The following is a 60,948-nucleotide window of genomic DNA, read 5'->3' on the forward strand; positions in this document are numbered from 1 at the left end:
TTAAGGTTTCTAGTGGCTAAAATATTAGTTGGCGACTTCATCCTTTTTTTACTGATAAAATATAATAATTCCTTGTTCTTTCTCCCATCACCAGAAAGATCCCGACTCGAGAGGACGATCGCTGAAATGCTACACACGTGCAACACTAGTTAAACATAAAATAAAATAACAAAAATAACAAAAATGCCCTTCTATATAATTTAATGTGCAAGACCTAACATTATCTAGAAGTGAGCATTTTCAGTTTGGTTTTGGATTAAAAAAACTAACCAAACTAAAATTTATATTTTTTAAAATTATAAACCAAACCATACCGACCAATTTAGTTCAATTTAACTTTTTTTTCTTTCAAAACCGGCTATACCTATTTCAATTTAATTGGGCTTTTTTTTTAATCTTGTTTTGGGTTTTTCTAGACTATGACCCTAAGATGTTTTGGTCATTTTTGTTGCTTTTATTTTTTAGGGGGTGTGACTTGATAATTGCATATGGCAAACACTTTTCTGGAAATTAAGTTAGATTTTTTTTAATAATTTTTTTTTTTCATTAACCAACTTTTTTAATAATATACAAATATGAATAAATTTAAAAAATAATTTTTCAAAAACCAGTTTCCATTAAATAAAATGGTGCATTAGTTGATAGGGCTTCATTTTTGTTAGTTCATATAAAACACTTTACTTTCACAATTCATTAAAAAAAACTTATTTAGCATAAGAATTATAGAAAACTTTCGGAAAAGAATTTTGTTATACCAACTATCCAATTGAAATTCCATAGATCTTTAGCATGTATGAAATTATTGTGGTTAGAATGCATAAGAACAAGAAGTAAATTAATACTTCTAGGTTGGATAACAAGAAAAAATTAATACTGCGTGTTATGGGTATCCCGACTTAGAGCATCTCCAATGCAAAAAGCCAAATTGAGAAGCTAAATTGATAAAATGGCTTTTTGAATAGTATAAATATAGCTTTTTTGATTATGTGCATTCCAATGGTAAAAAGCTATTTAGAAAAGCCATTTATATTTTAATATATTTCATGTTAAATTCATTTTTATATAATTATGTAACTAATTTAGATATTTTATATATAATATAATTATAATGTTATTAATTATATAATTAATATGAGTAATTTATAAAAATAATATAAAATTTAATGAAATAATATGAAAGTTAAAAGATATAATTTAAAATTAAACTTAAAATTTATTTATATGAATATTTTTAATTTTCAGTTTTATATGTTACTGTTAAAAATTTAATTTTTTTAAAAGTAAGTTCAAATTCAAACTTTGAAAAAAACCATCAATATTTTAAATTTTGATTTTCAATTTTTTTTTAAAAAATTCATGCATTTGAAAAAATAACCGCCACTATTTTAAATTTTAAATTTTCAAATTTTGAAAAAATGACCGCCAACATTCTAAGATTTTAAAATTTAAAAAAATAATCCATCTATAAATATTCTCACATACCTTAACATTTTTTTCTCATCATTCCATTATTTTCTCTCCAATCAAAAATATATTTCATTAAAATTCATCATGAATCATTCTAATTTTAATTTTTATGATGCTTTTGATTTTGATGATGACACTCCTGTGATCGCTTTTCAAGTTGTTGTTGTTGTGATTGCTGAAGAAGAATCGAATAATTAAGGGCAGAGAACAGGGTATCGTGGCTCTATTCGTGGCCACAATATTGTCAATTGTAATAGAAAGGAAGGTGAGTTGAGGTTATATAATGATTATTTTGCTGAAAATCCTAAATTCACTGAAACTCAATTTCGAAGAAGATTTAGGATGAGTCGTCGTCTTTTTCTTCGGATCGCAAATGCAGTGGAAGCTCGTAATCCATATTTCAAACAAAGGACAGATACTCTCGGTGTTCTTGATTTATCTTGTCTTCAAAAGGTAACTGTCACTCACAGAATACTTGCATATGGTATTCATGCAGATCTTACTGATGAATATCCTCAAATTGAAGAAAGCACTGCGATAGAAAGTCTTAGAGCTTTCGTCAAAGCAATCGTAGAATTTTTTGGTGATTGGTATCTAAGGGCACCAAACGAGGCCGATGTTTGTTGATTATTATCAATTGGAGAGCAGCGTGGATTTCCAGGGATGTTAGGGAGCTTTGATTGTATGCATTGGAAATGGGAGAAATGTCCAATTGCATGGCATGGGATGTATACTGGTCATTGTCGTGAACCAACTATAATTCTAGAGGCAGTGGCTTCACTAAAATCTTTGGATATGGCATGCCTTTTTTAGAATGCCTAGATCATTAAATGATATTAATGTTCTTGATCGGTCACCTATCTTCGCTGCACTTGCTGAAGGTCGTATTGCTCCTGTCAATTATACAATTAATGGGCATGAATATACAATGGGATACTATTTAGCAGATGGAATTTATCCTAATTGGTTAACTTTTGTTAAGACAATCCCAAGGCCATTAGGAGCAAAGAGAAAATATTTTGCAAGTAAGCAAGAGTCTGCAAGAAAGGATGTAGAGCGGGCATTTAGAGTGCTCCAATCTCGTTTTGCAATTGTACGTGGACTTGTTCGATACTGGGATGAAGAAACGTTTGCAAATATTATGAAAGCTTGCATAATATGATTTATTGAAGATGAAGGAGCAATGAACCTTGGATTTGACCATGAACGTGAAGTTAATTCATTTATATCAGTGTCACATGGAGAAATACCAGAACTACATGATTTTCTTCAAACTCATAATCGAATCAGGGATAGAGCAACTAGCTCTCAACTACAAGAAGATTTGGTTGAACATTTATGGGAACAATATGGTAACAAGTAGAATCATTAGCTTTGAACTTCTTATGTCATCATAATTTTCAAGTTTTTTATGTTTTTTTTTTCATTATATTGTTGTTAAGTGTTAGAAGAACTTCAAAAAAGTATTATGAATTGATACCACTTTTATAACAATATATTTAAAATAACCAATAAATTTCTAAATATTTAATTAAAAATACATTACATTAAACAATAAATATATCTAGTTAATTAAAAATACATTACATTAAACAATAAATAAATCTAGTTAATTAATAATTAAAACTCCTCTTTTGCATAATTTCTAACTTTCTATTTTGAAAATACGCTGCAGAAATTGGATCCAAATTAGAAATATCCATTTTCATAATTTGTTCTTCTTTCTCAATCCTGTCCAATTCTTGTTTCTCTTGACTTTGTTGAATCATCATAGCTTATTACTCTAACATAATTTTTATGCCTTGTTTCTTTTGATCCTCAATTTTAACTAGAATATCCCTGAATTGTTGTAAGATATTTGTTACAGTTGTCTCCCCAACTTTATCTTTTCCTTATTTACGTTTAAGTCGTTTCTTTGCAGCCTTCTGACCAATTGGTCTATCTTGATAAATCAACGGTTCACTGTCTTCTCCTAAACTAACAGAATCAGGGGTAGATGGAGCTGATGAAGTCGAACTTGCATTGACATGACTTTTTTGTTTCTTGTTTGACCTTTGATGTTGACTTGCACGCTCAAATTGCCATTTGGGTTCTTTTCTTAGGATAACCCAACAATGTTCTAGTTGAAATCGTTTGCCAACGCAAGAGGCATACATTTGTTGAGCATCATTAATCTGGTAAGCAAAAAATTAGAGAAATTAAATAATGTTAAAATATATGTTAAACAATTTAACATGAAAACGAATATTAAAATTACCCTTGATTCTTTGATCATTCCACTTTGCTGATGATTTCAATTTGAGTAACAAATCCAACAAATTTACCGACTTCTCTATTTATTTCTTGTCATCTATTTGAGATGCTTATTTGAGAACGATTATTCAAGTTTCCTCCATTCTCTACAAAGTAAGCATGTACTCGAGCCCAAAACTGTTTTGTTTGTTGTTCAACTCCTGTAATTGGATCTTTGCTTGTATTTAGTCATGCAGAGACAAGTAAACAATCTTTCTCTGGTGAGAAGTTCTTATTTCTTTGTGACTTTTTTGTTGTATGGACATTTAAATTCGAGTATGTTAAGTCATCAATTAATTGATTAGAATCACTTGATTGAGAGATAATATCTTCTGACTCACTCATAAGAAAGTTGGTGAAAGAGCTTGGAAAATATGAATCCATCTACATTAAAAAAAAACCTCAAGTTAAAACCTTATAGGGGAGTGTAAAAGAAGCGCACATTCAATGTCTAGCAATTTTATAGTTTACATACATGTGAATTAATAGCAAGCATTGCATTTTACTTGTTCTAACATTACAATTTGACTATTTTTTGGAACTAAGAGAGAATTGATATACTAGTTTAATTGTATTTTCAACAAGACAAAATATAATTAACCTCAAATTAAAACAGACAATCAAAAATAAATTTTAAATATGTCACTCTATATTTTTATCAATATTAGTTACCATTATTACTTCCTCTTAATTTTGTCAAAGATAACAACATAAATAAAAAAAAATATTTTCCTTAACCAATATCAAAAACATAAAATTACAAAGAAATAAAAATCATAACAAATATCAAATTAACAACAAAAAATCTACAAAATCAAGAGATATTAAGAGAAAATATAAAAAAAATTTAAATAAACATACCTTTTAATTTCAGCTAATTAACACAATCGATGCTATTAATTAAGCAGAGAATAATTGATTCTTGTTTTTCTAAATTTGAGAGAAAAGTGAGGCACAATACAAGATTTAAAACAAAAACAAGTTTCTTTCCTTGCTTTTAAAGAAAAAAAAATATTGTTGACCAACGGCTATAAAAATAGCTGTTGGCAACATTACTTTTTTTTTTTTGCTATTTCTACAAAAACTTATAGAAATAGCTCTTCTCAATTTAAACAGCTATTTTGACTTTCCTGTTGGCTGCTGCGTTGGAATGCTTATTTAAAAAAACAAAAGCTAAAAGGATAACTTTTAAACTTTGCCTTCTCACTTGCCTCTCCTCTCCGGTTGGAGATGCTATTAGATGTGGATATCCAAATTTGCTGTAAATTTGTGCTTAAATATTCATTAATCATGTTTTAAGAACAAAATCTAACAATTAGTCTATTGCTTTGGCTATTAAATTAATATATTTGAGAATATGATTGTGATTATTTTTTTAAATATTTTTACTTAAAAAATATTAAAATAATATTTTTTTATTTTTTAAAAATTATTTTAAGTATCAATAAATTAAAATAATTTATCCATGCAGCCAGTTTAGAGCTCTTTGCTCTCCTATGCTTCTTCACACACCTTAACTAGTTGACTCGCGTGAGAAATGCGTGGTCAACACGGATATTGTACTCGTTCTATTCAACAGCAGTGGGGACCAGAGTCTATCGAACAAGAGAATGTTCTCAACATGAACTGAGACCGTTTCAACGTTTTTTAAAACAAGATTAGTGATGTTAAAAGTAATGAGGGATAAGAAAGTTTTCCCTTTTCTAATCTTTTGTTTTCTCTCAAGCAATATAAAGAATGCCAGGATCGATGGATGATTTGCCTTCTATCACTGTTATTTTGGATTCAAACAGAAAAGGATACATTAATCTGAATACAAATGATTCAAACAAATTTCATGATTCATGGAATTTGTTCCTCAAGAAAAATTTATGAGGGCAGATTGGCAGTTGGCAGTTTATTATGAAATGTCAAAACAATAAATAAATATTGGAAGTTTTGAGGATTGATAGGGGAAACACGCAACGACAAAGACTCTCAGTAGTCAGAAAGACTTCCCCCCCCCCCCCTCTCTCTCTCTGGGTCAAAAGAAGTATAAAGGACACACTAACTACCACAAAACCATGTAATCTTAAAACAATTGTTCCCTTCTTTTCCTTAGTATTTTTATTTTTTATTGTTATTATTTAAGTCTTTAGAAAGAAACAAAAAAGCACCGCCTGTATTTGTGCTACATGATAAATATACAAGGACAAAGTTGTTGGGAAGATTTATACTGAATTTGTTTGAAGAACGAGGAAGCAGAGAATTTGGCCGAGGTAAACGTCCGTGACAAGTGTTCATCTTATCATCAAAAAGGTGAAGCTCTCTCTCTCTTTATACTTGTGTTTGCTTGTCTGTAAGGAGGTGAATATCAAAATTACGTGCACAGATGATGATGATGATGATCCTTCCTGGATTTCTGCAGGGTTTTGTTCTTGTTTCTTCATCTTTCTCCTTTTGACATTTCTTCGTTATTTGAATTGATTGATCATTCAAGGAATTTGCAGTTTGTCGATGATCCTATTTTTTCTGTTCTATGTAATCAGTGGCTCCTTCTCTGATTGTTTTTCTTGTACTCCTATCTTGGATTCTTGCTTCTTTTGTTTTATCAGGGTAAGTTCCTTCTTGTTCCTTTTGATCAATGAAGCTTCTTTAGGGAAAAAATACAAAGAATGTGCAGTTGCTGCCTCTATGCAACAAAACCAGTGGACTAGACTTAAGGCTAATAATCTTTCAATTGATTCCTGCATGATGCAACATCCTGGAGAAGTAGAAATGAGGAGTATAAAATGTAATTTTATATTGCCCTGAAATTTAACACTTCAATTTTGAATGTGAAAGTTAATTAGATTGGTGCAGCCAATGTTGAACATTATTTTGAATGCACAGAGCATCATCCAATTGGGAATTGAAGCACTAGTAGCCACATCTTAATTGCTTTCTAGTCCTTCAAATCTATGGCAATGATATTAGCCTAGTTACATCATTCAAGGACACACCCCCCCTACATATGCAAGCTCAATTTGTTTTTCAGGTGACCAGGGGGCATCTTTGAAGAGAGAATGATGAGTTGCTTCGGCTGTTGCAAGGATGATGATATCTATAAAGCATCCAAAACTGGACCATTTGTGCCAAACCACACATCAAGTAAATCCATGATCCCTAACTACCTTATCTTCCACTCATTCTATAGCTCTTTGCCGAAACTGTGAAGAGATGCTGATCATATATATTGCATGATTCACATTTTGCATTTATCAGCATGCTTAGCTTTTTTATCAAGTTATTAGCACCAAGATTTTGACAAGTTTGGATCTACATGTTATCCAATACAGGCATATCATGCACGTATTGGCATCGTGCCAATCCTTTCCTTCCTAATTTCTCTCTTTTCCATCTTCCATGGCTTCTAGTTTTAATGATATGTGTTGAAATTTGAATAGCTGTTTGGTATGCAGACAATACTGCTGCTAATCGCGTGAAGGAGCCTGTATCAAATAATGTGCAGACTGTAAACACTCAACCCATAGCTGTCCCTGCCATTTCAGTGGATGAACTCAAGGAAATGACTGGTTATTTTAGTACTGGTGCTGTGATTGGCGAGGGTTCTTCTGGAAGAGTTTACTATGCTGTTCTGAAAAGTGGTCAAGCAGCAGCTATCAAAAAGCTGGATTCAAACAAGCAATCAGACCAAGAATTTCTAGCGCAGGTTAGGCATATGCACAGAAGTGATTGTGTTCGACTATGCTATATAGTATGCGGCTTCCTGAATAAGATTCCATCCCTTGGCACATGCCTTTGTAGGTCTCTATGGTCTCAAGATTAAAACATGCACATGTTCTTGAGCTCGTTGGTTACTGCGTTGATGGCCCTCTCCGTGTCCTTGCATATGAACATGCTTCTCAAGGATCCCTTCATGATATTCTACATGGTAAACAATACCATGGCATTATTCCTGTTTCCTATTCAGAAAGCTGCTATGAACATCTTAAATCTTCTGTGAATGATTAGCTTGGAGTAACCTGGGATATTGCAGTGTGTATATTCCATGGGAAGTAGGAAGTAACTCATCCAAAGTCAAAACTTTGGGATGGAATTATTTGATCAGTAATTTTCATCTCTTTGGTAATACAAAAATGTTCTTCAATTTGGGTTATACAGGAAAGAAAGGTGCTAAAGGAACAGAGCCAGGCCCTCCTCTATCATGGGCACAAAGAGTGAAAATTGCAGTTGGAGCAGCAAGAGGACTGGAATATCTCCATGAAAAGGCAGAGCGTCATATTATCCACAACCTTGATATTAAATCAAGCAATGTGCTAGTTTTTGATGATGATGTTGCTAAGATTGCTGATTTCGATTTGTCAAATCAAGCCCCTGACATGGCTGCACGTCTTTATTCCACTCGTGTTCTTGGAAACTTCGGTTATCATGCTCCAGAGTAAGCCTCTGTTCTCATATTTATGAACCGTAGGCTTTGCTTTGGTACCCAACCCATCACAGTGATAAAATGGAAAATCTTTGTGGTGAGCCCTCTCTTAATGTTGAGATTGTTAACCATGCTGAAACTTGCCTGTTTAATGCCAGGTATACAATGACTGGACAGCTTAGTTCAAAGAGTAATATTTACAGCTTTGGTGTCATCCTGCTGGAACTCTTAACTGGCCGTAAACCTGTAGATCCTACACTACCACGAGGACAGCAGAGCCTTGTGACATGGGTAATACCCTTCTCTGGTTCTGATTTTTACTGCTCTTGTGCTTCAATTTTCTGGGTTGGTAGATTTGCAAGCATCGTTATAGCTGATCACTAGAACAATTCTGTGTTGCATTAGGCCACACCGAAGCTGAGTGAAGATAAGGTGAAGCAATGCATTGATCCTAAATTAGATGGGAAATTCCATCCTAGAGCAGCTGCTAAGGTATACAACTTCTGTAATATTCTGGATTTTTTTAATTTGCATCAATTGCTCGTGGAATGTTTAATAGATTTTCGTTATGTGCTGTAAACAGTTTTCTGCTGTTGCTGCCTTGTGTTTGCAATACGAAGCTGATTTTCGACCAAATATGAGCATAGTAGTGACAGCTCTTCAGCCTCTTCTGAAATATCATTCTGTACCCGACCCAGTGAAACACTAAGCGTTGTGAATTCGCCTTGACCTCAAAATCTTCTTTTATAGGGTATGTTGTTGACAAATGCAGCTGTGGAACGTTTACTTCATTTTTTGGTATTGTTGTTGAGGCTGTGTTATGTCCAACCATAATTTATAGTTGTTTGGTTAAGGAAGTTAATGTCCGATTTAAAGATCCGTTCCATTGAAAAATAAGTTCATGCTGCAGGTTTTGTTGAAGTTAAAAATCACATCTGTACAGAGTTTAATTCAGAGACCGTGTGGGAGTGGTTGGGAGTAGAGGGGAGAAATTAAGTGGTCCTGGAATTAAAATCTGCCATGTAGCAAAATAATCATGCGGGATCCTAATTTTTTTTAGAGGTATAAGTGAGCATTCACTCTGCACTTACTGTTCATATTATAAAAGTGAACTGCAGAGTGAATTAAACTCGGTACACAAAAGTATGTCAAAGTAGACAGCAAAAAAATTCTAATTTTTTTTATTTTTTATTTTATTTTATTTAAAAAATTAGTGTTTAATATTATTCAATGATATTATATAAATTAGAAGGAGATCGCATGATGGTGTAGTATTTACAGAACTTGATTGTAATTATAATTTTGTTTATGATGATATTTTATCTGATTTTGTTGTATGCTTAAAAAAACCATGGAAACTATAGTAATAGAATTGTAGATAGTTTAATGGAAAAATAAAAAATATTTTATATAAAATATTATTTTATTTTATAATGTAATAGCAATAGTTAAATTTACAATATTTAAATTAAAAACTATCAATATTAATATATATATATTTTAGTTATTTTATAACCTTAATTTAAAAAGTATTTTTAACCAAACATATTAAATTAATTTTTATTTAACCTCAATTTCAACTATATTTTTTACCAAATATATATAAATATCAAATCCAATATCAACTAAATTTTTTTTTTTTTTTAATTGCAACCGTAAAAAACGATTACAATACCAATCACACCTTCATTATTAAATTTTTTTTTTTTTTTAATTGCTTCATATAGACATGCAACCGATATTTTAATCCTATAGCCTACCACTATCACCTTTTCTATTCTTCCATATTGTACAGGTATTGAGGTTACCTGCCACATTCACAAAACTTTGTCCTGCCACCAATTCCTGTTGGCACCTGAAAGTGGCCGGAATATGCTTGCACAGGATATGGGAGCAAAGATCTGAGCATATGAAAGATTTTCAAACCATATTATTCTTTACCTTTGTAAAAAACATCTAATACCATTAGTTTCATTTTTGCTCTCTATCAAAGAAGAGCTCCTGTTCTATCTCCTTCTTTTGAGTCCTGCTCCCCAGAGATTTGATAAACGTTGAATCAGGTCCGTCCAGCAACCCCAGTTTTTTGTTTCCTGGTTCTAAGGAAGCTCATCCAGTTAGCCTCTCCTTCAAAGCCTTCTCCCTTCTACTATCCTTCGCGCTGACCACCACAACCCTCTCTTTGGCTGCCTCCAGTTCTCCTCCACCACAATTAAACCACAAAACCAAACCCAAATATCTTCTGCCAAGACCCTCATATCTCAAGGCCACACAGTTCCTGCTCGCTCAAGACCACAACTTGAATGTGACAGCATCAAACCAACTCGAGGTCGGACTGTTCAATATGGAAGAGAATTAGCTGATGTTATTTTCGGATACTGATTTCCCCTTCTTTCATCATCCCCAACCAAAGTTGCAGTTGATTGAGGGGTGCTCAGACAGAATCATTGAATATTTGGTCATTTAAATGAATGGTTTTTTTTAGTTCATCTCCACGAACATGCTTTGTCTAAACCTCGAAGAATTCTTTCTTATAGCTGATAAGAATCATCAACTGCCTCATTTAGCAACTGGAACAGAGATGAACTGGATCGTCAGACCGCATTAATCAAAGCTTATTAATCAAAAGACGGTCGTTGAGGATCTCTCTGACCAACTTCAGTTCACCCACACGAAGGCGAGATACAGGGTATCTTGCTCAAGTGAGCTTCATTTTACATGATTCCTTGTTTAAAAATAATTCTCCTCTTCAAAAGATAGAGAGCTGTCATTTATTAGACAGAAAGGTAGACGATGTAGATGGCAGCCATTAGTAGGTATTCAAAAATCAAATTCCCTTTCAATCTTTCTTATCCCTTTTTCTAGCCTTTCCATCAAGGAAAATTCTGCAGTAATCCTTTGAACTAAACCGGTATTACTATGACCCAGAAGAAATATAGTGAAAATGAAAAAACAAAATAAAAAATAAAACCAAAAATCTCAAGATCTGTACACACTACACACCACTCCTGACAAGGGTGTTCTACCACGAAGGCAACTTGGAGACACCGACTAATTCTCTACAACATCTATAATAGATGCGGGAAAATTGACACAGAGATATGGGAAGCAACCAGCCTCAATTGCTTGCTACAGCTCCCTGCCCTCATTCTCAACTTCTAGGCAGGCTCAATACTTTCTAAGGTCGAAAGAGTGTAAGCATTGCCCATATGCATGCGCTCAGCTTCTATAAACGGTCCCCAAGTCTATGCTTTGTTGTTCCTTCTCCCATCCGACTTTGAACCTGGATTGTCACTCCTATCAGTGTCAGAATTAGGCTGTCTCACCCTCCCCTGCATGGCTTCTCCAGCGCCTCCGATCCTGAATTGTCCATCCAGAAGACATTTTCAGGTTTATCTTACAGATACTAACTCAACATAGATGTAAGACATTCCATATTGCACAGAACCAAAAACGGATGCTGTCTTTAAAATTATTCTAAGCAATCCATGTAACAACGCTAGGTGGAGGCCAAGTGACCAACTTAGTTTGAATTCTAAAGATGATTTCAGAATCAAACCTGTCTAGGTATAGGATACTCCTCTGATTCAAGCATGCGAACTACTTGGCTCATCTTTGGTCTTTTTTCAGCATCTGGATCAACACATCTTAAAGCAGTTAGAAGAGCCCGTTTAAGGGCACTTGTTGCTGGTCTATTCTCTATCATGGGGTCTACCACCTCCTCTGAGCGCCTTCCTGCAACCATCATTTTCAACCATTCCACCAGATTTACCTGAAAGAAGAATAATTTCAAGAGAATTATGAACGTTGATTACATTTTATGTTTCATAGGACAGTGAAATCCACATAAACAAGGAGCAAAGAAGACTGCATGATGGAATGAATAGAGCTTCTAATTTACACCCTCGGATTCATGCCTCTACACCCCCAGCATTGACAATACTACTCAAGAAAAGCTAATATAATTTTCAATTCTAGAGATTAAAACATGCCAATTACTGCTCCAAAGCAAGGGGCTTGCTGCTTTTAAGCGGAATTCGATTACTTTCTGGAAAGGGAACATTTATTGTATACCTCATTCTCAGGGCGATCATAATCCACCGGATCTCTCCCTGTAATTGCTTCCAAAAGCACGACCCCAAAGCTATAAACATCACTTTTCTCATTCAAAAGGCCAGAGTTGGCATATTCCGGAGCAACATAACTGAACAGTCATTGATTAGGACATTAATCTCACCATATAAAAGGAAAAATATTACTATAGAAGAAAACACAAAGGAAAGATTATTTTCTATCAATGGCAGAGGAGCTTTAATAATACAATCAGACTTGGATACAAAGGCCAACAGAAAAGAAGATTGAACTGGCAATGCCACTAATTTGCATGCAGCTGATTGAAAGAAAGCACTCACCCAAAGGTACCCATTACTCTAGTAGTAATATGACTTTTTCCAGCACCCAGCAGTTTGGCCAGACCAAAATCAGATATCTTAGCATCGAAGTTGTCATCGATCAATATGTTGCTTGATTTTATGTCTCGATGCACCACTTTTGGCTCAATGGCCTCATGCAAGTAAGCCAGCCTGCAACACGCAATTGGGAGTGAGAAAGAAACAGAATGCAACATTAATGCAAACAACTCAGAATAAGGTGAAAATGAACTTACGCCTTAGCAGTGCCAAGGAGAATTTTCATGCGAGCCTCCCACGTAAGATATCCATGTTGGCGCATTCCTCCACGGAGCCATTGCTCTAAATTGCCGTTGTTGACATACTCATATACCAACATCCTGAAATTTATGCATCTATGATCATGCAAAAGGTGTTGTTCTTTTTAAACACAACTGATAAGAGCAAGCAAATTCTGGATCATCAATTGCAAGATATTTATAAGCAATTTGATGAACTTGAGACTAGACATGTAACTGGGATGTCATTACATATTTTCTGTAGTTTTATATACAAAGAACCATTGGCAACCATCAAGATCACAAAACAGTATAGTACAGATTTTTTCTGTAAAATTGTAAATACAATAATCTAATTCATAAATTAATTTCATTTTTCAAAAATAATTCACAAGACAAGTTTTAATTATCCAGAAGTATACTACATTATACTTCTAATAAAACATTAAACTAGAGGCATTTCTGTGACATTCAGAATCTTATCCTCAACTTTCTACAAAGAAATCTAGCTAAAAAAAATCTACTTTTTTTCCCAAATAAAAGAGAAAACAGGAAAGGATATGATACCTCTGGGTTCCTTCCATGCAATACCCCAGAAGTCGAACAAGGTTTTTATGACGTACATGACCAATAGCCTCCACTTCAACTCTAAAATCTTTATCAGCTTGTCCTCTGTAAGAGAAACATTAAGAGACCATCGAACTAACTTCCACTCTGCAAAATAGTCCAGTGAAAAATTTATAGGATTATAAAATAAACTTGTCCCCAACTTACGGATTATTAAGGAGCTTCTTAACAGCCACAGGAGTCCCATTAATCATATGACCCTGATAGACAACTCCATATCCACCATCGCCAATAATGTTATCCTTGGAAAATCGGTTTGTTGCAACTTGCAGATCTCTGAGGGTAAACCAATGCCCCCATCCCAACTGTGAAAATTCAGGCAGGCCAGACAGAGGTGAAGGCGCAGTCAGAGGATGTGAAGAAGGCCTGTGGACAGAAGCTACCTTGGTGCCCCCCTCTTCTCCTGATTGAGACCCAACACCTACTTTCTCAACATGATTAAAGGAGCCTGATTGGCTGCTATCATCACCATTTTCTAGTTGGATCAATGCTTTATCTGCTTCTTCTTTGTCACCGAACTTGTCATGAAGGCTGGGGAAACCATCATTATGTGCTGAATTTTGATCAACACCAATCTCTTTAATCTCCTCTGAAACCTTAGGCATATAGCTAACAGGAGGCATGTTATTTTCTCTTCTCGATTTCTTTCTAAACGATAGCCACAGTGAAACAACCAGCACAAATACACAAACCAGTCCCAGACAGACGACAATTATCACCCACAACTCCATACCAACGTATTCCTTGGTTAGGCTATTCTTAAGATCAGAAGCCATTTTGTTTTGATACCAACAAGCCTGCAAACAAGGTGGGAAGGTAAACAATTTAAACACCACAAAATCCATGTACAATTCAAACACGCGTCCAGCATTTCACTACTAAGGAATTAGCAGGCTGCACTTGCAGATGTTGCAATCCAACTTTCGCATCAACAAGTAAAAACAAAGACCTTCCTTTCATATAGAACAGAAATGCCACATAAACCCTCTACTACTAGCAAAAGATAAAAATAAAAGGAACAAGCAAGATACTCATATACAAGCACCTTTCATTTACTCTAGTGGGGGAACAAGATATGGCATGTCGGCAGGGGGATAAGAGGAGAAAACAGAACACCATAAACACAAGCACGTTTCATTTATTATTCAAAGTTGCATCAAATCATAATTGAAAAGGAAAGAAACACTTCAAAGTTCTAGGTAACAAGATATCCAATAAAAAAAATCATCTTTCTTTCTGAAATCACAAACCTGATTGTGCAAAACCTGCCTTATCCCGGCACGACTTCCTTGCAATAGCAGGCAATAAAAGGGGTAAGCAATAAAGCTCTAAACTTTCCTCTTTAAAACAAAAACCCAGATGGAAATAAGGCAATTGGCATTCGCTAAAGCCACCCACATTTTAAAAATCTCTAAAAAGAAGTAGGGTATTCCAAATCCGGGGTGTTGCCTAATGTGTAAGAGGATGTGGAGTTGTCAGTGGTAGGTGATGAGGAAGGGCATGCTTTACATTACATGTTTTTCCTTCTTACATGTCTCTCTCTCTCTCTTTATATATCGTTGTAGTGTCATAGAAGCATCAATTTTAGAAGTTTGAAGCTTTCTTTGCTGCTTCTTCAGATCTTTTTTTTATTATTTCTTGAATTTCTTAATAAGACCTTGAAGGTGACAATTAAACAGAAACTTAGCTAGAGTATAATTTTTAATGTAGTTTTTTTTTTTTTTGTGTGTGTGTTTTTAAAATCTGGTTTCTGTTTAGGTTAATGTTCCTTTGATATTATACGTTCAACGTTGTGAAGGGATTGATTCGGACAGCCTTCTAGAAATGTATAGATGTTGAGAGAAATACAGTATTTATTTTTAAATATACGATTAATGTATAAGAAGAAATTCCTCTTGTTAACCTAAGCTGTCTTGAAATAAAATCCTAAATCATGATAGAGGAGAAACCCACTTGCCATTTCAAGCCAGTATATATATATATATATATATATATATAATATATAAGGAAGATGAGATGAGATTATGATTACACGAGAGAGCAATCAGCGTGATTGGAGATTTTGGTGAAGCGTGAATCGGTGAAAAGGATAAAGGTCAAGATGAACAGATTAAAAAAGAAGAAGCAAATATCATATCTTTCCTTGCACATTGGTTATGGGAATTCATAATTTTTTCTTCTTTTGTCGTTTCAAATCTGAATGGCTTGAAAACAGAGAGGTTTTGTGGTGGTGTTAGTCAACGAAACAGACTGGACACCATACTTGCAATCTACAATGGTCTGTGTATGACCAAAATAACCTCGTTTGACGAGGTTGCTTCTGGTTAGGCTTCGCTTGTTTTTTGCGCTGCTGCGGTGTGTGATGTTTTGCTTCCACGATGGATTTAAGAACATGCCATTGTATTTTTATCCTGAAACAGTAATGAAAATACTTTTTTTTTAAATAAAAAAAAAATCTTAGAAAGGGGAAGGAAATGCTGGTTTACGGGTGACGAATGGAAGGAAGAATCAGGTAGGGTAGTCCCCACACGACAACTCATAAAGTTTTTGCAGATTTGTCAGAATTTCAATAGTGCCTAAACTATTATTATTAATCAGCATGATTGCTGTTATAATGAAATCTGAAATCTCCTGTCCCTCTGATATGGAAGGTGTGGGGGAATAATCACGGTGGTATGGACGGGGGAGCTGCCAAGGGTAGATGACTGAAAGGGAAAGCAAACAAACGCACAATGCCCACATTGATTTTGTGCCATTTTTGTTCTCTCATGATCCCCCCCCGCACATTTATTTATTTAACTCTTGCGTGTCATGTACCCATTGGTCGAGGTTGAAAGGGCTTCTAGATTTACAGTTAATATTCTCTGTGGATATTAGTTAAAGCTTAGGCTAGGTTTATTAACTCGACGAGAGAGAGATATCCTAAGATAAATAATATTTACGGTGGAATAATTAAATCAATGGTATTATTTATTTACCCCAGAAGAGCAATTGGATTCATCAACGTTAATTAAGCTGCATGCTGCTGAGATGGGTCCGGGTTCAACCGCGTGGAAGCCCTAGCTCCTCCTCGGGTTGCTTCACATGTGAATTACTTGTTGTTTTCTAGTATTAATTATTAATTACCAATACAAGAATACTGGCGTGGCACGTTCATTTATAAGAGAAAGTAGAGGACTTTGCTTTTGGACGCAGAATCCATTCCCCAGCTAGCTAGCAGGCCCCGCCAAAAAGGAAAAAAATGGAGCAAGGATTAGGGCTAGCTTTGCGTTATATTATTTGTCGTGAACTCTACTTTAAAGCTTAAAGGCTAGACTAAGGAGAAGATAGATTGATCACTAAATATCTATCAAAGTGGTGCGTGAGGATTCGAATCCTATGACTGATCTTCTCTAGCTCGGGGTAAAACTGACGACATGGACTCGATCGTCAAATTAAAACCAGACATCGATCTTGTGTTTCTAATTAATTGTCAGCTTGCTTGCAAGTAGTCTTGACTACTTTGGATCCTTAATTTCCAAGATGGATCACAGTGTACCAAAATCAACATCTCTAGAAAGAGAATGAAGATGTGCCTCCCTCCTCGGTCGCTCCAAGATGGAGAAATTCAAAGCTGTGTTCTTGCTGTTAGTATACATTAATGTTGTCATACTTGGGTGCATTATTCCAAGTTTGAAAATGACATTATGTAACATCTTGCCACTAAATCAAGATTTTAAATGCAATATATATATATATATATATAAACAAATTAGGGTTTTGGTGAGAGGGCCTTTCACCTGCCTTCGTCGGTAATCAGTATAAACTAGCTAGCTAGCTAGAGTATATAAAACCTTTAGGATGATATTGGAATGACCTTGTGCAGATTAACTGGTTCCATTTTCTATATATAAAAAAAAAAAAAAAAATGGAATAAAATCTGGAATTAAGCCTTAATTAATAATTGTTCTTAAAGCTCCTCATCCGCCTCAACCCACTGCAGATATATATATATAGATTCCTCCATGGACCATGTCCCAATTAAGTGATCGTTCTAGCTAGCTAGCTAGGTCAAATGGGACCCAAACTCTAAGCAATTCCAAATAGAATAACCCAGGGGTTCTCATGCACTAGACAGACACGGTCAGCAATTCGCAACTTACTTGTCTCTTAAACAAATTAAAGCACTCAAAAAACACAGGCTTGAACCGGATAGTATTTACAAGCCACCAGCATGCATAGATTTGCTTCCAAGTATATCTCATGGAACACAAACAAAGAATCTCTTGACGTTGAATTTTAGGTTATGGGAAACCTCCAGCTTAATTACAAGCCAATGGTTTGCTTTAAATCGTATATATATATATAGGACATAATCTTCGTCTTTCTTGGCTGGTTTATTATATGGTAGCTAGCCCTGTTATTATTATTATTATTATTATTATTATTATACAGAGAAGAATTAATGTTCTTATACAGATGCTGGTGTGCTACGTACACTGCAACTTTTATGATCATATATATATAGCTAATTAATGTATTTGTGTAAGGTTTTGTATATTCTGCACTGCCCAGCTCTAACCATTGCAGTCATAAGGGTGGTTGAAACTAACATTATATGTCAAATGTTTGATCATTCGTAGCTTAGGCAGCGGTTAGGTGGTTGCATCAAGTTGTCCCGATCGACCATGTATGTATTGAGCTCTCACAACACAAACGACAACATACGTACACGCACCTTGCTGATTTAATTAGGGCTAGCTAGAGAGATCAACATTTAAGAATATTGGTGTGATCACAAACTTAATATCCAAGATTCAATATTCAATGTCCATTCACTCGTGTTCATGACCTGTGCAAAAAATCAGTGCCTTTGAAGTCTGGCTAAGGTTGTGATGTGATGGCTTGAAACTTGATGCCTGCATGATCCATCCAATCGCCCTATAAAAATAACTATACAAGGCAAGTAGTGTCACATGAATGTTATTTCATATATGTTATCTATTAATTAGATGATGAATAAATTAAGTACAAGTATTGCCTAATCCAATCCAAAAATACATTAGATATATTTAGAGCATCTCCAATGAAAAAGCTAAATGGAAAGCCAAAAATAAAAAAATTAATATTTTAGCTTTTCTTTGCTTATTTTGCATACTCCAAGAGGAAAGCCAAACAAAATGCTAAAATGCATTTTTTTCTTCCACAAATGCTTATTTTACATATCTTTTTAAAGAGCCAAAACCAACAAAGTGGGGCCACTAAAAAAATAAACCAATTAAATATAGCCATGTGGAAAAAAAAAATAACATCAAACTTATTAAAAAATAATAAAACACTTGTTTCTTTCACTCCAATATAAATGGCTTTTTTCTATTGGAATAGATATGGTAAAAAAATCTATATTTATATTATTCAAAATACTATTTTATCAATTTAGCTTTTCAAAATAGCGTTTTGCATTGGAGATACTCTTATAGGTAAAATATTTACACTCTTTTTATTGAATATACTTAGATAGACATATTTGAAATATATATTAATACATTAACATATACTCCATATTTAATAATTCAAGTATGTAAATAATGTGAGAGGATAATATAAATTATATCCTAGTACCTCATCTAACAGGTTAAGCTATTGGGTTGAGATGATTCTTTAATATAATATCAGAATCTTGATGACCAAGTTGTTACGAATTCAAATCTCACCATTCTCATTTATATAATAAAAAATTAAAAACAGGATAATATGGGCTGTGTGTAAATTTTAAGTTATTAGGGCTGAGATTTATTTGATAAATAATGGGTTAATTCAGACTTAAATATCTCCTTTTTTTGTCAATATAAATACTGATTTTGATTTCAATTTTGATTTCAGCTGTGAATATAAATATATATATATATATATATATATATATAAAAACCCATCCATGTTTATTTATTGCCATTCATAGGCAAGAAAGTTCCTTCTTTCCTTGTTCAAGTAAATATAAATACCTTGTGTTGGAGATGGTTTATATCCCAATCGAAATGAGCATGCTGGCCCATTGTGATCTAAAACTGAGGCGTTGGATCAAAGTCAACTTTAAAGACCTAAGCACTGACAAAATGCTAAATGTGTGCATGCTATACACGCTAGATAAATGTCAATAATTCTTTTTCTTTTTCTTCTTTACTAGCGTTCTCTAGCCAATGTGCCCCACACGCTTAGAGATTTGTTGGTAACATTTGGTGGTTATTTAATGAGAGAAAAGAAAAGATAATAAACATACAAACATGTTTCATTAAATAGATAAAATAAAAACATAAAAATAAATATGTGTGTGAACTAATTTTAGAACAATTTTTTATATTTTAAAAGTAAAAGATGTTTACAAGATATATCTTGTGAGATAATATTTATTATTTTTTATTCTTAAAATATTCATGTAAAAAACTTTTAATTAAAAAATTATTGAACTAAAACATTCATATGGTTGTTATTATTATAATTTTAAAACCTAACTTAAGATAAAGTATAAGTTTTGGATTAAAAGAGTCAATCTTGTTGATTTTTTAAAAATCAAAATAATATCATTTTAAATAAAAAAAAATTTAATAGATTCTTACCCAAGTTTTGACTAGAATAAAAAAAAAACATGTTTATCATGTAATTTATTTTTTAAAAGTACAAAGTTTTACTTGAAAACTATCATAAATATTGATTTATTTTATTTATTTATCCTCATTTTTTAAAACCACGCACGTTGTTATTCTTGATGTCAAAATACGCTGCCTGAGCGGTAGAACAAAGGAAGGAAACTGTAACATATATTATATTGTTCTCGTACGTACAACAGGAAGCTCCATGTACATGTGAACTTCAATTACAATACTCTCAGCATATAAATCTATATTAATGTAGGAATAATTATAAAGATTGTATTATGAATACATTATACATGCACCTAAAAGATTTAAATAAAGGATTAAAAATTAATCCCAACACCCACTATTAATTTTAAAAATCTTGCTGAGATTTGAAAATATAACCGGGAAGCTTCTTCTTCCCGTGACCATTTCTCTTGGTCTTCATCCAGTGAAGTTCCTGGATCTTTGCAACTGGCCTCTCTTGGGCCTTTTCCATATCTGGGTTTATTGATCTTGCACCTCCCTTTTCTTTTCCTTTATAGATGTCACTTATTCATCCATTCATTAATGAAATTTATCCCTTATTTCCACACATTTTCTCTAGTATCTTAAATGTCTTTTAAACTATCAGGAATATTTATCATCTATTACTATTATATAAAATATATTTATCTTTCATTAATAATATTATTAGAAAAAAAAATAACACTTCAATCTTTTCATTCAATCAACATAACAAGATTAAAAGGTTATACATATCACCTGAACCACTTAGATAAATAATTCATGGTTTATTATCTAAGTATTTTTACTTTAATTCCTAGAACATTTATTATATATAAAAAAATTAATAACGAATACTCTTGTTTTTAGAATTTAAAACTTATTTTTTTTTATTTATTGCAAATACCTAACTAAAAATCACTGATTTTATCATTTGAAGGTATCTAAACCCAACCAAAAAAGATTTTTTGTAGGTATTAAATGTTTTTATTACCCACCATCAATTTCATAAACTTTAATTACTCATTATCCAAACACCAAAAATTCTAATTTCTAAATATATTAAATTTTGAAACATCATCAATAATAATATCCCTGTTGTGCATGCAGTTTATAATATACTTTCATTTCTATCTAGGGTACAAAAAAGAGAGGTGAAAAATGAAGTTCAAAAGTCAGAAGATTCATTGCTCTTGAAGCGCAATCAAGCATTTCATTTCTGTGTTATTCTTTACTTGTAAGATGGAGTCTCGTATCATTGATTTATTACCCTAGAAATTAATCTACCAAAGAAACAAAAAGATTCGAGAGAATTTCTCTTGCTTGGCTGTGATTTTAGTAGATAGATAACGAAAACGGCAAAGAGAAAGGGAGCGCATGCTTTGTTTTTGTTCAATGCCAATTCATGGATATGGCTCCTTGGTCGACTTTAAACCCAGCAGGAAGGAAAATTGGGTTCCCAATCAAAATGATTAAACAATTAATAATTATAATATTCGATTTTTATAACCAATCTAGTCGAGTTTCGGGTGGTTGATATGTTAATTGAGATTAAGTTTATTTTTTTTAATAATCTTAAGATTATATCTTCTATAGGTGTATTCAAAACATTTTAATAAACTATTTTAAATACTGACATCACGTTTTGAAAAACAATCTTATTTACCGTGTGTTTAAAAATATGATTATAATTATATTTTTAAAATAATTTTTACTTAAAAATATATTAAAATAATAATTTTTTATTTTTAAAAAAATATTTTTAATATTAACACATCAAAATATTTAAAAATATAAAAAATATATTAAATTTTTTTAAAAAATAAAATAACTTTTTTAAAAAAACATTGTTAAAATATAAAAATAAACAGATATATGATAGCTACAGTACATATAAGAGGTGTTAATATAAATAAATAAGTGATATGGAATATTTTAAATTGTAACAATTTATGAGGCTAACCAGCACAAGTCAGAATCTGAAAGAAAGAAAGGAACGCAGCCAATAATCCAAAATTAGAAAAAAAAAACTCGCTAAGCCCCTCCCCCCCTTCTTTTTTTCGAATAACAAGGACAACGCTACCAAATAAAATATCTGGAAAAATCTCAAATACATCAATGAATTATTAGGATAGTTTCAATTTTGAAACTAATAATAATTATTATTTTATCAATTTCTCCATTTCGAATAACTGGAAATGCTATTTCTTCCTATATTAAAAAACATGGATGGTAAAATTGATACGAAAACTAGTTTGGGTGCAAAACTGAGTCTATCTACATAATTAAGGGGTATCTTTAGGATTGCCCTCCATAATTTATAACCACCACAGGTCAACCACCCTTGAATTCTCACTGTTTTTCTCTGCAGCTTGCTTAACGCTTACATCAATCACCCTAATTAATTTCGAAACCAAGAAAACCTGTGCTGCGCATTCATTTCTTTTCATCCATCCATGTCAGTGAGTAGTAGTGGACTAGTGAGTGAGTAGCAGTGACTCGGTAGTACTCGCACCTGACTCATTCATTCATCACCATTCCCCCTCCCCTCCCTCCTCCTCTTCGTTTCGTCTTTTCAACGATTTCAACGTGAAACAAACGAAATTTGGATTCAACAGATAGATCGGATCGATCGATCGATCGAGCTCCGCTCTCTCGAACCGAGACGAGTCATTTGGTAAATAGTTCGAGATATACTTTGTTAGATTTGGATCTCTCCTTCTCTACATTTTTTTATTATTTTTGGTGATTTAGGGTTTGGCTGTTGATTTTTCTATATTACCTGTCATTAACTTAAATTTAATTCGATGACGTCGCAGCTGGATTTAGATAATGTGGAGGAGAGCAGAAAACTAGTGGTGATGGTAATGCAGTAGTATATAGTGTTATTGTTAGATTTTTGTTGCTGCTTTATTAAGGAAGAACAAAAGGGGCAGGGATGATGATGGTGAATAAGCCGCTGGTATTGACTTATCTCTACCTTTTGATCTACGTTTTGCTTTCGTCTGGAGTCATTCTGTACAACAAGGTAAATACTCTTAACACAAACATCACTATCTATCATGGATAGCCATTCGCCTGCCTACGCGTTTAGGTTACTCCAGCATCCACTGTTTTCTTCTAATTTTCCGTAGCATTTGCCTGCCTTCTACAAGCTTTCCTTTGTGAATTAAACCCCGATTCCCAACTGAGTCATTCAATTCATCCACCAGAGTGTAAGCTCTGAAACTGTGCGTAGTTTAAGCAAGTTCCGGAATTAGTCATGTACTTGCAGAGGCGACATACTTTTGGTTCTCTCTGAACAGAGATGGTAAATAAATCTTGATTTCGAAATATTTACCTGTCTACGGAGTTGTTTGTGCCATTTTCGTTTATGCATCATTGTGGTTTATGTGCTTTACTTGAAACTTAAATTGTAATTTATCTGTTTTTCTTTTGAAGTGAACGATTGATTGAAGTATGACTCAATGAATTTTGTTGCAGTGGGTGCTCTCACCAAAATATTTCAACTTTCCATTACCCATAACACTTACGATGATTCATATGGGGTTTTCAGGAGCTGTGGCCTTTTTCCTTATTCGTGTATTTAAGGTACAACTTCCTACATTATCTAATTTTGTGCTTCTGGAAATCAGTCAGCTGCTATGGGAGTCACAGAACAGTCAATTAATTCATGGGTGACATGGTTCTAATTTATGGGAATGGATAGAAGTTTATTCTGCGTGGTTGAACAGAAGACTGCGCATGTACCTCTTGTTTGCCCTTTTAAGTTATGATTTGTCTATCTTTGAATGTTATGGAGTCTTTAAAGCAATGTATTGGACTTGCCTTTGGAAAATGTGAAGAATATTAGTGCTAGAGTTTCTTAATAACCAAATGAGATATGAAATCAATGATAAAGTGCATTATATTAATACTTATTATCTACTAGCCTACTTATTTCAATATGAGTGGAAAAAAGAGGTGAAACTTCTCATTTCTGTCCTCATCATTCTCATTGAATCACTTTGCTAGGTCCTTTATAAGTTGAACCTTTTTTCCAAAGGAAAAACTAGAATAGTCTATGGATTAGGTTTATTCTGGTGTTTGCTTGTATCCATTTAGCCATACATTCAGCATGTGTGTGGAGTTTCACTTATTGTGTTTTGAGCTATTTCTCTGTAACCTATGTTGCAAATGTATGGTCACATTGTTTCTGCAAAAATGTTCGAACACACACCAGATCTCCAAAAAAAAAAAAAATGTTATTGAAAGCTCTGGACTTCTGCAACATATCTACATTGCTTCCTTTCGGTCTCTTTGAGCACTGGAAGTAATATTATTCCTCTTTTCTGGATGTGCAGGTTGTGTCTCCAGTCAAAATGACTTTGGAAATGTAAGTGATATAACTTATATTTAAACGGTTATGATTTTTGTTTATTGCTTTATTTTCATCTGCTGTCCATCCAAATTCTCTTTTCTGATTATTTTTTCCCCGCAGATACATAACCTGTGTTGTGCCAATAAGTGCCTTCTTTGCAGCAAGTCTTTGGTAAGAACTTAAACATAGCAAGATTATTCTAATGAGAAATGAGTGAATTTGGCTCATAGATACTGTATGTCAATGGTATGTAATTTGAGAATTTCCAGGTGTGTTGTATATACTTTCTTATGCCAGCCTTTGGAAAAAGAAGTTCCTCAATTTTTTCATGTTGTCATAAGACCTGGTTCCCTGCTGGAATACCCACTAAGATTATCATATGTTAATTAGGCAAAGTATGGTTTGGCAATATGGCAGGCTCTTGTGCAAGTCTTAGAGCAGTTTTGTGGGTCAAGTGTTTATGCCAATCGCAAATCTCTTGAGCTTAGTCTGTGACTTGTAACCTTTTCCAAGGCTTAAGCTGTTTTCCGAGCATAATTGAGGAAGGGATCTTCCATTGCTTAATTATATTTGTTCTTTGTATTTGGAATCCAAAATTCCTGCTTATATCCTGGCATATAGCTTATTTACCTGGTTGGGCTTTTGAATGGTAGTTTAGCATAATTCAATGTGATGTTTCCTGTTGGCAGAAGTTTTATTGTATGAAGCAAGGCTTTCCTTGTGTGCTTCCTATTTTGAATTTGCAGCTTGATTTTGATGTCAGCCACTGTCATTTGCTCACATGTATGCTAACCTAATGGGTTTTATGCCTCATTTAAATGTTAGAACCTTGTTCTGTCTATTCAGGGTTACACTCCTTTTTTTACTGGTTGATAACTTTATTGTATTTTTCCGTTTCAGAAAGTAAATGCCTCATGTTTTTTATATGTGTATCAAATTATTCATTTTGAGACAATTCTGAATTCTTATGATTCATGCTGACTTTTCTGAGGGAATGGGAATTTGCTAACTATTTTTAATTTCATGTCTTAACAGGTTCGGTAACACTGCTTACTTGTACATCTCAGTGGCCTTCATTCAGATGCTCAAAGCCCTAAGTATGTCCATGCACAGTACAAATAATTTTTGTTTTTTTCCATTTCTATGACAATAATCTTTTAACTCAGCTTATATTGGATGGATTTGGAATTTACAGTGCCAGTGGCAACTTTTATCATGGCTGTTATGTGTGGTACTGACAAAGCAAGGTGTGACGTGTTCTCAAACATGTTGCTCGTCAGTGTTGGAGTTGTCATCTCGTCATATGGGGAAATTCATTTTAATGGAGTTGGCACACTTTACCAGGTCACAGGCATCTTTGCAGAAGCTCTTAGGCTGGTTTTAACTCAGGTTCTTTTACAGAAGAAGGGCTTGACTCTAAATCCTATCACCAGCTTATATTACATAGCTCCATGCAGGTACCATATATAAATCCTTCAAGAATTGTTTTTTTTTTTTTTTTGGAAGAGAATGATGTCATATGATATTATCATATTAAACAAGTTTCTTCTTTCTTTCTTGTCGTGTGCATTTTATGCACAACAAGCTTTTTAACATAATTGACAATTTGACATCAACTGTATATCCTGAAATTCCACCTGAAATTACAATTAGGTTTTTGATATGATTTTGATGGAGATTGAAAATCCACCTTTAAGTCTGTTCCCTTGATTGTAAAATTTGTTTAAAAAACCCTATCATAATGCATAGATATGGTATCTAATGCAAAATTGTGTTGATCTGGCTAGCTGTTATCTCAATTTAGGTTGTGTTTGGTATGAGGTTAAAAATTTGAAGGGGGAATGTTAAGGGGGCAAGATTTAAAGGTGAAATGCTAAGGTTTTAAAAAGTGTCAAGGGGTGAAGTGTTAAGGATGTTTGGGAGTTTGGCATGAGTTGAAAAAATTATGGGTAAAAGCCAGTCCCGATATAAATAATTTTTTTTTAAATTATATAAAAAAATAATGCTATAATTGTGGTCTAAAATGAGAAGTGGAAGAGAAAAGAATAGATTGTTATTAGATTTATGAAAGAGAGGGACCCCCCCCCCCCCAAAGTTCGTTTACCCCTCCCCTTATAAGATCGACATTTAACTTCCTTTTGGGATCAAAGGTTACCCTCCTTGAAATTTTTACCTCCCCCACGAATTGTGCTAAGGTGAATGGGTTGAAATATTACAAGGGTAACTTTTCACCCCCTTTATCCCCATACCAAACTTGTCCTTACTGTTAACATTGAAAATCCCATCTGGGTACTCCATGCAATGCTCTAGGATATTTTCTATGGTTGTTGATGAAATGTGATTGGCTAGCGTATTAGGGCTCAGGTTCTCATGCTGGAATAGTTTTTTGTTTGCAGTTTTGTTTTTCTGTGCGCGCCTTGGTATGTACTGGAGAAGCCTGGGATGGAAGTTTCACAGATTCAGTTCAACTTTTGGATCTTCTTTTCCAATGCTCTCTGTGCCTTAGCCTTGAACTTCTCCATATTCTTGGTAATTGGTAGAACTGGGGCAGTCACCATCAGAGTTGCTGGTGTGCTAAAAGACTGGATACTTATAGCCCTTTCTACTGTTATATTCCCAGAGTCTACAATAACCGGGCTTAATATCATTGGCTATGCAATTGGTATTTCTCTACACATGAACGTGGATGATTTTCATTGTTACTTCTTCTTTTTCTTAAGATTTTGGAAGGTTATTTTAACTGTTTACTGTTGTACTTTTGTGCAGCACTTTGTGGTGTTGTCATGTACAACTACTTGAAAGTTAAGGATGTTCGTGCATCTCAACTGCCTGAAAGTATTCCAGATAGAATGACAAAGGTTAATCTTCTTGAGAGCTCTTGATATATGAATTTATTTTAGAATGCTTTCCTTTGGGTGACTGCCAATATCAGCGGGAAAAAAGTTGGTAAAAGGGAGTTTTGATGCATGATATGAAAAAAATAAAAAAACCCTGTTATTTGAAGATGTATCATAGTTTAGAGATTGATCAACATAATCCGTGTGACAATTTTTTCCCCATCTGTTAGTTTCTTCTGAAAGATATAAGAAATATAGGAAAAATTACTGGCTGGTTAAAAAACAAGGCAAAGTTAACATATTTGTTCTATTAGTGGACTATATGCTAGTGATGTGGATCATCCTTAAATCATATCTTGGAATTCATTAATTAACTTATTGGACGTCCCATTAACTGTTTCATCTGTCTAATAATTCAGGTTGTTTCCCTATTGTTTTGTCACAGGATTGGAAATTGGAGAAGAAGTCATCTGATATATTCACACCTAATAACAGCAATGATAACAGCGGAGGAGGTGGTGGGGGGAATATGAATTCATCCTCTGATACGAATGTCGATGAAGAAGCGCCTCTAATTTCATCAAGATTATCACACGTTGGTCGCACGCAGCTTGGCAAGTAGCATTCACACCCCATATTGTTTTAGCCCGACGTTGATACAGGAAGTCATTTTCAAGAGAAAAACAGTAGAGGCAAAGGAACGTACTTGAAAAGATATGCTTTCTTTTGTTCGTTCTTTTTTTAATTTTTGGGCAATTGAGAAGTGCTACGCTTGTAGCAGGCAGCATGTGCTTTCATCGATTTGATTTCGCCATAGCTTCTGCAGATGCTTAGCTTGGTGCCCATAGCGTATAGTCAAAACTCTTGATTTGGATACCCTTTTTTTTGGAGGGTATGCAATGGGAAAGTAGATTGACAACTATTCATGTTCATGCATGAAATTAAGAGGGATTATTTGTGAAGTTCGATGTGACTGACACAGATAAAACCTAGGGCAAGATCCTCCTAACCCCTTAATTCCTTTTGCAAGAACAGCTAATGTAGCAGAGCATCTACGGCTCCCAAGCTGTCTTCTACCACTCCTGTCATGTTGAGACGACAGCTAACTTCTTCCCTTTGTGTTTGTGGGTGCTTGATTTTCCTACACTGAACTAGAACGCGTATTGCGTTGACATCAAAGAGAGAGAGAGTGAGTGTTACATAGGAATTAACAAAATACAGCCAGCATTAAAAATCCAAACGAAGACTTTTTCCATAAAATAGTATATTGAAAAGGTGAGAATAGAAGCGCCACTGCTTCCGATTAATTTTTGTTTGATCTTGCACTTCTTTCCTCTCTAGACTTGGCAACAGCTTGTGCCATAAACCAGCACCTCCCCAAGAACAGTCTTCAACGTAGCTTCTTTGACACGAGCACCTGATACATTGCTATTAGAAGATTTCCCACCCTTGTCTTTCCATCTCAGCTTCATTCGACACTATTTTCACCGTCATGAACCTAAGTTTAACGGGCTTGTTATTTTCAGGTTATTTAAAATGAAAGATAATTATTTAGGTTTTGGATTTATTTTTTAATAGTTACAGGTTCGAGTCCTTTTTAGATCTCTTAAAAATTTACATGATCGTTAACTTTAGAATTCATGATTTTAGTATATAATTGTTAATTTTAAAATCTAAAAAATTAATTAAGATACATCATAAACTATACAAACACCCACATAAATCCAAAAAAAAATATATAAAGAAACTCTTCCATCTTTATTTGATCAAGACATTTTGTCTTTATCTGATCAAGTCTTTCACTCTTTATTACCGTAAAACAAAAACCCACTCTCTCCAGTCTCCACTATGACATCTCTTTCAGCATTAATTTCACCAAACAATTCCTTTACACATGTTTCATTTATGGTAAAAGCCACTGATCAAATATTAGAAAAGTATCTATCTCATCAGCGGTTGCTTAACAGAAAAATTCAAGTTTTTCACAGCCCATTTAGCCATCTCATCATTGATGTTTCCCTCTAAGGCCACCATGCAACATTCAAGATTTATTCCTCTAGATGTCTTCACAGCTTCCAGCTCTGTCTCATTTGCGGGCATAGAGATGCCCTTTTGTCCATGTGGTTTGCAAGCCTAGCCTTCCACACAAACTACAAGCACCACCATCCCACTTTGTTTAGAGATACCAAGGTATAGAAACAAGGTCCACATGCTGACCTCTCTCTCGAAGCGAAAAACCACCATCTGGGACCACCGGATTCTTCTTGAGTGTACCGGATTTTCTAAACCCTAAATCACCATCAACTTGAGTAATGCTCTTAAGCTTTCTAAACTGACGAGGCAATTCAATCTTCAAGTCCTCCTTCAAAACCCCTCCACTCAACTTAGTTTTAACAGTAGACGTGTTCCTAATAACCCCAAAAATCTCCACCTCATCTTCTCCCTCGTAACATTGCATCTCCAAGTAATCACACATCCTCAAAATCATCATCTTTAGTGTGGTCTCCACGACCATTAGCATAGCATATTTCAGATATAAAAGCAATTTAATTACAAGATTCTGTCATTTAATGACTTGCTTCCCATCTAACATCTCATAACATTGCTTTGTTTCTTTGGGTTTTGGTGTGACAGTGCAGTTGTCGAGGCATATCATGGATCAGTGGTTTGTTAATTATGGGGTTGATTCTTTATCAAAGACTCAGAATTCAACATTTAAAAGAGGCAACAACCCGCTTTTCACATCTGTCACGTCTCGCCCTCCAGCGCTAAGACAATGTAGACATGAAGGGGCTTCTTCTGGTGCACACTATACAAGTTCCATATCATGGCATCAAGAGTACTGGCCACGAGATATACTGTCTTTTTTAGTTATTTATATTTTTTCTAATCATAGGGAAGACAACTATGTTTATCTCTTGCCAAATCGAAAGAAGAAGAAATGGGGAAGAGTTAGTCTAGGGGAGGTGGACAGTGGCGAAGCCACGTAAGAGCAAAAGGGGGCAATTATGCCCCCTTAATTTTTTTTTAAAATATTTTTTATATTAGAATAGTAATATAATAATATGGTGAGGGGCGGATATACACAGTTATTATTGTTGATTTTTGTCTTGATATAATAAATAATATATATAATATATATGCAGTACACCACCTCATTTCTCATTTTCCCAAATTTTTCTCTTTTCTTTTTTTTTTTTCCACTAACTATTCAAGAGCTTTTCTACTTCTTTTTTTTTTTTTAACTGCTCTCATCCTTGTAATTTTTTTTTTCAAGTACAGTTAAGCAACATTAAAAAAAAAATTTTTATCTTTTTTATTTTTTTTATTATTTTATTTTATTTTTATTTTTTATAATTAATTATTAAAAATATTAAGGTTTATAATAATTTAGAGATTTTGATATATATAATATTTTGAATCAATTAAAAATAAATGGTAGTGGATTAGACTGGAAGATTTTGAACAATAAACATTGATATGATTGTTTTTAATTAATTAAAGGTTATATCATTTTCAATTAAATTAGTTACGATATAGAACTAAACTTTTTCACAAGATGAACAAGCAAACAATGAAAATTGTTGTCGGCAAGTAAATATTGATATTTGCAGAATTAAAATTTTTTTAGCTTGAGATTAGTCCTTTTTATGTGTTAATTTTCTTATACCTTTCTATAAAATAATCATGACAGATGATTAAGTAATTCATATTTTATTTGTTTTTTTCTCTCTTTTTTTCATCAGATAATTTGTGTTTTGCTGGAGAAGAATTAACATGTGTGTGCAAGCCTGATTTTAATCAATGCATGTTGGTTTTTTTAAAAAAAAGAAAAGAAAAAAACATTTTTTTTTTTTTTTAAAAATGATTTGTCGTGATAGATTTAGACTATCAATCCGATCCATATTTATGCATTATGTACAACATGTTACATAGGTAATGGGGTTGCGAAATAGATTTTGATAAATTGATCTAGATTTTACTATGAATTTCATATGGAAAGTTTATAATTATTATGTAATTCAACTGAATTTTTTTTATTATAAAAACTCAAAGAAAATAATTATAATGTAAGTTATCTCATTTTAAAAGTATTTTTAAATTAACTTTGATTTATATGAGTTGCTATATTTGTTTCGAATTGATTTCTAATGCATGTATATATAATATAGTATTTGTTAATAATTTTTCTCTTCATTTAAAAAACTCTGGCTCCACCGGAGATGGATGAAATGTAGTTTGAATATGAAAAGATGATACGGTGCTTAGGAAGGAAGAGATGATTACTAGAGTAACTCATTGTTTTTGCTCGTTTGTTATGAGCTGCTGTATAATTGACGAGTTTTAAATTCAAATGTGTTTATAATATGGATAATTGATTAATTTTATAGTTTATATAATTTAATTTATTTTTTAATTAAAATATTAGATGACTTGATAAAAAAACTCAAATACTCAAATGATTGATAGCTTATGGTGTCTGGTAAATTAAAATAACTAGTAGCCAGTATTTGCAAAAAAAATTTTGATAAAAGTAAAGACTCTTATATGCTTAAACCAATAATTTTATAAAGAGAAAAGATGCAATAATATTTTAGAAAATATGTATATTGAAAGTGTTGAGAATGAAGAAATTGTAAACTTAAAGTTTGAATGATTCATGTTTTATTTATAGTTCATGAGTCTTATCATTTTATAAAAAAAAAATGGTTGAAATATATTTCAAGTAGATAATATTTTGAATTGTATTATGCTTAAAATAACATATATTAGATCAATATAAAATATTAAGTTATTCATGTAAAGTCTTGAAAGAATTCATCTCTTAAAAAAAAGATCATTGAGTGAGGCTGCTCTTACGGGGTGAGCATATGGTATTGAGTTCCTCCCATAAAATGAACCTATAAAGTTGTTATATTAAAATACATTGAATAAGTTTTTTTAGAGAATTTTTCAGGCCTATTAAATTTAGATTTACCAATGATAATGTGATGTTGGTATACCTTGGTTAGTGAAATCATATTTTTCAAAAAAAATTAATTTGTTTTATATTTTTACATCTTTTTAATGTGTAAATATTAAAAATAATTTTTGAAATAAAAAAATATTATTTTAATATATTTTTAAATAAAAAAATATTTTAAAAAAAATAATTTATTATAATCTTCCAAATATCCTCTTACCTAGCGTTGGTTAGGGTAGGATGGGAAGGGTACCCCTTCCCCCAACATTTTCAAATAAATAAATAAATATATTACAGCGCATTTCAACTAATAATTAATTATCGTTCGCTAATAATAACTACAAGCGAAGAATTCCACTAGTTTATCTTTTCTGGGGACTTTAATTAAATCAAAAATTAATCTTAAATATTAGTCTTAAATACCAAATCAATTACCAGACAGCGATTCTGTCCATTTTCCACGCCTTCTCTCTTTTTCCGTTAAACAGAGCTGAGCATGTCTCAATAACCCTAGAAAAAAACCCTGATTTCTCTCTTTTCTTTTCTTCCCTTTTTAACTCAATGTTTGTTTACTAGGGTTTTTGGATTTCGAATTTGAAGAGAAAAAAACTGTGTTTTTATTGTTTTTTTTTTTCAACAACAATCAAGAGAGAAATCGAAGCTTCGCCGGAGATTTGAAAGGTTTCCGGCCAGCGGCAATAAGAAAAAAAGCAAGAAAAGAATGGCGAGCGAATTGCAGATGAGTCCGCAATTGGAGCAGATCCATGGTGAAATCAAAGACAACTTTCGAGCTCTCTCGTATGCTCTCTCGCTCTCTTTGTTAAAATTAAAAAGTTTGCTAATTTGACTGAAAAATCAGTGCTCTTCTTCTTTAGATCCGCAACTGGGCGGGGAGAGTTTGTTTGTTTGTTAGTTTTTCTTTTCGAATTACTGCCTTTTGTTTCTGTTATGTTATTTTGCCGAATTTTCTGTTTCCATATATATGAATTGAGAGAGATATGCTTCTGAGTGAAATTTTCAAGTTTTTTATTTGGTTAGACGGGCATTTAATTAGAAAGAGTGGACTTTTAAGAAGAAAAAATAAATCAGTCTTCTTTGTGGAGGTTAGCTACTTGAATATGGCTTCAAGGACTGACTGTTTTCTTGATAAATTGGTATTCAACATATAACAAGTAGCTAAAGCAGAAGCAATTTGAGGTGGTTTTAGCCTTCCACGATACATGCCAATCTTGATTTTTCATCCTATGAACAGTTATGCAACGCAGTTATGCTATAAAATGGATTAGTATATTCTTGCAAAGATAACTGTATTATTTCATGAAAATTATTATGGGTTTTGGTTTTTGTTCTTCAGTTTCGTTACTAGCAGTCATGTCTGGGGATTTTTTTTTTCCTCCCATAACAAGCAGAGTGTCAGCTTAGCTCTGTGAATAATGTATCTATGCTCGTTCTTATTTCAAAAACGGATCAAAATGTTGTTGGATATTTCCTGTCTTCTGAAGGAGCAGTTTGGATGTCTTGACATCTGATGTGGAGTTTAATTCCATTCCTCATTTCTATTTCGTGTCTGGGCCTTAAATTCACTAGTTGTAGTTGTGATAGTTCTTTTTTTTGGTCTACATACTGATTTTTATGTTTATCACCCAAAGTTCCCATATTGCACATGTCTTTTTGTTCGTATACATGGATGGGATATGCATGTGACTTCTTTGATCACACTTCCTTGTATATTGCTAAATGATAGTGGCACTTGTGATAATTCTTGCCTTTTTATTTACAGAAATGGCTTCCAGAGGCTGAACAATATTAAAGATTCTAATAGACAAAGTAAACAGCTGGAGGAACTTACTGGGAGGATGAAGGAGTGTAAACGGTATGTCACTTATTGGCCTTCAATTTTTGAAATTCCATATCTGAATTGTAGTGTGGGACTCTTGAACCATTATTTTTCTTGTCAGATGTCATAATCTGATGGAAACAACGTGCAATCTACTTCAAAGATAAATAAAATGTGAATACAACGTGTTTCTACATCTCATTCTGCTATAAAAAAAATCTCCATTAGCTTAGCTCTTGAAAATATTAAACCATCTGGTTGGATTACTTCGGCTAGTGTGGAGTTAGTTATGGTTCAGTTGAGTTAAGTTTGTCTTCAGGACTTGAGAGATTACACATTTTAGTGAAAATCAATAGCAGAAGGTTTTTTTTTATTTCCCCGATGCCTACCCTTGCCGTGCTTAAGCAACTTTGTTTTGCATGGGTTGCAGGAAGAATCAGTTCTGGGCTGCTCTCTCTCTCTCTCTCTCTATATATATATATATATATATATATATATATGTATGTATGTATATCTTAAAAAAGTAAATAATTGAATCTGAACAGGATTACATGGTTAAGATGTACTAAGTTCGCTAGCCTAGTTTTTTTCCTGTAATTTGTTATTTAGAATTCTTAAATTCCAACAATCATCTCAGGTTGATTAAAGAGTTTGACCGTGAAATTAAAGTTGAGGAGAGCAAAAATCCTCCTGAAGTAAATAAGCAACTCAATGATGAGAAGCAATCCATGGTCAGTTCTTTAGACCCCCATATCACTGATCGAATTGCATGAAATGCTTAATAGGTTATTTTCTTAGTCCCCTTGTTTTTAATCTGTCCATTCAATTTCCATCTCTGTTTTTGGTGCAGATAAAAGAGCTGAATTCCTATGTGCAACTGAGGAAAACGTAAGTTAATGTATTTGCTATGTTTTTAGATTTGAGTTTATGGGTGTAGTGGCTTTCAGACCATTTTGAGCTCAGTCCTTGTGATATCGATGCCTATTACTTCATTTAGAAAGCAAGTGTCATCCTCAATCAGAATTGTGTCCTTACCACATTGTTGGTTGTAAAATTGAATACATAACATCAAACAGGGCATCTTCTTCACTTTAACATATGGGGTACTTTTGAAGTTCTTGCTCCTGACTCTGCATGGTGGGTCTGCAGGTATATGAATAGCCTTGATAACAAAAGAGTTGAACTCTTTGACATGGGAGCTGGAGCAAGTGAACCTATGGCTGAAGAAAATGTTCGAATGGCATCAGGTGAGATCTTATTTCATTCCATAACATCTGGAACTTTGTGGGATATGTTTAGTTTGCACAGAAAAACTACCACTACGTGATGATTGTTTGAACACATGCCCTCTTAATCATATGGTTGATCCTCAAATGAGATTATTCCACTTGAGGACAATATTAGTATCAGACGTGATTGCCACTGGGAATTTCAGTATTTGCAAGAGAGTTTTTACACCATTCTTTTGGGCATGGGAACAATGCCCTCTTAATCAAATGGTTAATCCTCTAATGAGATTATTCCTCTTGAGCACAATATTAGTGTCAGATGTGATTGTAACTGGGAATTTCAGTTTGTGAAGAAAAATTTTTTTTACACCATTCTTTTGGCCATGGGAGTAAAAGGAGGAAAAAGAAACTCATCAGTAGTCTCTTAGTTGCAGATTTTCAGAACTAGATTTGGCCTGATTTTTTTATGAACAATGAATTGATTTCTCAAACTTCAGATGCATAATGTCACTCAAAATCTATTTGACAATATGTAACCCTTGTATTCATGTATATGTATCCATAAATCTTTCCAGATTTTATGATTAATATTTTTGATTGGCCTCATTGTTTAATTTATATTCCTGTTTTCTAGCTATGTCAAATCAAGAACTTGTTGATGCTGGGATGAAGACAATGAATGAGACTGATCAGGCCATTGAACGCTCTAAACAGGTAAATGAGCTTTGTGAATCATGTTCCACTTTTCTGTATTTGTAACATCAGGATTTTCTCTTTAGGTTGTTGAACAAACAATTGAAGTGGGAACTCAAACTGCTGTTACCTTAAAAGGCCAAGTAAGCATGATCCACTAACCTGTCCGAGTTTACTTATTTGCCTTCATTTCCTCCATCATTAGTTTGATGTTCTTATTCCTGTCAAGGCTTTAGTTGATTTCAGCTGGACTTGAGGTCTAGTTGAGTTGAATTTTATAAGTAGGGTATACTATGTACTGATTCAAAATTGGGCAGACTGAACAAATGGGACGCATTGTTAATGAGCTGGATACTATTCAGTTCTCTATTAAGAAGGCCTCACAGCTAGTGAAGGAGATTGGGAGGCAGGTTAGTTGATGTTCTGTTCTCTCTATGCTACCTCAATTCCCATTGTTTTTTTCTGTTCATGTACTAAATCTTTTTTCTTTTCTAGGTTGCTACTGATAAGTGCATAATGCTATTTCTACTTCTTATTGTCTGTGGTGTAATAGCCATAATCATTGTGAAGGTACTCTCTTCAGCTCATTGTTTTATAGTGTTTACTTTGTCACTTAATGAATGAAATTGTAAGAGTTGGTAAACTATATGGAATTGAATGATGAAGGGAGAAGTAAGAAGAAACTGAATGGCACATCAAAGGCGCAATCTTTTGTAAAAGTTTTGCATATATCATATTATTCAAACAAATTGTATGAATTTCAATCGGACAATAGAGGTTTCGAGTTCTGTGGTATTCTTCTGAAGAAACTTCATTAATGGTGATGAAATGTTGGTTCATTCTTTCAAGCACCACTTTCACAGTTAGACAAAACCATTCAATATGCATGATACTGTTTGTACCATTGCACATGTGTTCATGCTCCAGTTCTTGTATATATATATAGTACTTTCAAATTGCCATGTAGAAACTCAGCATCAGCAACACATTCCTTAATCTAATTTGCATTATGTAATTTTTCAGGTTGTCAACCCTAGCAACAAAAATATCAGGGACATTCCTGGACTGGCTCCACCAGCCCCCTCGAGGAGGCTGTTATAAGTAGGGGATCCATAACATTTTGAGCAGATTCATCATCTCAGACAAAGTGATGTTTCCCACCTTGTTTTATGGGTTTATGTTTGAGTGACAAGAGGGAGTGGTGGGAAGAATTCTGTTTGCGGCATTTGTTGGGGTTTTCCTTGTTTTTTTCATCCTTTCAATTTATTTCTTACCTGAGATGTGCATATCCTGTATGATTATGTATGTAAATCACACATGAGAGCTTTCTCCATTAATTTGAATATTGTGCTATCGTTCTTTGTGTAAACGTTTCTGACTGTTGCAGATGTAAGAGTAAAAGGAGGGCAAAAGGAGCAAAAATATCCTCTGCTGTGAAATGTGAAATTCATAGATGCATGTGTGTTATTCTGGAGATGTTGCTCTCTTTTCTTTTCTTTTTTTTTCTTTTTTGTCTTTTTCTATATTTTTTCATTTGTGATTGAAGGCTTTGTGTTAAATAAATTTGAACTTTTTCTGTGTGTTATGCGCGGTAAAGTACCCTTGATATATTCGTTGTTGGATCAGAAATTCAAACTTGAAAGGAATTTTTCTGTGCTATTGAAATTCAAAATGGGAAAACCCTAATAAGCCACCTGCTGGGTGATTTATTTTTTCTAAAAAAATATCATTATATAGGACAAATAAATAGTTAAAATCCAATAGGGAAAACATCAAAACTGCCTCCCATTTGATATTGATCTATCATATTTTAGAAATTTTGACGTGGGAATTTTTATTCACTTGGAAGTGTTTTTATTCATCTATAATTTTATTTTCAAACTACACACACACTAGTTTATTTATCTGTGTTTTACTGTTGGCCGAATTATTTTTCAAAAAACATATAAAAATAACTATTAAGAGTGCTTGGATTTTTTTTTGCAATGCTATTAAACTCAAATATAAAGAAAAATATTTGAATTTCTTAATTTTGATCTTTAAATCTTCCAATTAAATTATATAAAAGTTAATTTGATGTGAATTGGTTTGTTTAATAGGTTTAAAGAAAACTTTGATGAATCTTTTTTATTTTAAAAAACTAAAATTGAATAATAAAATTAAAAAAAATTAAGAAAAAAAATAAAAGAAAATGTTGAACCAAGTAAACTTTTCAAACCAGTAATCCAGGTTATTAAATCAAAAATACCATAAATGAACTTCCAGCAAATTTAACATCGAATAATAAATTATTACTATTATTATAACTATTAATATTCTCATTGTTATTATTATCATTGTTATTACTATTATTATCATTACAATTATTATCGTTACTACTATCATTATTGTTATTAGTATTATCATCATGATTCCTATTATTATTGTTGTTGTTGTTATTACTATTAATAAGATTGTTAAAATAATTATTATTACTATTACCACCATTAATATTACCATTATTTGTATTCTTATAACTATTATCATTATTATTAATATTGTTGCAATCACTACCACTACTATTATCATTATCATTGTTGTTGTTGTTAGTATCGTTATCATTGTTACGATTATTAGCACTATTATTAACACAATCACTACCATATTATTATTATTATCCATGTTAGCATCATTACTATCTATTATCATCATTATTAAAATTATTACTATAACTAGTATTATAATTATTATTGTTATTATTATTATCACTATCACGATTATTAATAGTATTATTGTCGTTGTTATTACTTTAATATCATTATTATTTTAATTATTGTTAATATTATTATCATAATTATTACTATCATCATCATCATCATCATCATAATTATTGATATTATAACCACTACAATCATCATAATAAATTATTATTAAAAAAAACACAAATTAGAACTAAATAACTAAATTAAAAACAAACAAAAAAATAAAAAAAAAATCAAAACTAAGAAGATGAATTCTAAAACACCAACAAAAATCAAAGATGAATTTAGTTTTTTTGGGGTGGGAGAAAGAAATGATAAGGAAAAAAAAAGGATCATCAATAATAAACTGGTCATTTTTAGATTACATATGCCACCTAAAAAAGAAAAGGACATGACAAAGAACAAAATGACACGGTGGAAGCATATATTTATCGCCAGGAGACACCTCACGCACCTTCCAAAATACACGCTGCCCCTGTCTCACTAGAAGCATGCGTTAGCAGCTTTTTCAACAAAAAAAATAATTATTAAATTGTAAATTACATCATCACCCCAAACAAGCTCCACAATTACAAAAAAAAAAAAAAAAAAAAAAACAAATATACCCCTGTGATCAAGGCTTAAGATTTTTAACTCTAAGGTTAAATTTGTAATTTTGTTGTATATCAAAACGTGAAGTGACGGAAAAAACCTTTGATTAGAGTTAAATGATTTTTTGTTTTCAAGGATAGCAAATTCATTTTATTGTGCATAAACATGATAAAAAGACAATAAAACCAAAGGAAAATACCATTTTACCCCTAAAAATGCAACATTTTGAGAGTTTTTCAATGGCAAAATTATCATTACACTATTACAATCCATAATAAACAAATGTATATCTACAACTAAAACACTTATATTGTAAAAAAAACTCTTAATGTTTTATTTTATTTTATTGAATGTTAATGTGTTTTTTATTAGGTGAACTTAACATAAAAACAAAAAATAGTTTGAATGTAAATTTGACACAATCTCAATTCGGGGATGTATTTGAGGATTGTCAAACCTGATAATACCATTGACATATGATGGGCTATTTACCAGAGTCTTGATATTATTGAGCAGAAAAATGACATCAAGGCAACTGGGTTCTTCAAGTTTGAGGCTTGTATACTTTGGTTGAAACCTATCAACGATATTAATTTATAAAGATTTGTATTTTAAATAATATCTTAATTAATTAATATTTTTTTTATTCAAGTGATTTTAATTCATAGAGGTTTAACTTATGCATAACTTAATTTGTTTTTGTTGAAGAAGTTGAATGTTCATATACACATACACATACTAGGCACATGATCGTGCTAAGTTGTGTGTCTATATTTGTTTTGTAAAAAATAATGTGTAGATGATGCAAATATATTTTGAAAAAATAGAAGCAATTAACAATTCAATATAAACTTGGTTTGTAAGGTGAGATTAAAAACTAATAAAAAATTTATAAAAGAGTTAAGGGGAAAAAATTAAATTCAAAAAATAATGATCAAATAAAAAAAATACAAAAAATAAAATTGAAGTACTAAATCAAAGATTTTAATTGGAGTTTGCTTTTTAGTCTATAAGTTGTACAAAACTATATATTTTTACTCATAAAACATTTTGAAAGAAAAAAATTCATAAAATTATTATTTTTTGTATGAAATGGTCGACCGATTATACAATTGTATCCAATAAAACGATTAGTTGGCAGTTATCGTTTTTTATAAGCGCGATATGTTTAAATATCGTTATCATGAATCGCAACAACTATCTTATCACACTTAGAAATAATTATATTTAATAAATATTTCATTTTAAAAATGCGACAAGATGAAAGTATGCTACTTTACTAAAAAAAAAAACTAATGGTATTATTCTACCATGAGTTTTGATTTAATGTGCTAAATTTAAAATAAAATCATATAGAAATGTATCAAAATAATTATTCTACTTGACTATCAATATTGTTAATACTAACTCCATTAAAGTGTTTTTGTTTATAAATGTATCAAAATTATTTTTTTTTATTATTTTTTTAAAATTATTTTTAATATCAGCACATCAAAACGATTGAAAAATATTAAAAAATATAATTTTAAACAAAAAAAAATTCAAAATTTACCTTACCTTTTTTAGAACCCAATACCGAATGGAGGTTAATCTTAGTTGACATGCGGTGAAAAGCATGCCATGAATCACACTCCTCAGTGACTACTGTAATTATTGTTATCATTATTATTATTGTTACTATTACTATTGCTCTATCATTAATGCATCCTAGTAAATAATAAAAGAAGACCATGGCATTAATGCCATTTATCTTCTTTAACATATACTCGTGCAATTGGATAAATTGGTTAATTAGTATATAAAATGCAAATAAATAGCGAAATGATATAGAAGCAAATTTCTTGGTGAAATAACATAGTTTTGGATTTTACAATTAAAAATCATGATAAAATTTTAATTGATACTGCAGTTTACAACCGCAATATCTATTTAAATTCAGGACTAACCGATTGATCGATTCATAAACAAAATCACAAAACTACGTAAACCAGGGTTCCAGGACGAGATTTTTGAAATCTAAAGATCCAATGGTCAAAGTAGCAATTCCATATATTTTCTAAGAAAAACAATTTTTAAAAACTTCTATAAAAACATAAGCATTTTCAAATATTAGCTTAAAAGTTATGATTTTTTTAAACTATTATTTTGATCTGGCATGACCAGACCTCCTCATAAACTTGAACTTGACTTATTGTTCCATGAATGCATTTATTAGGCTATTTATGTAATTTGTTTAGAACATGTTTTTATCTATTTAAAGCAGACCCATACTTGACTGCTTAGAATCACCAGTGAGAATTATTATATGAACAACGACCCTTTAAGATTTTAATTGGAGTTTGCTTTTTAGTTTATAAGTTGGACATAACTATATATTTTTACTTATAAAACATTTTGAAAGTAAAAATTCATAAAATTATTATTTTCATTTGAAATAGTCGACTGATTATATAATTGTATCAAATAGACCGATTAGTTGGCAATTATCGCTTTTTATAAGCATGACATGTTTAAATATCGTTATTGTGAAGTGCAAAAACTATTTTATTATGCTTAAAAATAGTAATATTTAACAAATATTGTGTTTTAAAAACACGATAAGATAAAAGTATGCTACTTTACTAAAAAAAAAAATTAAAAGGTATTATTCTACCATGACTTTTGATTTAATGTGCCAAATTTAAAATAAAATCATATAGAACCCAACTACAATGATATCTCATCACATGGCAAAATATTTGTACGGTGTAGAATAATCAAAGGACACTAATAATGCTAGCGAGTACATCAGCAAGTTTTGTTGGTCCACTACTCTTAAGTCTTAACATGTCTGTCACGTTAGTTAATTAATATCCCATGATAAAAGAAATTATACAGAAAAAATCGAAATGTATTTAGTTAAAGACAAAATGTATTTAATTGAAAAAATATAGATAATAATAGTATAAAATAAAATTGAAATAAGTTTTTCTATTTTTAAAATATAAATTATCAAAGAAATATACAGTGTTTATTTTCTATGTTTTCAACCAGTGAGGAAAATTTTTTCTGGAAATAGTTGTAGATAATTTTTGAGATTGTGGTAATAATTATTTTTAAAAATATTTTTTATTTAAAAATATATTAAAATAGTATATTTTTTTAATTTTTAAAAATTTATTTTTGATATTAGTATATCTAAAATTATATAAAAAATAATTTAAACTAGGAAAAACCTGAAAGATTTTTTAAAATATCTTTTTAAAATATAAAAACAAATACCCTAATGGCATAGAATATAGCATAGATTTAAAAAGTTGGTTGGGATTGATATGAATTTGTAAGCCTTCCATGATCACACAAGTTTCCTGGCAGTCGTAGGGGTGTGAGAAAGGACAACCTCACCCACTCCAACCACACATGCCAAGCCCAAAATAGGCCACGTGCATTTCTAGTATTCCTAGATTAAAAGAAAAAATTGAAAGAAAAAAATTATATAAAAAAATCAAGTAAAAAAAATAAAAACTCTAAAAAATAAAAATTAGATTAAAAAACATAATCTACTGCAACTTGGAATTGAAGTACTACATTAAAAAGAAACAAAACTCTTATTAAAGAGTTAAGGACAAAAATAAAAAATTAAAAGAAAAGATACCAAATAACAAATATTAAAAAACAAAGAAGTCCAATCAACAATTTTTTTGTGAGAAGTGAGAAAAGAAGACGGAAAAAAAAGCTCGTCGGTGACTAACCACCGATCCATTATTGACATGCACCTTACCACAAATTCAACAAAACATCTAATCACACAGCGGCTAGTCAGAAAAATAAATAAAAATAAGTTTTTATATTTTAAAATATAAATTATCAAAGAAATATACATTGTGTTTATTTTTTATGTTTTTAACGGTGAGGAAACGTTTTGTGAAAATAATTATAGATAATATTTAGGATTATGGTGATGATTGTTTTTAAAAAGTATTTTTATTTAAAAACATATCAAAATAATATTTTTTAAAAATTAATTTTTATATTAATATATCAAAACAATCTAAAATTATAAAAACATAATTTAAAATAAAAAATTAACTTATTTTTTTAAAAATATAAAAAACAAACAATAATGATAGCATAGATAAAATAAAAAGTTGATATGAATTTGCAGGCATTCCATGACCACACAAATTTCCTGGCGGTCGTTGGGGGGGGGGGGGGGGGGTGAGAAACGACAGCCTCACCAAAATAGACTTTCCATTTCTACTAAAAGACAATTGAATTTAATTTGTTGACTAAAAACAAGATTGAAATGAGAATTAAAGTGGAAAACATGTCGATAATTGCTGATGGGTTTAAAGTTATCGCAAAAAATTAATTTTATTCATTAAACTTATCAAAATAGACTGTCCATTTCTACTCAAAGACAATTTAGAGTGTGTTTGAAAGTGTGGTAGCGGTTTTTTTTTAAATAGCTTTTCGTGCTGAAATATATGCCAATGATGTTTTTTTATTTTTTAAAAATTATTTTTAATATCAGCACATTAAAACGATCCAAAAAGTACAAACCGAACTCAATTTTAGCAAACACAGGTTCAAACTCACTACCAAACGGTCTCTTAATTTTAGCCATAAAAATAGTCAATTTAGTATCAATAAGTTTTATTTTATAAAATAAGTTTTAACCCATATCTAAACTGGAAAAGATTTTTTATTTCAAGCTTTTATGTTTTTGTGTGTTAATATTATTTATAGGGTTGTCAAGATGTTTATGTTATTTTCTTAGTGTTTTGGATAAAAAATGAGTTAAAAATAATTTTTTTTAAAAAAAAAATATTTATTTTTTTTAGGCATTGCGAGAAGTTTTTTTTTTCTAAAAATTATTTTGTATGTGTTTAATTTTTGAAGATATTATTGTAATTCATCTATAATTTCTTATATATTTATATAATTGAACTTTATTTTTTAAAATAAAAATATATATATATATATATTATTTTTTGATAGTATTTCTAATAAGTACAACCTTGTGATATATATTTTTTTCTTTTATTTTATCCAATCAGTTTTTTGTGTGTTTATTTTTACTATTATCTGATTAAATAAAAAATAATTTTAATAAACAAAATTATTGAACATAGTCGGGTAAATGAATCATGCTGCAAGATCAAATATCCTATTCTACACTCATCTCTTGACTTTTTCATATATGTATTTAGTTATCGTTAATAATTGTTTTTTATTTATTGACATAGATGGTTCTTAATATATTTAATTACATTTTTGCATAAATTTTTCAATTCACATTTAATATATTTTATTATTAGCGTATATAAAATATTTCAACTTAAAATACCAAAAAAATGATGTTTTTTATGGATGATTATAATAATATTAGTAAAATCATTAGTATGAAAACAAAATTGATCAAATTAATAGTATAAGCTTTAATATGTCATTAACTCATAGTGGCTTGTTTGGTAACGCGGTAAACTTGACCACGCTATGAATCTAAGGTAAGCTATTTGAATCCCTCCGCGTCAAGAATCCAGCTCATCGCCAAACAAGCCTCCCCTCGTGGATGAAAGATAGGAACAACAGCTGGGGATGGACTTTTTAGACTTTGCCTTATGCGTGCAATTTTAGTGTTGCTGTTATGTTTGCGTAACAATAGATAATTTAGCCGTGTTCCGGACATTTCTTTTAACATGATAAAAAATAAAAATATTAATTATTAATTTATCACTTCATGCGTGCATTCCATAATTTATGTGCTCATAAATATTAAAAATATGTTGATTAAAAACTAAGTTATGAAATTAAAAAAATTGATGTAAATTAAGATATTTGATGGTGTATTGTGTAAAACCCTTTAATATCTTTATTTAATATGTGGCATCAATTTTGTTTTTTATAAGAAGAGAAAAAATTCAATTGATGGAAACAAACTGATTTGCAAAATTTCCAAATAAAAAAATAAAAATAAAAATACTTTATGAATCCATGGATTACTGCCCTGTAAATCAGGGGTTTATTAACTTATCTCAAATTCTCAGGTGTTATTAAAAAAATAAAACATAAATTTTTGAGGGTTAGATTGCATAAAAACATATATTTTTTTAAATTTTAAAAAAATTATTTTTAACATTAATATATCAAAATAATTTTAAAATACAAAATAAAAAATTAAGCAAATGAAATCAATTATTATTATATCCGATTACTATCACTGTTGCTCTTACTACTATCACTCCATCATTAATGCACCCCAGTACATAATAAAGGAAGACCATGGCACTAATACTATTTATCTTCTCCGAACGGCATATAAAATTATATGGAGTTTAAGATTTTAATTATAGTTTTTTTTTTAATTCTACAAGTGAGATAAAACTATATATTTTTATTTATAAAAACATTTTGAAAGAAAAAATTAATAAAATTATAATTTTTATATGAAATAATTAATCGATTTTATAGTTGCGTCCAACAAGCTGACTAATTGACAGTTTTTTACATTTTAAAAGCACGACACATTTAAATATTGTTATTCTAATGCGTGATAATTATTTAACTACACTAAGAAAAATAATGACATTTAATAAATATTGCATTTTAAAATTATAACAAGATAAAAATATATTATTTTACTAATTTTTTTAAACAGTATTATTACTTTTGATTTAATGTGCCATTTTTAAAATAAAATCATGTAAAGCCCAAACATTTGTGTGGTGTAGAATAATCGAAGGACACTAATAATGCTATCGAGTACATCAGCAAGTTTTGCTGGTCACTACTTTAACATGTCAAGGTCACGTTAGTTAATTCACCATGATAATAGAAATTATACAGAAAAAACTAAAATATATTTAGTTGAAAATAAATAGATAATAGTATAAAATAAATTAAAATAATTTTAAAATATAAATTATTAAATAAATATGTATTGTGTTCTATCTTTTATGTTTTGAACCAATAACGAAACTTTATTTAGAAACAGTTATCAATAATATTAGAGATTGTGATAATAGATTTGAGTTTTGTTATTATGTTTACATAATACTAAATAATTGTAGACTGGAAAATTCTTTTAACATAAGAAAATAAAAATTTTAATTATTAATTTATAATTTGATGCGTACATTTAATAATTATATACATATATATAAATATTAAAAATATATTAACTAAAAACTAAGTCATGTGATGCGTGCACTCCATAATTATACGCGCCTATGAATCCAAGGTAAACTTTTTGAATCCCTCCGCGTCGAGAATCCAGCTCATCACCAAACAAGCTACTGAATCCAAAAACATAAATTTTTGAGGGTTAGATTGCATAAAGTTTTAGAAAAGGAGTTAACAATAAAAAAAATTAAAAACTAGGGGATCACAATAATAATATACCCAAAAAGGCAGCACTGAATCCAAAAACGAACGAAAGAATCAGTCTTTCTCGTCCTTATCCATTAATCAATCGAAAATAGTATTATGAAGTATTTTACGGTTGTTTTATAAATTGTTTTTCGAAATATATTAAAATAATATATATTTTTATTTTTTAAATTTATTTTTTAACAATAATATAAAAAGAATCAAAATAAAAAATATTTTCAATCAATTTTTTTAATGTTTTAAATTTTAAATGAAATAACAAAGATACTATACTAGCTATATATTAATTACAGTTCCCTCCAAGCCAAATAAAACCCAAAAGGAAACTGCCCCTTAACCTCTGGTTAAATTCTGACCAGACATCACAGTTGAAGAGAGAACAGAAAGAGGACCACTGTGGCTGTCTCGCCAAATTACCACTAGTCCATTCTTTTTATTTCTCAATTTCTCTATTAAAGTTCTTATTTTTTAACAATAACATAAAAAATTAAAAATAAAAAAATCATTTTAAAGCAAATTTTTTAAATATTTTTAATTTTAAATGAAATAACAAAGATACTATACTAGCTATATTAATTACCGTTCCCTCTAAGCCAAAAAAACCCCAAAGGAAACTGCCCATTAACCCCTGGTTAAATTCTGACCTGACATAACAGTTGAAGAGAGAACAGAAAGAGGACCACTTAATTTGGCCGTCTCACCATATCACCACTTGTCCGTTCTGTTTATTTCTCAATTTCTCTATTAAAGTTATTTGCTCTTGCATCTAAAGAGAGAAAAAGTTTGATGCTTTACCGTTTTATGCGAGTTTTTGGGGTTGCATGGTGGTGATGGCTGCCAAGAAAGCGTGTGAAATAATGTCAAAGAGCATGTTTGAGGAAGTGCAAAGATGGGGTTGCATGAAACAAACTGGGGTGAGTTTAAGGTACATGATGGAGTTTGGTTCAGTTCCTACTGAGAGGAATTTGTTGATCGCTGCTCAGTTTCTTCGTAAGGAATTGCCCATTAGGATTGCCAGGAGAGCTATTGAGCTGGAAACCCTTCCTTATGGCTTATCTGAGAAACCCGCTGTTTTAAAGGTACCCTCTTGATATTTTCAAGTGTTTTAGAGAGATTATATATATTTTGTTGGTTTTTATCCTCTCTTGATTAATGTTTTGAAATTTGTGTTGGGTTTTTGATATTTGTTTGGATAGTGATGGAAATGGGGTTTGATGGGAGTTTGGTGTTTTCTTGATTATTTTAATAAATGTGTGTTTTGACTGTCAGAAAAGTGGGAACCTAGAGGCTGCCTTGCTGTTTTTTTGAGGAAAAAAAGTGTGATTGTGCATGAGTCTTGAAGATCCTTTTCCTTTTTATACGAAGTATAAGGTCGTAGGATTTCATTTGTGATTCTCATAACCAGTTTTTGTTTAGCATTTTGGAATCAGTTTCTTCCCTTCTTTATAGTTTAGAAGGGAGAAGTCAAAGGTATTCATTTTATATCCCCATCCTTTGCCTTAATTTGTTTGTGCTTAATTATATCAGTTTTCCAACTAGTACTTGGTTATGCTATTATGAATCTCTATTCATACATAAAAAGGGTGGAAATATTCAATAAATGCCCCATTCAATTTTAATTTTTTATTCCAAGGTTCGAGATTGGTATCTGGATTCTTTCCGTGATATGAGATCCTTTCCTGAGATCAAGGGTACAAATGATGAGAAGGAGTTTACACAAATGATTAAGGCAATTAAGGTCAGACATAACAACGTGGTTCCAATGATGGCTTTGGGAGTTCAACAGCTGAAGAAAGAGCTGGGTCCAAAGATTGTTCATGGGGATCTTGATGAGATCCATCAGTTTCTTGACCGCTTTTATATGTCAAGAATTGGAATTCGAATGCTTATTGGTCAGCTCTTCATATTTTACTGTTTTCTTAATTTGCCATTGTAAGTTCTAAGGATTTTCGTATTGTGTCTGGAGCTATGTCTGAACTTCATATTATGCTTGGATTTTTATGATGCTCAGGACAGCACGTGGAGTTGCACAATCCCAATCCCCCTCCTCACTGTGTGGGTTATATTCATACAAAGATGTCTCCAGTTGAGGTAGCACTAAATGCCAGTGATGATGCCCGTGCAATATGTTTACGAGAGTATGGTAGTGCACCTGCTGTTAATATCTACGGGGATCCTAATTTTACATTCCCGTAAGTTAATTTTTGTCACTTGGTTTGAGCTTGCATTGATTGCTTTTGTTCTTACATGCTTTCTCTGTCTGTCTCATTTGCTTTTGTTGGTCTTTATCCTCTTTATTGATGTTCTCATGGAAATGTTTCCTCTGACTCTACTGGTTGTTATTTGTCATTTAAAACAATTAGAAATTTGTTTCAATTCCAGTTGCTGAACAAATTGTGTAACAGGTATGTCCCATCACACTTGCAACTCATGGTATTTGAGTTGGTTAAGAATTCATTGCGTGCTGTCCAAGAACGTCACATGGACTCGGACAAAGTTTCACCGCCTGTTAGAATAATAGTTGCTGATGGCATTGAGGATGTTACTATAAAGGTAATGTGCTCTTTTCTTAAGTTGTTAGTGTAGGTTTCCACATCTTTTCTTTTTCACCTCCTTCATATCTGGCCTTCTCTTCAACTGCTTGACATGCTACCATTAAGAATTTGTTCTGTGCAATATCATTTCATGATGAGATGCGTAACTAATTGGTCTTGCTGGCATCTTAGGTCTCAGATGAAGGTGGTGGCATAGCAAGAAGTGGCCTTCCTAAAATTTTCACATATCTCTACAGCACAGCCAGAAATCCTCTGGACGAGGTTTCTGATCTTGGAACTGGTGAGGCAGTAATAATGGCTGGATATGGTTATGGGCTTCCAATTAGTCGATTGTATGCTCGGTATTTTGGAGGTGATCTGCAAATTATCTCTATGGAAGGATATGGTGAGTTAATAATTTGATCTTGTGCATTCAGAATATGTTGCTCAACTATGTCTCTTGATATAAAGAAAGGCGCATGCATAGTATCTTAACAATTCAACCAGTGTGCACATGTTTGAAAATCTCTTGATTGGAATTACATTTCACATGTTGAATAAGTTTGATGTTGTTAACGTGAACTACCTCGTGTTAGTGAGAATATGGGGGGGGGGGTGGTTAAACAAGTATTGTGTTGGATGGTTGATTGATGAAAATGTTATGTTCATGCACCTCAACGAGAAAGGATTTGGTCTTCAGTTGCTGCATTTCTTTTTATGTGTTTTTACTCTTAACATGTAAAATCTCCCCATTGATTTGTGGTGTCGCGTGTTGCGTGTGTGCAGGAACTGATGCATATCTTCATCTGTCTCGATTGGGAGATTCACAAGAACCCTTGCCATGAATGAATGATCAACTCCATAGTTCTTACAATCGACTCTTGGAATATTGAAAATCCTATGTGAAGGGAAATGCAACAATAGCGGTTTCTTTTTCCAACAATAATCTTGAGGTTTCTTGTATGTAATTCCTTTATTTCTGCTGGCCTATTTTGCTCTGCAATTCATTTCCATACCAAAAGGTATATAATTCAACTTCCAAGAGCATCCATTCATCAGCCATGCTGACAACCGTTCAGTTAGAACGTTAGTGACAGGGCACAATCAGTCTTTGTTTGCAATATGATAAAAATATTGACAGTAACGTGTAATCATATTTTCAATACCCAGTATGCATGATTATGAACTTGTATTCGATAGAATTATATTTAAAGTGTTTTTTAAATTGTTTTTTTTATATATAAAAAAATCAAATTAATGCTTTTTGTGTTTTTAAATTGTTTTGATGTAATGATATTAAAAATTAAAAAATATATATATATATATATATATATATATATATATATAAAATATCATTTAAATACATCAATTAAAAATCACTTTTGACGATGTGATGCGTTACCAAAAAAATCAGGCAGCAGCGTGTAACGTTAAGTTAGAACGTTAGAAATAATTTTGTTGGGAAGTTAACGCAGAGCAGAGCATGTATACAATTGAATTAATCCAATATGAAATATGAAAACCAGAGCATTAACATTTGGATGTATTAAAACGTAGCTCAATGCATGTTCTCGAAAAGACAACTTACAGGATATTGTTCCACGTGGTTCGCGCTTCAGACATGGGCTTCCTCTAACCCAATCAGTTGCGAGTGTAGTAGAGTTGTGTTTTTTGTTTGTAGACCGATCCATTTAGTTGTTCGACTTGCACGAGAGAAAAGATCTTTTACCTTCGTTCTTGGAGTCACTCCATTCATCTTGCCAACTCAAGCTAATCTTTTCCTTTTCATCTCTCCTCCCTCGTTCATCCTCGCTAGCATCCTCCCCTAAAAAGTGTTCATATAGACCATAGAGTGCAAATACATGATTTAACTTGTACATCATATAGACCATAGAGTGCAAATACATGATTTAACTTGTACAAAATGACTCCTACTGACAGCTAAGTGCAGATCTACAGGTGAGAAGCCCATCGACTTGAATTTTTTTTCGTTACGAGTCTGGTTGAGGAGAAAATAAGATCATGATTAAACTCAATATAACGGTTTCTTGACATTCAAATGATTTGCCTACATGGAATTTACACGATATAGCCACATAACAACAGCTAAGAAAAATTTATAGCAATGCATAGCTCTGGTAATCATATTTCAAATCTGTCCTTTTTCTGTGAATTTCTGAGAATAAAGTTCATTCTGCTCTGCTCCAACAATCTTTCTGACACTATCCATCATATTTAAGTCCTCTGAAGATGTAAATTGTAAAACTAAAGTACATAAATTCTAGTGTCTTCTTTTCCTGACACGTTTCCAGGATTGTTTACCCTTTATCTTCCATTTATCATTTCCACCTGGGCGATTCTTTTCCTCAATCTCTACGCTTCCTGTAACATGTTATTACGATAAACAATATGAGCAAGATTTACAGTATGCTGCCTAAAAAATCAGCAAAAATCAATTTACCAGAAACATTGTTTATCAATGATCTCAAAATCAGCTCCTTTGATATATAGCACCACTATCAGTTTGTTAAAGTTATGACATTAATCTAGATAGCAACAAGAATATTGACATGGCTAGTATTTTTGGTTCATCAACTAGCATGGTTTCATGCCTGAACTGTAGTTTCACACTGTGATGTAAAACAATCAATCTACAAGATAGCCAATCTACTATTTTAATAAAAAGCCATGCTCTTTCAAAGACATTGACGGTTAAAGGTTGTCCCTATGTGTTAATGTGATAGATTGATAATCTTGTATCTTCCTTTGAAACGAGTTGGTGCAACTACTTCGTGATTATTTTTTTCCCTCGACAATAAGAAATGTTCAATGAAACATATTATGGAACAGCATTGAAATACGTTCGTCGTAGTCATCATCTTTCACTAATAATCATATCATGTTTCTTTTAACAAAAAAAATGTAATCATGTCTCTGTCTATCTCGCACCTGTAAGCACTGAAAGTTTGATCATAAAGCAGTTCATCTGCAATGGTTACTTTCCTCTCCTTCTTAGTAAGCCTACCAGAGTAGAAATCTGTTGCAGATTCTACAACTGTGCCCACCTGATTATTAGTCAAAAACACAGAATACTTTACCAATTAACCCAGAGATGGAAGAAAAAAAGGAGCAACAAAAACCGCATATGATGTCATTCCAAGATGTCTGTTCTAGTTTGATATAGAGGCCGTTTGGGATTGAGGTGTGACCTGCTTTTCAAAAAAATTCAAACTTTTTTTTTTTTTGCTAAAATTGAGTTCGGTTTGTACTTTCTGGATCGTTTTGATGTGATGATATCAAAAATAATTTTTAAAAAATAAAAAAACATTATTAGCATGCTTTTCGGCACGAAAAGCTATTTGAAAAGCAACAGCTACCACATTCCCAAACACCCTCATAGTCACCAAGGGTTTACCTGGAAATATTTAGGTAGCTCTTTTGACTTTGAATCACCCCTCTTGTAGTGTCTCTTCGGATCAATAGCACTCCTTAGCTATATCATTAACGCACGAAAACGGCAGCCCAACAAGTAAATATCACAGTTCTTAAATCATACGATACTCCTGTCAACAATCAACAATTTGATCACTCCACACGAAACTCGAACCATCACACCATGTTAAGCTATATTCGCACAAAATAACAAAATACATAAACATAGCAAATAGCACCTTAAGCAGCTGGAGATCCCTTTTCAACTCTGGAGTTATAGTTGAGGCAGGCATATCAAACCTAATTCAGCAATTCAAGAAAAACACACACACACACCAAGTGATTAACTCATTTTGTTTGTTCTAAGTTAAGGTAAAAAAAAAGATAGGAACTTTAGTATTGAAAACATACCAATCCTTGCCTAGTGTATCTTTGCGTTGGCTTTTAAGTAACTTGTTTAACTTAATGGGATCATTGGGGGGCACAAATAAGACATCAACAAGCTGTGAATTGGTTTTCCAAAGTGCACTGCTCCTTTCAGGCTCAACTGAGTTCTAGATATTTTTTGTTGTAGACGACGATAAAGTCGGCACCTTTGGCTGCCAAGAAAGCCCAATCACTGGCCCTTTATCTTTCTCGGCCATTCTGATTTGTGGGAGCCAAAACAATAACAAACCAACATAAAAATCGATAGAGAGAGAGAGAGCTAAAGAAGAAAATGACCAACCTGGTGAAACCGCCGGTGATGATGGCCGCAGCTAATCAGACTGGAGAGAGATGACACCGAAACCCTATCAAGTGCTGAAGACAATGGGGTTCAAGTGTTCTTAATGGGCCGTACTCATTAGCTTAATAAACAGCCCACTTTCAAACAAACGAGCCCAATAAAAGCAATACACTCTCTCTCATTAATTTCAGTAGTGATAAGCTTCTTTCCTATCTACAGCTGAATTGTGGAACATAGAGATAAACTTGTTTTGTAAATTAGGTTCATTGCCCATAACCACCTTTCCTATTATATTAAGATGGTTAATCAGGTATGGTGAGAATAAAAGTCAGGAGAAAACTGCACTTGAGGTCTTGGCCCAGCGGTTAAAGGGACTTGTTTCCTTCCTCTGCATCCTGGGTTCAAACCTCACCGTGCACGCCTGTCATCCCCGCGGTGCCTTACATGTTCACTGGGTTTGCAGGATGTTCAGTGAACTATGAGATTAGTCGTGGTGCGCGCAAGCTGGCCCGGACACCCACATAAATAATAAAAAAAAAAGTCAGGAGAAAACTTAAAGTCTTTAATGATAACTGAAGTCTCTAATGAAAACTTGTATAAATAAATCCTTCTCTCATTATATTCAGATTTCTTCCATAACACTAGTAGAAATTATGGACATTGTCAAGGCATATAACTTACCACTAGAAACTCTAAATAGGGCATTTATTACCACATTTTCTTTTTCTTGCCTGTATTTAACGTAATCATCCCCTAAAAGTTTGACAAGTTATAGGTATTAAACGAAAGTGACCACTTTCTGACACCAAAGGTGTTTGAGATTTATGTGGTTTGTGTAAATTTTAAAATGCTTTCTCCATAAATAATGTTTCCATTTAGTAATTTTATGCAAAATAACCATCATCTCCCTCTTATAAACTGACATAACCTATTATTTTAGCCATAAAGAATTACTAATAAAAGTAATGGGGGTGTCCCTCTTGTATAAGCACTGCTTCTATTCCTATTAATAAAGCATTTGTCTCTACCATAAATAATATTTTTAAGGTTAGGAAGGGCTAGAACTGGAGCATTGGTTATTAGTTCTTTTAGCTGGTTGAATTCCCTTGTAAACTCTTCATTCCACCCTATAACATCCTTCTTTAACAAATGAGTCTGTGGCTTTAATACGATTCGGGCAATGAAAAAACAATCAAATTCAAATTCTAATGTAAAATGCATAACTGTTCAGTTTTATAGAAACAATAATAATTCTCAATCCGACCGTTTGATTAGACAGGAGTTTTACGTGGAGTTTCCAAATATATTTTTATACCTTGAGTTAAACTTTCAGTTCAATCGGAGTTTAGAAAGATATCGCAATACTGGTTAATAGAGGTTGTACTAATTTTGTTATTTACTTTCTTTTGACTTATGGACTTCCTATTTGGCTATGATTCTTTTCTTACAAGGATGTGACAGCTGGTTTTAGAAATTTTTTAGTCTTGTAAGGATATTTAATAGGCAACAACATAGTTTTCATGTGTGGTATGGACTCCAAATTAATATGGAATCCTTATGGTATATGGAAACAATTATTCTATCCTTATTATAGTAGGAATCTATCATTAAATAAATTTAATACTTTGCAAACAAGAAAACTAAAGAGAAGACAACTTCATATTTGATTCACCTAACTTATATGAGACTTCTAAAGGGCAGCAAATCCGATCCTATCATATTTAGAATATTAAATTATTATTATTATTATTATTATTATTATTATTATTATTATTATTTTCTTCTTCTTCTTCATCTAGGGTTTATTTATATTATTTGAGTTTAATTGCAAGTGAGCATCATATAAGTTCAAATAAAGGGTCCATTAGAGTTTGTTTTAGTTTAGAGTCAGTATAAATAAATGTATAACCAGATATGTAAGTTAAAAAATTCAGATTAATAAAACTTCTTATTTGCCGCACTTGTTATATGTTAGTGGGATAATCTCCATTTCTTAGTTCTCTAAAGAACTGAAAAATGACTTATCGAAGAAAAACTGATTTCGTGACGTCATCCTTGTATTTCTCATTCATGAATCAATATTCGTTTGGTGGGGGTTTTCATTTTTAATAGTGTTGGTTCCTAGATACAAGTTATCTTTGTGTCACACTACTATCAAACCTGATTTACTTGGTTTTCTGGGAATTGATGTCTTTGCTTGTGGGTTGCGTAACCACATTATCATGAGGTTCACATCATTTGGTATCATAGCTTAACTCCATTAATCATGTTATATCCTTTTATTTTTTTACCTTTCGTGTCAATTTTTTGTGTGTTGTCTTTGTTTCGAGTTTGATCTTGTTTCAAATTGGTTTCGGTCAGATTGTCTTCTTCCTATGTTATTCTTGATTAGTTGCATTGAATTGAGTCTTTTGGGTAAAAAAAAAAGGGTGTAATATTATTCTTTCTTTCCATAATTTCTTTTTAGAGTAAAAAAAACAGAAAACATTATTTAGGGCAAGGGTTTGTTTCACTTATGTTTGCCTCCACTTATCAAACCATATTGTAATTGTTTCAAAATTCATATTCTAGTTATCTAGGGTGAAATCACACAATATATCAGTTTTCAACTCATTTGAACATCGTTTGGTTTAGGTTCCAATTTAGGTTTTAAAAGGGTTGATTGACATCAGTTTCGCGTTCATATATCAAATCAATTCGGAATTGATTCAAACTTGATATTCTGGTTTTTTGGTGTGAATTTGCTCTAAATATCAAATTTCAGACCATTTAGAAGTTTTTTGGTTTAGGGTCCTTTTTTGGGTCTAAATGGATTTGTTACGTTCATCAATTGAAAATCCATGTAATTTTGGGTCAGTTCTCAGTTCTCAGTGTCTTCTTACTTTCTTTACTATCATTAGTTTCCATTTTAGGTTTTGATATCAAAAAAAAAAAATGCCAAGGGAGCATTACAATCTGGAGTTTATGTATTCTGATGAGGTATTATAGCAAAAGAAGAAGAGGATTCAAAAGGAGAAATGGTATCAAAGAGAGTGAAATAAAGATATTAGTGTACTAAAAAAAGAAACCAAGAGTCTATCCCGTATTCTAGGGGAGATGCAGCAAGAACTTGATGTGTTAATGACATTAGTTGATGCCTAGCAAGCTTCACAAAGAGAGGAACAAAAACACTGCAATAATGATAGATGAAAGAGAAGGTTTGCTACCTTCATCCAAAGTTATTGGTGACATTGCTTGCAAGAAAAGAACTCCAAAAGCTTCGAAAAGAACTCTAAAAGGGGCTAAGACTTTGTTCCTTATCCTTGCTAATGATTTGAGGATGAATCATCTTGAAGAGAGAGAGAATGATATGATCCGAGCAATGAAAAAACAATCAGATTTGATTTTTGATGTAAAATGCACAATTGTCCCGTATTATGACAATAGTCATAATTCTCAATTCAACTATTTAATTAGGCTGAAATTTTACGTGGAGTCTCCTGACATGTTTTTCTACCTAGGGTTAAACTTTCAGGTCAATCAGAGTTTGGAAAGGCATCGCAATACTGGTCAACAAAGGCTATATAAATTTTGTTATTTACTTTCTTTTAACTTGTGGATTTTTTATTTGGCTAGGATTCATTTCCTAGAAGGATGTAACAACTAATTTTGAAAATTTCCTAGTTTTGTATGGATATTTAATGGGCAACAACATAGTTTCATGTGTGGTATGAACTCCATGTTAATTTGAAATCCTTATGGTGTATGGAAATAATTATTCTATCCTTATTATAATAGGAATCTATCATTGAATAAATTTCCAAGATAGCTAAGAATACTTTGCAAACAAGGAAACCAAAGAGAAGACAACTTCAAATTTGATTCTCCTAGCTTATATGAAACTTCTAAAGGGCAGCAAATCCGATCCTATAATATTTAAGATATTACATCTGGAATTATTATTATTGTTTCTTCTTAGTTTAAGGTTTATTTATATTATTTGGGTTTAATTATAAGTAGGTATCATATAAGTCCACATAAGTGGTCCATTAGGGTTTGTTTCATTTTAGAGTCAGTATTAATAAAGGCATAACCAGATATATAAGTTAGACAATTCAAATTATTAAAACTTCTTGTTTGCCACACTTGTTGTGTGTTGGTTGAATAATCTCCCTTCCTTGATTCTCTAAAGAGCTGAAAAATAACTTATCAAAGAACAACTGACTTCGTGACGTTATCTATATACTTCATGTTCGCGAATCAATATTTGTTGGGTGAGGGTTTCCATTTATAATAGCGCTGGTGTCTAGGTACAAGTTATCTTTGTGTCAAACTCTTATCAAACCTGATTTACTTGGCTTTCTGAGAATTGATGTCTTTACGTGTGAGTTACGTGACCATGTAATCGCGAGGTTCGTATCAGGCTTGCAAATGGCCCTATATCCTTTGACAAATCTTATGTAGTAACTAGTAAATTCTAGGAATCCCCTTAACTAATTCATGTCTTTAGGTATTGGCCAATTAATGATAGCTTGTATCTTGTGAGGATCGGTGACTACCCTTTGCTTGGAAATTATGTGGCCTAAGTACTCCACTTGCTCACTGCAAAAACATCACTTACTTGTCTTAGCTACCAATTAGTTTTCTTTTAATAGTTCAAAAACAGTCTTTAGAAGCTTATAGTGATTTGTAATACAAAGATAAAGAATGCTATATAGCATTAGCTATGCACAAGGAGAGATTTTCATTACATCTTGTGTTATGCTTATCCTCTAGCTTTCTTCAATTTGATGTGATTACCGTAGACTTATTTTGGATGTTTAATTGATTCATATATTTCTGCTGGTATTATTCAAATTGAAGTTTACTTCTTTCTACAAAAACCAATATATAGTGTACTTTCGAGATGAAAAAGTCCTCTATTTTTGTATCTTTTGGCAACATGTAAATTAACACTTCATATATGTTTTTAATACATAAAACAATCGCTATAACTTTTTCCTAACATTTACATATAATGGTTATTGTAACATTTATTTGATAACTCTTAAATCATTTCATTTTATATGATAATGCTACCACTTAAAATACTATAATACTATCACCTAAACTGCTATGCAACACCAGAATTTCTTTTTTATTTATTGGCCACGTGGTTTTGGCATTTTGATTTATGATTATGGTATTTTTTTTTAATAAAAACACATGTTAAAAAAACTTGTATATTTTTGTTATAGAATAAAATTTATCTTACTACGGTAAAGTGCAAGTCAAATAGCTACTGGTTATAAAATAAGGTCTTAATAGAAGGATGAGATGGACAGGGGCTTATTTCTACCAGATTACTGGGGGTGGAACCAAGTGCCTTCCCCCAAACCGGTTTTCTTGCACCATGCTTATTGCATATTTTCTGATTTACCTCAAATATACTATAAGTTTAAAAGTATAAAATGGCATAAATTGGATTTAGAAACCAGATTTAATCTATTTGGAGTTGGGACTTCAAGAATCAGATTAACATCAACAACATTTTCATTTTGTAAAGCAAACCGATGGCTATGTACAAAAGAGCTCTGGGATTCGCCGTGCTAGGACTTAGGAGGGCTTTCTTTGTAGATTTCAATTAAACTCTGGTGTTTACAATGCAGGAACTCGTTTGCTTGCAAGGCTGCAAAAATAAACTCCCAGCAGATATAGTTCTGCAGAAAATCCAGTCTTTCTCATTTGAGAAAAAATGGAGCTTCATGTTCTTTGGTTTCAGTCTCGCCTTCTCTATCCTTTCCCATTGGCAAGAATTCACAACTCCATTCATCAGAACAGATAAAACTTTAAAGGTTGTTACTGCAATCTGTAACTGAACGCTAGCCTGAGGAGGAAGAAACACAACTTTAACTGATTCCAGCCATAAGACGAATCAATAAGAGTGTAAACAGAAACTCAAATGTATCATCTGCTAAGAAGTGAATGGCAGGCATAAAATAACGGAGAAATAATAATAAAAACAGAGACAGCTGCATTTCCATCCATTCAATCAAACAAGACGATGAGAAGAAGATGTTATATCCTTTCTTCACTTATCATCACGGTTTGTCCCATCCAAGTGTTGTATAGCTTCCTATATTTTCAAGTGCCACTAAACCATAAAAACTCAGCTCCAACTTCTACTTAAATTTTCAATGTTATCTCAATAAAACCCTAAGAAGTACAAATCATTAACAAGTTTCTTATATTCTCCGGCCACGTTTATCTACACGGTTTCAAGCTACTTTTGGCTTGAAAAGGCATAAAAATGCCTTTTCAAGCCAAAAGCAGTTTGAAGGGCGGGATAACCTCTAAATTTGAATTAACAAGTAGTAGTAAATAATTGGAGGAAAACTTATTAAAGATGATTGAAAATGTAGAAAGAAAGAGAACAGGGACAATAATAAATTCGTCCAAAAATCATCTCTACAAACAGCCTATTCTAGAATCTCTACAAGAATCAATAGCCAATTAACGATGATGATGATAGATTGAGAATACAGATTAGCAGTAGAAGTACATCACTCGTTTACCATGGTAGCCCAGATCGTCATTTCAGAGTCCCTTGTTGTTGTTGCTGCTGCCCTGTTATCTGAGAAGGAGGATAACCCAGATAAACCCCATTACTATTTCCTCCCTTATTAGCAGCATCATCAACTCCTCCTCCTCCCTTAATATCCTCCATCATCTCATTCTCTTTAGCAGCCAAATAAGCAAGCCTTTCAAGTGCTTCTCTAGCTCTCTTCTTAGCAAAAGTAGCTTCCCTAACCCTTTTCTCAGCTTCAACCCTGGCCAGCGCGGCCGCTTTCGTCATGGAAATGGCAGCAATCTTGGCGGCAGCAACAAGCGCTCTGGCGGAGTCCTTATCGATGAACCTCCCGGAGGAAGAATCTCCGTTTCTGGTAGGGTTAAAGAAGGAGAAACTGGGGGAGGAGCAAGAAGGGCAGATGAAGGGAGTGTGGTGAGGGTGATTGGAAGGGATGCAAGGTTTGTGAGCGATAGAAGGGCATTTGTTGCACATGGATCGATCATTTTGGAGTGGTTCTTCATAGACAATAAAGCAGAAAGGGCAAAAGAGACCGCGGTGGTCTTTTAAGAGACAGTTAGTGCAGAGGCGGCGGTAGGACGGGGTACGGTGGCGGACGTTGTGGAGAAGATAGCGGTCTTCAGCCCCGCATATGCCGCACTCGACCTGGTGGTCTCGTTCTTGCTTCATTGGAGATGATGTTGCATCGATGGATGGATTGGGCTGGAAATGATATCTCAACGGTAACCCTAGACTTATTTATTGTTACTTATTATTAAGGTTTATGGGTGTAATAAAAAGCATAGAAGTAAAACCTAGTTTTATCCACGAATTAGACCAAGATACAAGTCAAGTGTTAATATTCACCATGTCAATTTAAAAAAAAAAATATTATTTTTAAAAAATTTAAATTGAAATAATATTATTTTTTAAAATAATATTTAAATTTAGTTTTATTTATTGATTGAGTCATATGTTAATCAATTAAATCAACTCAATTTGAATTGGATCA

At 32.3% G+C, this 60,948-nt stretch overlaps 6 protein-coding genes, 1 long non-coding RNA gene and 1 pseudogene across 15 annotated transcripts; 5 read left to right on the top strand and 3 right to left on the bottom strand.

The window, feature by feature from the left end:
• Positions 1-2,629, top strand: part of LOC140955982 (uncharacterized) — a 4,607-nt pseudogene extending 1,978 nt beyond the window's left edge.
• Positions 2,630-5,765: 3,136 nt separating this feature from the next.
• On the top strand, positions 5,766-9,042 carry LOC118057329 (pto-interacting protein 1). Of its 7 annotated transcripts, none has more exons than XM_073411675.1 (9): positions 5,766-6,057; positions 6,167-6,354; positions 6,776-6,888; positions 7,185-7,450; positions 7,546-7,672; positions 7,903-8,179; positions 8,326-8,458; positions 8,573-8,659; positions 8,751-9,042. In XM_073411675.1, the coding sequence occupies exons 3-9, from the start codon at positions 6,804-6,806 to the stop codon at positions 8,874-8,876; spliced, it is 1,101 nt and encodes a 366-aa protein (XP_073267776.1). In that variant the 5' UTR covers positions 5,766-6,057; positions 6,167-6,354; positions 6,776-6,803; the 3' UTR covers positions 8,877-9,042. The 7 variants fall into 7 exon arrangements, with proteins under 7 accessions (XP_073267776.1, XP_073267777.1, XP_034925761.1 ...); XM_073411676.1 differs by having other exon boundaries at positions 6,288-6,354; XM_073411677.1 differs by having other exon boundaries at positions 5,768-6,057; positions 7,200-7,450.
• A 1,935-nt stretch (positions 9,043-10,977) lies between these two features.
• On the bottom strand, positions 10,978-15,223 carry LOC118057328 (probable receptor-like protein kinase At5g18500). The gene is made up of 8 exons (XM_035069867.2): positions 14,729-15,223; positions 13,626-14,275; positions 13,419-13,523; positions 12,831-12,953; positions 12,577-12,747; positions 12,239-12,368; positions 11,724-11,936; positions 10,978-11,524 (listed from the first exon to the last, which is right to left on the bottom strand). Exons 2-8 carry the CDS (start codon positions 14,252-14,254, stop codon positions 11,477-11,479), a joined length of 1,419 nt encoding a protein of 472 aa, XP_034925758.1. The 5' UTR covers positions 14,255-14,275; positions 14,729-15,223; the 3' UTR covers positions 10,978-11,476.
• A 7,197-nt stretch (positions 15,224-22,420) lies between these two features.
• LOC118057330 (probable sugar phosphate/phosphate translocator At3g17430) lies at positions 22,421-28,254 on the top strand. 2 transcript variants are annotated; one of them, XM_035069875.2, is made up of 10 exons: positions 22,421-22,772; positions 22,915-23,123; positions 23,579-23,686; positions 24,439-24,470; positions 24,576-24,626; positions 25,491-25,552; positions 25,651-25,912; positions 26,852-27,117; positions 27,222-27,313; positions 27,738-28,254. In XM_035069875.2, exons 2-10 carry the CDS (start codon positions 23,034-23,036, stop codon positions 27,912-27,914), a joined length of 1,140 nt encoding a protein of 379 aa, XP_034925766.1. In that variant the 5' UTR covers positions 22,421-22,772; positions 22,915-23,033; the 3' UTR covers positions 27,915-28,254. The 2 variants fall into 2 exon arrangements, with proteins under 2 accessions (XP_034925766.1, XP_073268220.1); XM_073412119.1 differs by lacking the exon at positions 22,421-22,772 and having other exon boundaries at positions 22,915-23,405.
• A 4,403-nt stretch (positions 28,255-32,657) lies between these two features.
• Positions 32,658-37,383, top strand: LOC118057331 (novel plant SNARE 13). Its single transcript, XM_035069876.2, has 10 exons — positions 32,658-33,053; positions 34,036-34,128; positions 34,730-34,823; positions 34,943-34,980; positions 35,242-35,339; positions 35,956-36,035; positions 36,101-36,157; positions 36,332-36,424; positions 36,510-36,584; positions 37,038-37,383. The coding sequence occupies exons 1-10, from the start codon at positions 32,977-32,979 to the stop codon at positions 37,113-37,115; spliced, it is 783 nt and encodes a 260-aa protein (XP_034925767.1). The 5' UTR covers positions 32,658-32,976; the 3' UTR covers positions 37,116-37,383.
• A 9,225-nt stretch (positions 37,384-46,608) lies between these two features.
• LOC118057333 (uncharacterized) lies at positions 46,609-53,563 on the bottom strand. 2 transcript variants are annotated; one of them, XR_012171026.1, is made up of 7 exons: positions 53,411-53,563; positions 53,095-53,328; positions 52,923-52,983; positions 52,667-52,814; positions 52,201-52,316; positions 50,840-51,633; positions 46,609-46,623 (listed from the first exon to the last, which is right to left on the bottom strand). It is a non-coding gene; the product is annotated as an uncharacterized lncRNA (long non-coding RNA). The 2 variants fall into 2 exon arrangements; XR_004688942.2 differs by lacking the exon at positions 46,609-46,623 and having other exon boundaries at positions 50,761-51,633.
• LOC118057332 (pyruvate dehydrogenase (acetyl-transferring) kinase, mitochondrial) lies at positions 47,355-50,476 on the top strand. The gene is made up of 6 exons (XM_035069877.2): positions 47,355-47,796; positions 48,351-48,609; positions 48,729-48,909; positions 49,123-49,270; positions 49,444-49,657; positions 50,038-50,476. The coding sequence occupies exons 1-6, from the start codon at positions 47,539-47,541 to the stop codon at positions 50,094-50,096; spliced, it is 1,119 nt and encodes a 372-aa protein (XP_034925768.1). The 5' UTR covers positions 47,355-47,538; the 3' UTR covers positions 50,097-50,476.
• A 5,258-nt stretch (positions 53,564-58,821) lies between the features above and the next one.
• Positions 58,822-60,715, bottom strand: LOC118057334 (uncharacterized). The gene is made up of 2 exons (XM_035069878.2): positions 59,944-60,715; positions 58,822-59,255 (listed from the first exon to the last, which is right to left on the bottom strand). Exon 1 carries the CDS (start codon positions 60,624-60,626, stop codon positions 59,961-59,963), a length of 666 nt encoding a protein of 221 aa, XP_034925769.1. The 5' UTR covers positions 60,627-60,715; the 3' UTR covers positions 58,822-59,255; positions 59,944-59,960.
• Between the last annotated feature and the right edge of the window lie 233 nt (positions 60,716-60,948).

The sequence above is a fragment of the Populus alba genome, chromosome 10, assembly GCF_005239225.2.
Source record: "Populus alba chromosome 10, ASM523922v2, whole genome shotgun sequence".
NCBI lineage: Eukaryota > Viridiplantae > Streptophyta > Magnoliopsida > Malpighiales > Salicaceae > Populus > Populus alba.

Excerpts from the sequence above, each read along its gene's own strand:
- LOC118057329 (XM_073411675.1), top strand. The coding sequence starts at position 6,804 with ATGATGAGTTGCTTCGGCTGTTGCAAGGATGATGATATCTATAAAGCA. Across the intron at positions 6,889-7,184 it reads TGTGCCAAACCACACATCAA|CTGTTTGGTATGCAGACAAT; the intron begins GTAAATCCATGA and ends AAATTTGAATAG. Across the intron at positions 8,180-8,325 it reads TTCGGTTATCATGCTCCAGA|GTATACAATGACTGGACAGC; the intron begins GTAAGCCTCTGT and ends GTTTAATGCCAG.
- LOC118057328 (XM_035069867.2), bottom strand. The coding sequence starts at position 14,254 with ATGGCTTCTGATCTTAAGAATAGCCTAACCAAGGAATACGTTGGTATG. Across the intron at positions 13,524-13,625 it reads AAGAAGCTCCTTAATAATCC|AGGACAAGCTGATAAAGATT; the intron begins GTAAGTTGGGGA and ends TTTCTCTTACAG. Across the intron at positions 12,748-12,830 it reads CTCCTTGGCACTGCTAAGGC|GCTGGCTTACTTGCATGAGG; the intron begins GTAAGTTCATTT and ends TGCGTGTTGCAG.
- LOC118057330 (XM_035069875.2), top strand. The coding sequence starts at position 23,034 with ATGATGATGGTGAATAAGCCGCTGGTATTGACTTATCTCTACCTTTTG. Across the intron at positions 23,124-23,578 it reads GAGTCATTCTGTACAACAAG|TGGGTGCTCTCACCAAAATA; the intron begins GTAAATACTCTT and ends ATTTTGTTGCAG. Across the intron at positions 25,553-25,650 it reads TCAGATGCTCAAAGCCCTAA|TGCCAGTGGCAACTTTTATC; the intron begins GTATGTCCATGC and ends TGGAATTTACAG.
- LOC118057331 (XM_035069876.2), top strand. The coding sequence starts at position 32,977 with ATGGCGAGCGAATTGCAGATGAGTCCGCAATTGGAGCAGATCCATGGT. Across the intron at positions 34,824-34,942 it reads ATGATGAGAAGCAATCCATG|ATAAAAGAGCTGAATTCCTA; the intron begins GTCAGTTCTTTA and ends TTTTTGGTGCAG. Across the intron at positions 34,981-35,241 it reads TATGTGCAACTGAGGAAAAC|GTATATGAATAGCCTTGATA; the intron begins GTAAGTTAATGT and ends GTGGGTCTGCAG.
- LOC118057332 (XM_035069877.2), top strand. The coding sequence starts at position 47,539 with ATGGTGGTGATGGCTGCCAAGAAAGCGTGTGAAATAATGTCAAAGAGC. Across the intron at positions 47,797-48,350 it reads AGAAACCCGCTGTTTTAAAG|GTTCGAGATTGGTATCTGGA; the intron begins GTACCCTCTTGA and ends TTTTATTCCAAG. Across the intron at positions 49,658-50,037 it reads TATCTCTATGGAAGGATATG|GAACTGATGCATATCTTCAT; the intron begins GTGAGTTAATAA and ends GCGTGTGTGCAG.
- LOC118057334 (XM_035069878.2), bottom strand. The coding sequence starts at position 60,626 with ATGAAGCAAGAACGAGACCACCAGGTCGAGTGCGGCATATGCGGGGCT.